At 41.4% G+C, this 72,089-nt stretch overlaps 1 protein-coding gene across 2 annotated transcripts; it reads left to right on the top strand.

Moving 5' to 3' along the window:
• The first annotated feature begins 34,704 nt into the window (after positions 1-34,704).
• Positions 34,705-65,535, top strand: LOC122051592 (putative disease resistance RPP13-like protein 1). 2 transcript variants are annotated; one of them, XM_042612785.1, is made up of 4 exons: positions 34,705-34,864; positions 61,903-65,005; positions 65,106-65,152; positions 65,230-65,535. In XM_042612785.1, exons 2-3 carry the CDS (start codon positions 61,991-61,993, stop codon positions 65,127-65,129), a joined length of 3,039 nt encoding a protein of 1,012 aa, XP_042468719.1. In that variant the 5' UTR covers positions 34,705-34,864; positions 61,903-61,990; the 3' UTR covers positions 65,130-65,152; positions 65,230-65,535. The 2 variants fall into 2 exon arrangements, with proteins under 2 accessions (XP_042468719.1, XP_042468718.1); XM_042612784.1 differs by having other exon boundaries at positions 61,894-65,005.
• Positions 65,536-72,089: the final 6,554 nt, after the last annotated feature.

Here is a 72,089-nt window from a genome sequence, read left to right as displayed (position 1 = left end):
AAACACATGGAAAAGATCATGGGTTTATAAGAGAAAGATATCTCTATTTGGCATGAGGCCTTTTGGGTAGAGCCCAAGAGCAAAATCATGAGGGCTTAGGCCCAAAGTGGACAATATCATGCTATTATAGAGATATCTAAATTCTTTTCAATCTTACATTGGGCTCTACCTAAAAGGCCTCATACCAATGGAGATATCTTTCTCTTATAAACTCATGATCTTTCCCATGTGTTTTTAATGTGGGACTATGTTTGCAACCTTGCAACCTCAACAATAAAATCAGACAAGTATCTTTTGAGAAAATCATTAGCGATCCTCTTGTGATCGCTACTAGTACGATTAGTGGCAGTATGGTTGTCATACCACACATTATGGATATTGTACATCCAGTAAACATAGTGAACCAAGATAATTGGATGAGCATGCCACTGAAATTGAGGTATTGCCTCATATTGATGAGCAAGTACCTCAACCACATCAAACACAAGTGCTTTTAAGGTGATCCATAAGGGAACGGAGAACCACGAATTCTCGTGATTATGTTTATCTCCAAGAGCATGATTTTGACATAGAGTTGAAAAGTTATCTTACATCTTTCCAAGAAATCAAACAATGCTATAATCCTGAAAGGTGGATTATGTCATGCAAGAAAAGTTGAAGTCTATGACAGACAATAATGTTTGGGAATTTGTTGAATTGCCTGAGGGTAAGAAGTTTGTTGGTTCTAAATGGATATTTAAAACTAAATGAGATTTAAGGGGCAATGCCAAAAAGTATAAGGCTCGTCTTGTTGCCAAGGAATACACTCAGAAAGAAGACATTGATTACAAGAAGACTTTCTCACCTATGTTAATGAAAAACTCCCTTAGGATAATCATGGCATTTGTAACTCATTATAATTTGGAGCTATATCAAATAAACATAAAAACTGTATTTCTTAATGGAGATATAGAGGAATCTATATATATGGTAAAACAAGATAACTTTGAGTCTAAGGACTCAAAACACCTAGTATGTAGATTAAAGAAGTTTATTTATAGTTTGAAAGAGATGTCCCATCAGCGGTACCAAAAATTTGATCAAGTGGTTATCTCATATGATTTTAAAGAGAACCTCGTTGATAAGTCCATATATGTCAAGTTCAATGAGAACAAGCTTATTATACTTATTTTGTACGTGGACGATATATTACTTGCAAGCAATAATAAGGGGTATTCTTGGTGAAGCCAAGTTATTTCTATTTGGTAATTTTAAAATGAAAGATCTTGGTGAAGCAACCTTTGTTTTAGGCATGCAAATCTATCGTGATCATTCAAGAGGTATTCTTGCGCTTTCACAACAAACCTATATTGAAAAGGTACTTATAAGCTATGGTATGCAAAATTATACACCCGGTGACACACCTATGTCAAGAGGTGACAAGTTCAGCTTCAGTAGTGTCCACAACTTAAACTTGAAATAAAGGAGATAAAACAATTCTCATATGTATTAGCAGTGGGAAGTCTCATATATGCATAAGTTTGTAGTCGACTAGATATAATATTTATAGTGGGGATGTTAGACAGATATGTTAGTAACCTAGAACCGTCACACTGGAAAGTAGTTAAGAGAGTGATGTAGTATTTACAAAGAACTAAAGGACATATTCTCACGTATCAGAGCTTAGATCACCTGCAGGTGATTGGATATTCAGACTCCGATTTTGTTGGATGTTTGGATAGCAAGAGGTCCACTTTGGGCTATATTTTCATGTTTGCTGGAGGGACTATATCTTGAAAGAGCATCAAGCAGACGCTGATAGCCACTTCTATTATGGAGGCAGAGTTAGTAGCTTGCTATGAAACATCCAATCACAAGATTAGTTGCGGAGCTGCATCACAACATTACAGATCGTTGATGGCATTGACAAGCCACTAAGGATCTACTGTGATAATAAAGTCACAGAACTTTATGCCAAGAACAAACACAGTTCGTTGAAGTCTAAGCACGTTGACATTAAGCTTTTAGTGGTTAAAAAAAGAGTTCAAACTCGTCAGGTCATGATAGAGCACATGAACACAAATTCCATATTAGTCGATGCACTCACCAAAGACTTGGTGCCTAAGGTGTTTCATGCGCATGTTGTGGATATAGGAGTCTTTCTTGTCCCCAATATAGTTTTGATGTGATTAACCAAGTCAGGTTAGGTCCTGTTAGTTTTTAACCGTTGTGTCTAAGTGTGCAGGAGCTTAGGAACACAAGAAGTCAAGCAAAAGACGTAGCTAGCGAGAAAGATAGCATGGGAAGGGAGTCGACAGGCTCAGTGCATCTGAGGGACGAGGTGCTACGGAAGAGTATACCGGCAAACAAGAAGGACGTACGCAGTGGTCTGAGGGACAAGAAGCCGGGGAGGAAGTTTGCTCGAGGAGAAGACCAGAAATTGGGTTTGGGTGAGCTCTATTATGGATGGACAAAATCACCTAGGCGATCGGAGCAGCAAGAGAGCCAAAAGGGAGCTGTGGAGCTGCTAGAGGCACCCTTAATGGAGTTAAAGGTGCCTCCACGCCTTTTAATGGGAAGGCGCCTTCAATAGGGTTAAAGGCACCTTCAACACACTATAGAAGGCGCCTTTAACTTGTTGAAGGCGCCTTCGACCAGGCAAAATTCAGTCATTAGCGAAGATAGAGTTCTATCTTCTCACGGATAATTTCTCCACACTGGAGGCACCTTTAAAGCCTCTTGAAGGCGCCTTCAAGTGTCGGATAAGATTTTTCAGCGGCTATAAAAAGATCCTTAGACCTAGGAAATAGACAACAACTCTTGTATTCATTTCCTAGCTATTTTCTGAGCTTCAAACAAGTGTAAGAGGCTTCTTCACCTTCAAAGAATGACACTTTTAGTGCGTTTATTTGCCTTGGATTAACAACCACCTAGGTTGTAACCAAGTAACTCTTTTAGCCTCTTCTTTTTAAGTTGTTCATTTATTCTGTTTTTAACTGCATTACTAATCTAAGTTAAAAGATCGGGAAAGATTTTGTTTTATTTCTTAACAGGAAATTCACCCCCTCTTGTCGGCCTACCTGGGCCAACAAATGGTATCAGAGCCCAACAGCTTCAGGAGGACTAATCGTCGAACGAAACACACAAGATGGCTGGACTGAACATCTACCCACCAAAATTCAAGGGGGAATTCATGAGCTGGAAGAAAAGAATGGAGGCATTTTTTAAGACAGATTTCGATTTACTGTTAATAATGGAATTTGGTTTTATAGCACCCGAGGGCAAAGAAAAAATACCAATGGACGAAGAACGAGCAAGTCGACTTCGTGGCAAATGGTAAAGCAAAGTTTCATCTGTTGAGCATCTCACCACCACAAGAAGTCAATCGGATTGGAGCCTACGAGTCTGCCAACAAGCTCTCGGAGAAATTCCTAGAACTACACGAAGAAACCTCGGAGACAAAACTCACAAGACAGGATCTACTTCGCAACCAAATCAGCAACCTTTGATTAGAGGAAGATGAAACTGTTGCACACTTTCACTCAAGAATCAAGAAGCTCATCACCGGACTCACAAATCTCGGAGAAAAGATAAGCAACTGAGATTCGCTAAGGTACGTGCTTAACGCATTCCCTAGAAATACTGAATGGGCATCATTAGTAGATGCTTATTATATATCTAAGGATCTAGAATTAACTACTTTAGAATAATTATTTTTAACATTTGAAGTTCATGAAATGAGATGTGCAGATCTGAAGGAGCCAAAACACAACATTACCTTAAAGGCAAAGACAGACGAACGAGACACTGAATCTTCTCTCGACGATGACGAAATAATGTTCGTTGTAAGAAAATTTAAAAAATTATTTAAATCTAATAAATTTAATTAAGTGCAGGATAAAAGAAGAAGAAGAAAAATAAGATTCTATCACTGCAATGAAAAAAGGTGCGTGAAAGACAACTGCCCTAAATTGAAGAACAAAGATAAAAGACCAGTTTAAACAAAGCATCGAAAGCTAAAGGCGACGTGGGATGAAACGTCGTCCGAATCGGAGATAGAAGCCCTCGCCGGACTTGTGCCAATGGCAAGTCACCAAGAAGACAGAGGCGAAGCAAGCTTGTCTGAAATGAGCATCGAAAGCATCGATGAAGGAGGAGTGAAATTGGAAGAAAGCAGTACCTCAGGGGGAGCTTCGGATCACGGGATCGACAAGGTAAGTCAGGTACGGTCTCTTCCTCCTAACAAGTTATTTCAGTTCATAAAACTGTTATCGAAAACTTACTGTAAGTTAGAAAAAGAAAATAAGGAACTAAAATCAAACTTAGCTAAATCTTGTCGATTAGAAGATTTTGATAAAATGAAGTTGGAAAATGATAAATTGAAAATAGAAATAGAAAGTTTAAAAAATCATGCATGCTCACATATTACAAGATATAATAGTTTAAATTGGTACTTTAGATATCACAAGGGTTAAATTAGAAAATTATCAAAGAAGTATATATCTAAAAAAATTTTAATTAACTCAGTAGGAAGGAACCTACATTAGGTCCAAAATCATATTTGGATTGATTTTTTTTTAATTAGGGATTTCAGAGAGAAAATTAAATGGTTAATTTCTTTAAGAGACTTTATCTAGAAAGTAGTTGTTGCTCCAATAACCAAGAAGGCCTAGTGCCTCGTCACATCCTGGAAGTCAATTATTGAAATGAATGTTTAATTGACAAACTGATAAGCATGTAATAATAATTAAATAATGCTTTCAATAATTGTCAAAAATACTATTAGAAATTACCTAGAAATCAATTTTTTTTGATAATTTCATCACTTAGAAATTATTTATCTCGCAAAATTTAAAATTTTTAAAAGAGTTAGAAATTTTTTTAAGCAAATTTTTTTATTAAACTTATTTTCTTAACTCAAAATTTTTTTCGGGCTTAAACTTTAAAAAAATTTTACAGCCTTCCTTAGACTTTTATTTTTGACCTTACTAATTTTTTAAGTACCCTCTTTAATGTGATCAAATGGGAGAATGAAAGATTAAGTCTATGGAGAGAGTAGTAATTTAATTTTTTGCATATTTTTGAAATACTTCTTTATGTTTGTTTACCCTAACTTAACTTGGATTGCTCACATCAAAAAGGAGGAGATTGTTGTTACCCCAAAGTAATTTTGATGTGATCAACCAAGTCAGATTAGGTCCTATTAGTTTTTAACCCTTATGTCTAAGTATGTAGGAGCTTAGGAACATAAGAAGTCGAGCAGAAGATGCAGCTAGCGAGAAGGATGACACGGGAAGGGAGTTGATAGGTTCGGTGTATCCGAGGGATGAGGTGTTGTGGAAGAGTATATCGGCAGACCGGAAGGACATGCGCGGCGGTCCGAGGGACGAGAAATCGAGGAGGAAGTCTGCTCGAGGAGAAGGTCAGAAATTGGGTTTGGGTGAGCTCTATTACGGATAGACGAAATCACCCAAGCGATTGGAGTAGCAAGAGAGCCAAAAGGGAGCTGCAAAGCTGCTAGAGGTGCCCTCAATGGAGTTAAAGGTGCCTCTGCACCTTTCAGTGGGAAGGCGCCTTCGACCAGGCAAAATTCAGCCGTTAGCGAAGATAGAGTTCTATCTTCACAAGGATAATTTCTCCACGTCGGAGGCGCCTTCAAAGCCTCTTGAAGGCACCTTCAAGCGTCAGATAAGATTTTCCAAGGACTATAAAAAGACCCCTGGATCTAGGAAATAGACAAAAACTTCTATATTCATTTCCTAGCTAATTTCTGAGCTTCAACGAGTGTAAGAGGCTTCTCCGCCTTTAAAGAAAGAGCCTTTTAGTGCATCTACTTGCCTTGGATTAACAACCACCTAGGTTGTAACCAAGTAACTCTTTTGGCCTCTTCTTTTTTAGTTGTTCATTTATTCTGTTTTTAACTGCATTACTATGCTGAGTTAAAAGATCGAGAAAAGTTTTGTTTTATTTCTTAATTGGCAATTCACCCCCCTCTTACCGGTCTATCTGGGCCAACACTTCTTATGGAAGAAGAACTCATCTAATAGGAGTCTATATTTATTTTATTACTCTATATTGATTAATAAAGACAAACATTTGTTTTGATTATTGTGCGTACTTAAAGTTCAAAACATTAATGAGAATTTATATGTTTGTTTGACACTCTGACTATGATATCTTAATTTATTGCTGTTGTTTAGCATTTGGTGTTGGCAAATATTGATGTGGCGATAAGGAGGAGTCCACCTGGCATGGGTCAATGGTCACGGTGGAAGTCAAAGTCAAAATGGTCAACGGCAGGGCTCAATGAGGCTTAGCTGCGGTGCCCGAGCAAGAGGGGGCTACATAGGCTGATTAAAGGAACCACTATCCGATCAGCCATTTGGATAAGACAGAGTCTGGGCAGCTCGATCGGCAGGAGAGCGGGCCGAGCGAGCCACCCGTCTAGCTCAGGGTATGTCATTGATAGTTAATAATGAACAGATGTAATGAAAGAGGAAAAGATGGATACTTAATCAGGGGAAGAGAAAACAAAAGAAAATACTCCATCTATCATTGAATGTAGAGAAGCAATGACAAAGATGTCTTCTGTTTGCAATTAATATCATTAAATAGGGGAATATGAAGGGTCACTAAAATAGGTATTGATCCTGTCCGAACCAAGAGTCAGCGGACGCTGGGCACGTGGCGCTCTCTGCTGGATCCTCGAGTACTCCGGCGAACCTGCAAAAAAACCGAGCCGGGAGGGGTGTCCCGGCGACGGTCCTCCGACGCTCAAGTCAGGCGAGGAATGACAAGAAGGTAGCCTCAAGATGAAGACGTGTATACCTCCGGTGAAGAAATGGAGGCCTTATATAGACCCCTCGAAGAAGCCTGGGCGCGCCAATCAAAGCAGCCACCTGCATTTGACCATGCCCAGGCATGGGTCTGTCAGAAGGGCCATGCCCAGATATGGACCTGTCAGAAAAGGCGTCCATGAGGCCATACTGCTACTGTATCCACCTTTCCATGATGTGACGGCAAGATCCTCCATCGTGCGATCTTATGTACGGCCTAATCATCAGACATGCTTCTGCCGATATTCCATATCTCGAGCCGAGCGCATAGGCCGCTCGGCCACCTTCTTCTCCCCTCGCCCTTATTTTGTCCGGGCGGGTTGCCCGCTCGGCTCTTTGGCCCCTGACGTTCGGGCTCCCGGTCGGCCCTTCGATCCTCCTGCCTTGGCGTCGGAAACCCAAACCCATGGATGGGTTATCTAACTCCGCTCGGACATACCCGGATGATCGGCTCGGCCATTAACCGCTTAGTCAGCCCTTCATCGGTTCTCAAGCTGAGACCCTTCAGGAAGTGGGTTCCCCATTCTTACTGCCGGATCACTTGCCTTCCCTTCAAGTCTAGTCGAAGGAGGCCGTGAGTCCGACTGACTGGACTATATGTGTCCGAGCGGGCGGTCATCGCCTTACCGCCGCCTATAATATTCTTTGAGCCGTTCGGCCCTTATGGCGGATTCAGCCGCTCGGCTCTTCGTTTTGAATGCCTCGTCGGTCAATGTGGATGTTTGCTTGTCTAAATCTTCTCGAAAATTGCGCAAATCCTTCCCATTAAGTCGCAACACGCGCGGTATGACGCGCATTAATTGCGCCTAGTGGCAAGGCGCCACGTGGCTCTTCCCACGTGGCGGCGATGCCTAGTACGATGGGACGCGATTGCTTTGAAATGGACGGGCGGATGTTGGCCTCGCCTTTCGTGACCTGCATCCGACGGCGGAGGCCGACCAGCCTCGGCAGTATAAAATCTTCTTCTCCTCCTTTCGCCGCATGCTTGCTTGCGCGTTGCCTTCTGCTTCGTTCTGTTGCTGCGGCCTCCGGCGATCTAGCGTCTGTTTTTAGGCGGCGATCACCTCATCGGTGATTCTTTTCACCCGTTTCCTTCCCAGTGAGTCTTCTTCCTTCACTTACTAGGTCTTCTCTGCTCATTTCGCCCCTTTCGTTTCCCTGCCTTTGATTTCTTGCTATTCTCTTGCCTCTCCGAGATGGCAAGTTCCTCTGAACCCGTCACTCACGTTCACGGTCCCTGGTATATGACCATGGAGAGTCGGTTTGATGAGGAGGGTGCCCGGCGCCTCGTTCGGACGTATGGGATCCCTGATGACCACGAAATAATTATAGCCAGCCCGTCCGATCGGCCCCATAACCCGCCGATCGGCACCATTTGCTTTTTTCTAGACCAATTCCAGGGCGGCCTTAGATTTCCTACCCACCCATTCATTTTGGAAGTTTGTAATTATTTCCGCATCCCGCTCGGCCAGCTTGTACCGAACTCCTTTAGGTTGCTGAGCGGGGTGGTTGTCCTCTTTAAGCTGCATAGTATCCCACTTGACCCCAAAATATTCCACTTCTTCTTCTACCCCAAACAATCCGAGTTGGGCACTTTCATTTTCCAGAGTAGAATAGGCTTTAAATTTTTTGATAATATGCCGACCTCCAACAAGCACTGGAAGGAATTTTTCTTCTACATCCGACTTCCCGAGCGGCCGGCATTTCGAACCAAATGGCAGACCGCTGTGCCGACTCAGCCGGAGCTCGGCAAGTTCAGAAGCAATCCAGCCTATCTTCATGCAGCGAATTGGTTGTCTGGTCAGCGATACAAGATCGACCAGTTGCTGCTCAAGGGGGTGTTATATATTTTTGGGTTATCTCCCGTTCGGGCCAATCTTCCCTACCGTATGGGTAAGAGACTCTTTACTCCCTTTACCTTTTTTATCTAATTGATTTTAATTTCTCCTATTGCAGTTGAAGTCATGTGGCGCTCCAAAGCTACCGCTCATCTGAAACTGAAGGCCGTGGAGATCGAGGCGGCCACCAAAAAGGAGCTTGCCGAGCGGGGTCTCATCCCCAGCCGCCCGGCAGATGCGGGAGAGGGGGGGGCGCAGTCCGCCCCTGAAACAGATGCTGCCCCATCCGCTTCAACGGAGGTTGAGGCGGATCCTGTTTACTCGGCTCCCGCCGAGCTGGGAAATCCCCCGTCCGAGGATCCACCACTAGAAATTTGGCGAAAACGTCGAAGAGACTCCGGTCCTCCGCCACCCCAAGAGGGGGAACCACACGAGCCGATCGGCGTTACTTCGTCCGATCGCACGCCGTCGCAGATCGGGACTCCTGTGACATCGCCCCCTGCGCAGCCCACCGACTCTCCTCCCCGGACTCATCGCCGCTTACATCGGTTGGGCGAAACTTCCACCGTAGGGGAGTCCTCTAGCCAGGCGACTGCAACTGAAGAAGCGCCGACCGGCCACCCAACCATCAAGACCACCCTCCGATTCCCATCGGAGGAATATTTACTGTCCGCCGATCGGCCCTCAAGTCCCGTTCACGAAATAACCTTGACGGGTCCGCTTGCCAAGCTTTTTGAGGACGCGCAGATTCAAGCGGCCCTCATGACGCCCAAGCAGCTCGGCGACAACAACATGCAACAGGCCACTCAGGTATTCATTTTTCTTCCTGTTCCATGCCACTATTTGATTCCTGATTTCGTTATTTCCTTTACAGCGCTGGGCTGAGCAAATCGCCACTAGCCGTCGGCTAGCCGAGCTGGAGGGTCTCCTGGAAAAACTTCAATTGTCGGGGGGTCCGTCGGCCGAGCGGGGGAAACAAACCCTCGAGGCCGAACAGCAGAAGGCTGCCGATCTGGCTGCGGAGGTGGCTCGACTCGAAGACTTGGTGAAGAAACGGGACGGGGAGGTGAAGCGTGCCAGTGGCCGGAAGAGGCGAGCGATTGCTGATCTGGATAAAATGAAAGTCGAAGTCCGGGCCCTAGATCAGCAATCTAAGAAACTAGAGGCCGAGCTGAATGCCGAGCGGGAGATCCGTTCGGCAGAGCGCACAAAGGCCGAGGTGGACTTGAAGGCTGTACAAGACACCTTAACCGCTTCCCGAGCGGCCCTCAGAAAATATAAAGAGGGAGAGCCGAGTCGCCTAGCTGCAGCGCGCCAAGAATACCTCCACTCGGAGAGGTTCGGCGTAAAATTCGGTGACAACGTCTCTTCCACCTTCGCCGAAGCGGTCAAAGTCACGATGACATACTTGAAGAAAGGGGGCCACCTTCCCGAGGGAATGCATATTCCCGCCTCCGACCTGGCGGCCATGATTGATGCTATTCCGGACGCCTTCTTCAACTTCGAAGACCCTGAGTGAGGCGGGTTATTTCAAGTACCTTCTGTATTTCATCCGCTCGGCGGATGTAAAATTTTTGTACCTGTCGTTCGGCATAATTCTTCTAATGAAACTGTTCCTTTGCTTGTTTTCCTACTAATCGTCCCTGATGTTCTTTGGTTTACTTATCGTTGATACTTAAGAGTCAGTCCTGCTCGTAAGAGTTCTCCTTCACGCGTCCGATCGGCTTGGCATATTGCATAGAGCCCGAGCGAGGTGGCCTACTCTATTTGCATGTATCCTGCCTTTGTGAAGTCCACAAACGCCGAGTATCGAAGGACTAACTCCCAATCGGGCCTGGACGTTTTAATATTTGTAGTTTCCACGATTTCTTACTCTGGCATTCGTTATTCCGCTCGGGATGTTTATAGCCGATCGGCGCGGCTCTCGATTTTTAACGACGGTGCTCGTCGGCGCGGATATTTATAGCCAGTCGGCGCGGCTCTCGATCTTTAACGACGAAGCTCGTCGGTCTTCCGCTCGGAGGGTTTATAGACGTCGGCTCGTCTCTTGATCTTTAACGACGGAGCTCGTCGGCGCGGATATTTATAACCGGTCGGCGCGGCTCTCGATCTTTAACGACGGTGCTCGTCGGCGCGGATATTTATAGCCGGTCGGCGCGGCTCTCGATCTTTAACGACGGAGCTCGTCGGTCTTCCGCTCGGAGGGTTTATAGACGCCGGCTCGTCTCTTGATCTTTAACGACGGAGCTCGTCGGTCTTCCGCTCGGAGGGTTTATAGCCGGTCGGCTCGTCTCTTGATCTTTAACGACGGTGCTCGTCGGCGCGGATATTTATAGCCGGTCGGCGCGGCTCTCGATCTTTAACGACGGAGCTCGTCGGCGCGGATATTTATAGCCGGTCGGCGCGGCTCTCGATCTTTAACGACGGAGCTCGTCGGTCTTCCGCTCGGAGGGTTTATAGACGCCGGCTCGTCTCTTGATCTTTAACGACGGAGCTCGTCAGATCGGAATAGCGCCGGCCCGACTCGATCTTTAACGACGGTGCTCGTCGGCGCGGATATTTATAGCCGGTCGGCTCTCGATCTTTAACGACGGAGCTCGTCGGTCTTCCGCCGGAGGATTTATAGACGCCGCCTCTTGATCTTTAACGACGGAGCTCGTCGGTCTTCCTCGGAGGGTTTATAGACGCCGCTCGTCTCTTGATCTTTAACGACGGTGCTCGTCGGCGCGGATATTTATAGCCGGTCGGCGGCTCTCGATCTTTAACGACGGTGCTCGTCGGCGGATATTTATAGCCGGTCGGCGGCTCTTGATCTTTAACGACGGTGCTCGTCGGCGGATATTTATAGCCGGTCGGCGCGGCTCGATCTTTAACGACGGAGCTCGTCGGTCTTCCGCCGGAGGGTTTATAGACGCGGCTCGTCTCTTGATCTTTAACGACGGAGCTCGTCGGCGGATATTTATAGCCGGTCGGGCGGCTCTCGATCTTTAACGACGGTGCTCGTCGGCGCGGATATTTATAGCGGTCGGCGCAGCTCTCGATCTTTAACGACGGAGCTCGTCGGTCTTCCGCTGGAGGGTTTATAGACGCCGGCTCGTCTCTTGATCTTTAACGACGGAGCTCGTCGGCGCGGATATTTATAGCCGGTCGACGCGGCTCGATCTTTAACGACGGTGCTCGTCGGCGGATATTTATAGCCGGTCGCGGCTCGATCTTTAACGACGGAGCTCGTCGGTCTTCCTCGGAGGGTTTATAGACGCCGCTCGTCTCTTGATCTTTAACGACGGAGCTCGTCGGCGCGATATTTATAGCCGGCGCGGCTCTCAATCTTTAACGACGGTGCTCGCCGCGGATATTTATAGCCGGTCGCCGCTCTCGATCTTTAACGACGGTGCTCGTCGGTCTTCCGCTCGGAGGATTTAGACGCCGGCTCGTCTCTTGATCTTTAACGACGGTGCTCGCGGCGCGGATATTTATAGCCGGCCGGCTCTCGATCTTTAACGACGGTGCTCGTCGGCCGCTCCGAGGGTTTATAGACGCCGGCTCGTTTCTTGATCTTTAACGACGGAGCTCGTCGGCGTGGATATTTATAGCTGGTCGGCGCGGCTCTCGATCTTTAACGACGGTGCTCGTCGGCGCGGATATTTATAGCCGGTCGGCGCGGCTCTCGATCTTTAACGACGGAGCTCGTCGGTCTTCCGCCCGAGGGTTTATAGACGCCGGCTCGTCTCTTGATCTTTAACGACGGAGCTCGCCGGTCTTCCGCCGGAGGGTTTATAGACGCCGCTCGTCTCTTGATCTTTAATGACGGTGCTCGTCGGCGCGGATATTTATAGCCGGTCGGCGCGGCTCGATCTTTAACGACGGTGCTCGTCGGCGCGGATATTTATAGCCGGTCGGCGCTCTCGATCTTTAACGACGGTGCTCGTCGGGCGGATATTTATAGCCGGTCGGCTCGATCTTTAACGACGGAGCTCGCGGTCTTCCGCCGGAGGGTTTATAGACACCGCTGCTCTTGATCTTTAACGACGGAGCTCGTCGGCGCGGATATTTATAGCGGTCGGCGGCTCGATCTTTAACGACGGTGCTCGTCGGTAGCGGATATTTATAGCCGGTCGCGGCTCTCGATCTTTAACGACGGAGCTCGTCGGTCTTCCGCCGGAGGGTTTATAGACGCCGCTCGTCTCTTGATCTTTAACGACGGAGCTCGTCGGCGGATATTTATAGCCGGTCGGCGGCTCGATCTTTAACGACGGTGCTCGTCGGCGGATATTATAGCCGGTCGGCGCTCTCGATCTTTAACGACGGAGCTCGTCGGTCTTCCGCCGGAGGGTTTATAGACGCCTCGCCTCTTGATCTTTAACGACGGAGCTCGTCGGTGCGGATATTTATAGCCGGCCGGCTCGATCTTAACGACGGTGCTCGTCGGTAGCGGATATTTATAGCCGGTCGGCCCGGCTCTCGGCCTTTAAGACTAATTTTGACACTTCCGTTCGGCGTAGCTCTTTGCCTTTCACCCAGCTTGGATAATGCCCTCCTGGCCGAACGGCTCGGGATCTTCGAGTATTTTGGCTCGGATAATATACCTCCGTCCGAATGGTACGGGCTTCGATCCTCGAGGCTTGGCTCGACCCATTTACCTCCGGCCGAGCGGCACGGGGGAGAGCTTGGCTCGACCCATTTACCTCCGACCGAACTTCGTTCCTCGAGCGCTTGGCTCGACCCATTTACCTCCGGCCGAACGGCGCTTCCTCGAGCGCTTGGCTCGACCGATTTACCTCCGGCCGAGTGGCGCGCTTCCGGCCGAACGGCACGGGTTATTGCTTACAAGTCTTAACCATATAAACCTCCCTACCGATCGGCTCGGGGGCCTTCGCCACGATGATAATGCCTTATATTCGCTCCTTTGACTTTTCATCTCGCATTTCAAGTATTTAGTCGAAAAATGAAATACAGGTGATTTACAGTGATACACCTTTCACCCCGCCTGGTAAGGCTGGAGGTGGTTCGCGCTCCACGGTCTATCTGTCGTCCGTCCTCATCCTCCATAATATCGCCCGAGCCGAGCTTTTCGATGATTTTGAAAGGGCACGCCCATGGCGCTTCAAGCTTGCCGACGTCACGACCGGCTTGACTTTCTTCCGGACAAGATCGCCGACTTGGAACGATCTGGAATTACACGCCGGTTGTAGTTTTGCTTCATCCATGACGGTATGCCATCAGCCGAACGGACGCCTTTGCCCTCTCCTCTTCTACCAAATCCAGCTCCATGTTTCTTCGTTCGGTGTTGTCATCATCATAGCTCGGATCCTGGTGACTCAACGCCGACTTCGACCGGTATGACAACCTCACCGCCATATACCAAATGGAACGGTGTGACTCCGTCCCTTCTTTTGGCGTCGTTCGGATAGCCCACAAGACGCTCGGCACTTCATCCGGCCAACTCCTCCCAAATGGCCGAGCGCGCAGAATACGAAGAATCTCCCGGTTGGCGACTTCAGCTTGACCGTTGCTCGAGGATAGGCTACGGACGTGAAGTGTTGCTCAATGCCGTAGCTTTTGCACCAATCCTCTAACATCTTCCTCAGAACTGCCGCCGTTGTCGGACACTAGTCGGCGAGGATGCCGAACCGACAAATGATGTGTTGCCAAATGAATTTTTAACCATCTGTTCAGTGATCTTTGCCACCTCCACCCACTTGGAGAAATAATCTACCGCCACTAGTAAAATTTCCTCTGCCCGGCCGCCATCGAAAATGGACCCACAATATCCATTCCCATTGATCGAACGGACATGAGATGGTTGATGCCTCATCTCCTCCGCCGGTCGGTGGGAGAAGTTGTGATACTGGCATGAAAGGCATGTAGATACTGAGCGGCATCTGTTTGTAAAGTTGGCCAAAAGTATCCGCCAAGAGGATCTTCGCCAATGAGCGTCCGCCGGATGACCCCGCATGATCCTTGATGTACTTCCGGAGGATGTAAGTCGAGTCCTCGGAGCTTACACATTTCAGCAAAGGGCGCGAGAAAGCTTTCTTGTAAAGCTGATCTCCGATGAGTGTGAACCGACCGGCTCTTCTTCCGAGGAGCCGGGCTGCATATTCATCGGATGGTGTGGTGCCCGAACGGAGGAATTCTAAAATGGGTGTCCTCCAGTCACTTGGAAATGTGAGGCCTTGCATCCGATCGACATGCGCCACCAAGTCTTTTTCAATTGGTTGCTGGGGCGTTATTGAGCTCGCTAGTTTGGCTAACTCATCGGCCGCTTGGTTATCCGGGGGATCTTCCGAATAAGCACCTCTTGGAAAGTAGCTTTGAGTTTTCAAAGGCCTCAGAGAGTTTGAGCGAACACGCTTGATTTCAAAGGTCTTGGGAAAGTTGCCGAGCGCCAACCGTGAATCGAATAGAGTGTCACCCGAGCCGCTCCCACATGCCGTCCGCCGCAATCCGCCATGAGGGCCTCATACTCGCTTGTTAGTAGCTTTGTAATCTAGCCGACGGATAGGTGCATCTTTTCTTCCCGAGGTGAGAGTAGTAATATTCGATCCCACTTCCAAGCCGAGTGGAGGATCCATCCACATATATTCTCCACATAGCTTCGGGCTCGCCTTGCACTTCGGTCACAAAATCAGCCAAGGATTGGGCTTTAATCGCCGAGCGGGCTGATATTGGATGTCAAATTCACTCAATTCGGTCGTCCACTTGATAACCAGACGCTTCCGGATTCAACAACACTCTTCCAAGTGGACTGCTCGTCCGGACAATAATGGTATGGGCCAAGAAATACGGTCAGCGCCGAGCAAGAACCAAAGCGAAGCCAACTTCGAGCCCTGTAACGAGATTCAGCGTCTTTTAAAATATGGCTTAGAAAATACACCTCTTCGCTGTTACCTCACAAGTGCCGAGCCCACAGATGCTCATTGACGACGATACATATAAAGTGACTCACCCCGATCGGCTTGGCTAACACTGGCAGAGAATTAAGATATATCTTCAACTCTTCAAATGCTCGGTCACATTCTTCATCCCACTGAACTTAGCAGCCTTGCGCAGGAACCTGAAGAATGGAAGGCTCCGATCGGCCTGGAGATGAATCTGGATAAAGCGGTTATCCGACCGGTCAACCTCTGCACTTCTCTAGTATTTCTAGGGACGGCATGTCTTGCAGTGCTTTCACCTTGTTGATTTGCTTCGATTCCCCGCTCGGTCACTATGTACCCCAAGAAACGCCCTCCTTTAGCTCCGAACAGGCACTTCTGTGGATTTAGCTTGACTCCATATTTGCGCAGTGTTCGGAAGGTTTCTTCCATATCCTTGAAAAGATCGGCCGCTCGGACGGATTTGATAAGAATGTCGTCAACATAAACTTCCAGATTCCGCCCGATCTGCTCCTTGAAAACCTTGTTCATCAAGCGTTGATAGGTGGCTCCGGCATTCTTCAATCCGAACGGCATCACATTGTAACAATATGTGCCGTCAGCCGTTACGAAGCTTACTTTTTCTTGGTCTTCCCGGGCGAGCGGTACTTGATGATATCCTTGGTAAGCATCAAGCATGCAAATTAGTTCGCAGCCGGCTGTGGAGTCCACCAACTGATCTATCCGGGGCAGAGGATAAAAATCCTTGGGGCATGCCTTGTTTAAATCTCGAAAGTCGATGCAGACCCTCCACTTGCCGCCCGGCTTGGAGACCAAGACTACGTTGGCCAGCCAGCTCGGGAACTGCACCTCGCGTATGTGGCCGGCCTTCAGAAGTTTTTCTACTTCCGTCCGGATGATGGCATTCTGCTCGGCGCTGAAGTCCCTTTTTCTCTGCTTCACTGGCCGAGCGTCCGGTCGGACATGCAATTCATGTTGCGCTAGGCTCGGCGAAATCCCAGGTAACTCATGTGTCGACCAGACGAAGACATCATGATTTCGTTGGAGGCATTGGATCAGCTTCTCCTTCTGTTCTTCCGCCAGATCAGAGGCGATAAAAGTCGTGGCCTCCGATCGGGTCGGATGGATCTGGACTTCCTCCTTTTCATCATAAATTAAAGCAGGAGGTTTCTCGGTTATGGCATGTACCTCAATTCGGGGAGCCTTCCGAGCGGAACAAGCCTCTGCTCGGATCATCTCTATATAGCACCGCCGAGCTGCTAGCTGATCTCTGGTCGGTCGTCCCAAAATGACGTTGTAGGATGAGGGGGCATCCACCACGATGAAATTTGTGGTCAGGGTTCTCTTGAGTGGCTCCTCCCCGAGCGATATGGCCAACTTAGTTTGGCCGATCGGCTACACCTCATTGACAGTGACCCCATATAGTGGGGTTGTCATTGGCAGCAGCTCGCCATGGTAGATTTAGAGATGGTCGAATGCCTTATTAAAAATTATATTCACCGAGCTGCCTGTGTCAATGAAAATTTGGTGAATAGTATAATTGGCGATCACCGCTCAAATGATGAGAGCGTCATTGTGAGGAACTTCTATTCCCTCAAGATCCCTGGGTTTGAATCTGATTTCAGGCCCGCTCGCATTCTCCCAGCTACAACCAACAACATGGATCTCCAGCCACCGGGCGTATGATTTTATGGCTCGGTTAGAGTCTCCGCTGGTCGGTCCGCCGACGATGATGTTTATCTCTCCCCGAGCGGCATTGCTTCTATTTTCCTCCTCCCGAGCGGACGTGCTGTGTCGCTCATGTGACGTTCGGGGATGGTCATTGCTCCTCTGTTGATGGTGGTGTTGCCGCTCGGGTGACCACCTGGCATCTTCTCAGTCTCCCGACGGTTCGGCTTTCCGGGGAACAGGATTGGACACAAAGGGAAGGCTTCGGCAATCCCTCGTGTTATGCGTATCCGTCTGGTGGAGGGAGCAGAACATAGGGGTCCACCTCTTCTTTGGCTTGGGCCGAGTGGCAGCCACCTCTTGTACGTGAGATCCGGCGTGTGGGGATCGGATTGCTTCGGCCCTCGGTCCTCTAGGGGGCTGCTGAGCGGCTTGCTGTTTCCGCTCGGCATGAATAGGTTTCGAGCGGCTTGCGCTTCTTCCACATTTATGTATTCGTTGGCCCGATGCAGCATGTGATCATAATCTCGGGGCGGCTTTCGGATGAGCGATCGGAAGAAGTCCCCATCCACAAGGCCTTGCGTGAAGGCATTCATCATTGTCTCCGATGTGGCGTTGGGATATCCATCGCCACTTGGTTGAACCGCTGAATGTTCGAAGCGATTCTCTCGGCTCTTGCTTGATGGCAAACAAGTGACACTTGTCTTCTGTAACGCCGATCCGGCGGTGGTGGAGGAAGGCCGTTCGAATTCCTTGAAGCTCGTGATGGATCCGTCCGGCCTTCGAAACCACCGTTGAGCCGATCCCGAGAGGGTGGTAAGGAAAACTCTACACTTTACTCCATCTGTATACTGATGGAGCGTGGCAGTATTATCGAACTTACCCAGATGATCATCCGGGTCCGTTGTTCCATTGTATTCGCCGATCGGAGGCACGTAGTGCTTGGGCAGAGGGTCTCGTAGGATATCCTTCGAAAATTGACGATTGATCCGCTCGGGGGAGGAGTCCGCTCGGGGAGCTTTTCCCTTCCTGTCATCCCGCCTTGGCATTTCATCTGAGGAAGATCCTCTATCTCTTCGGGCTGGTATGGCTTCAGGGGTGCGAAACAAGGCCCGATGGAATGCGACGGTGGTTGGAGGTGCTTCCGCTCGGCCATGAGACGCAGATGTTGCTTGCTGCTCCGCCCGCTCGGCGGATGCTTTTTGTTTTTGCTCCATGAGTTTGGCGGCCCTTATCTCGACTAGGCCGAGTTCCTCTGCTGAAAGCGTCACCGTGTGTTGTCGTCCAGCCTCGTCCATTGTCTCCGATCGGATGCAGGAGCGTTCCCACAGACGGCGCCAATTTGATCCTGTCCGAACCAAGAGTCAGCGGACGCTGGGCACGTGGCGCTCTCTGCTGGATCCTCGAGTACTCCGGCGAACCTGCAACAAAACCGAGCCGGGAGGGGTGTCCCGGCGACGGTCCTCCGACGCTCAAGTCAAGCGAGGAATGACAAGAAGGTAGCCTCAAGATGAAGACGTGCATACCTCCGGTGAAGAAATGGAGGCCTTATATAGACCCCTCGAAGAAGCCTGGGCGCGCCAATCAAAGCAGCCACCTGCATTTGACCATGCCCAGGCATGGGTCTGTCAGAAGGGCCATGCCCAGATATGGACCCGTCAGAAAAGGCGTCCATGAGGCCATACTGCTACTGTATCCACCTTTCCATGATGTGACGGCAAGATCCTCCATCGTGCGATCTTATGTACGGCCTAATCATCAGACATGCTTCTGCCGATATTCCATATCCCGAGCCGAGCGCATAGGCCGCTCGGCCACCTTCTTCTCCCCTCGCCCTTATTTTGTCCGGGCGGGTTGCCCGCTCGGCTCTTTGGCCCCTGACGTTCGGGCTCCCGGTCGGCCCTTCGATCCTCCTGCCTTGGCGTCGGAAACCCAAAACCATGGATGGGTTATCTAACTCCGCTCGGACATACCCGGATGATCGGCTCGGCCATTAACCGCTTAGTCAGCCCTTCATCGGTTCTCAAGCTGAGACCCTTCAGGAAGTGGGTTCCCCATTCTTACTGCCGGATCAGGTATAAAAGAGTATGATAGGAATGAGGAAAGGCAAATTCATCTATGTCCCTATTATTTTTGATTCCTCTTCTTATGTTTCTAACTTGAGCGTTGGAGGGCCAATGTCAGGGATACCTTCCTTAATTTGGTTTGTTTTGTAGATATGAGCGAGGTCTTCATCCAGTCAGTGGAACTACCACATCCCTGACTTTTCAGCGTCACGCTTTCAGACAGGATCATTTTGGCGCCGTCTGTGGAAACGTAACCTGCATCCGAACGAGAAAATGGAAGACATTGGACGATTCAAAACAGTGATGCTAACACAAGAGGATCTCAACATACTAATACAAGCTCGAGTGACGAAGATATTGAGCAACAACAACAACAGGCGATGGTCGATCGCCAAGCGCAAGAGCCCGCAGCCTCCGCGGCAGGTCGCCAGGTTGAGCAAGGGGACCGAACAAAATAGCTTTCCATTCCGGAGCCAAACAAGAGGCCGATCAACACCTATGGGGAAACCCCTCATGCGCCAGTCCCCTTACACTGAGTGCCATTTTGGACCTCGGCAGAAGAGAGGGGCCGAGCGGATAGAGACCAGGGATCTTCCTCAGATGAGGCACCCACTCGAGATACAAGGAAAAGGAAGGCACCCAAAGAGGACGATTCACCCGAGCGGGTCCATCGACAGTTTTCGGAAGGGATTCTAAATGACCCTCTACCGAAACATTACACCCCATTGACGATCAGGGAATATAATGGAGTGACCGACCCCGATAACCACTTGGCCAAGTTTAATAACGCGGTCACACTTCACCAGTACACAGATGGGGTGAAATGCTGAGTCTTCCTCAACATGCTTTCTGGATCGACACAACATTAGTTCAAACGGTTGCCGAGTAGCTCGATCCATAACTTCAAAGACTTCTGAGCGGTCTTCCTGCATCAGTTCGCTAGCAGTCGCCGCCACTAAAAAACGAGTGTGAATCTATTCTCACTGAAGTAGGGGCCCCAAGAGACATTAAGGGTCTATATTCAGCCCTTCAATCAGGTGGTGATGGACATCCCAGTAGTCTCCTCGGACGTGTTGGTGAATGTCTTCACCCAAGAGCTCACTGAAGGAGAGTTCTTCTGATCGCTCATTTGGAGGCCGTCATGGGAGTTTGGCCACCTACAAAAGAAGGCTAACGAATACATCAACATGGAAGAAACCCAAGTGACAAGAAAGAAGGAGATGCATGCTGAGCCCATAGGAGTCTCTGAACGGCGGCAGCCAAGTAGCCATCAACCTCCTAAGGGGCCTCGATTAGGAGCCCCTGCCAGATGAGCCCAGACACATGTTGTGTAGCATGTGGCGGTCGCTCGTTCAAAGGCTGTAAAAGGCAAGGTATGGACGCCGATGTTCTACTCCTTCCACCAATCGGCGGCGCACAACACCCGAGACTGCTATGACTTTGCAGCTAGCAGGCCAACACCGCGAGGATATCGTCATCGATCACCATCACCTGATTGGCGACAAAGGCGTCGATCAACCGTCCAAAAGGAACTAGAAAGGACAACACCTAAACCACATCTCCATCGGCCTCAGTGTGGGAATAATCCAAGTCCTGCTCGATGCTTCGCCGAGCGGAACGAACCATCAACACAGGAGGAAGAGAACCGGAGTAACGCCGCTCGAGGGGGGAGAGGGGAGATAGGAATGATCACAGGCAGGCCGACTGACGGAGATTCTAACCGAGCAAGGAAATCGCATGCTCGGCGACTCGAGATCCACGCTGTTGGCTGCAGCAAGGAGAAATCTGAAGGACCCAAAATCAGCTTTGGCCGTAAAGACTTAGAGGGAATAGAGATCTCTCACGATAATGCACTGATTATCTGAGCAGTAATTGTCAATTATACAATCCATCAAACTTTTATTGATACAGGGAGTTCAGTGAACATCATATACAAAAAGGCATTCGATTAGTTGCAAATCGATCAGAGCGAACTGCTACCATCACGACCCCACTCTACGATTTCATGGGCAATGAAATGTTGCCGATCGGCTAGACCAAGCTAGCCATTTCACTTGGCGAGGAGCCCCTGAAGAAGACAAGGACCACAAACTTCATTGTGGTAGATGCACCGTCAGCATACAACGTTATATTAGGTCGATCGGCCCTAAATGAGTTCCGAGTGGTAGTGCCCACCTACTGCCAAAAGATTAAGTTTTCTGTGGATGAAAAGGTGGGTGAAATCAAAGGTGACCAATTGGCCGCTCGGCGATGCTACATTGAGATGGTCAGATCAGAAGCAAGGACCGCTTAGAAAAAACTCGCGCTTGGAGGTGATCCCCATCGTTGAGAAGCCCCCTGCGATGGTTTATGAAGAAAAGGAAGAAGTCTAGATTCACTTAAACTAGTTGGATGCGACCACCTTCATTACCACCGATCTGGAGAGTGAGAAAAAGGCGGAGTTGTCCGCCTGCCTCAGGAGGAATCATGACATGCTACCTGGTTGACCCACTAGCTCCCTGAAATCTCACTGAGCGTCATCGAGCACAAGCTTCATATCCGACCCGACGCCCGACCCGTGAAGAAGTGGAAGAGGGACTTCAACGCAGAGTAGAACCTGATCATCCGGGTAGAAATAGAGAAATTACTGGATCCGGGAAGTCCAGTTCCTGAGCTAGCTCACTAATATAGTGTTGGTTTCCAAGCCGGGCAACAAATAATGGGTGTGTATCGACTTCCGTGACTTAAATAAGATATGCCATTAGGATTTCTATCTGCTGCCCTGGATAGACTAGATAGTGGACTTTATGACAGGTTGCGAGCTGATCTGCATGCTAGACGCGTATCAAGGCTACCACCAAGTGCCGCTCGCCAAAGAAGATCAGGAAAATGTTAGCTTTATCATGGCTGATAGAGTGTTCTGCTACAACATCATGTCGTTCAAATTGAAGAACGCCGATGCCACCTACCAAAGGCTCATGAACAAGGTGTTTCGGAAGCAGATTGACCACAACTTGGAGGTATTCGTCGACGACATATTAATAAAGTCAGTTTGAGCTGCCGATCTGTGTGCTGATATCGAAGAAACATGCCAAACCTTGAGGGCATACGGGATGAAGCTGAACTCGAGCAAGTGTCTATTCAGCGCTAAGAGTGGACGCTTCCTCATATATATCATCACTGAACGGGGTATCGAGATGAATCCGAGCAAAGTAAAGGCATTGTAGGACATGCCCTCGGCCCGTAGCTTAAAGGAGGCCCAATGACTGACCGGATAGATCACATCATTGTCCAAATTCATATCCAGGTCATCCGATTGGAGTCTACCATTCTTCAAGGTGTTGCACTGAGCGACCAGATTCCAGTGGGACGCAGAGTGGGACCAGGAGTTGGAAGAGCTCAAGGAGTATCTTAACTCCTTACCTGTGTTAGCTAAGCCGAGCGCTGGGGAGCCGCTTTGGATTTATTTGTCGTCCACTGAGTATGCGGTCGGCTCGACATTAGTCAAGTAGAACGGCCATGAACAACAATCCATGTACTTTTTAAGCCATATATTGAAAGATACTGAATCCCGCTATAGTGGTTTGGAAAAATTAGCTTACGCTTTGGTGCCTGCCGCTCGGAGACTCCACCTGTACTCCTCGCTCATCCGATCATCCTCATGACCAACAGTACCCTGGGATGAGTCCTCCTCAACCTAGAGGTGTTAGGGCGGCTAATCAAATGGACAACCAAACTAAGTGAGTTTGATATTCAATATCAACCCCGAACGGTAATCAAAGCTCAGGCCTTATTCGACTCCCGAATGGAAAGTTGTTCCGTTCGGTCCCTCGCTCAACCTGGCGACCTGCCACGGAGGCTGCGGGCTTCAGCGCTTGGCGATCAGTCAACGCCTGTTGTTGCTGTTGCTCCAATACCTTTGCCACTCGAGCTTGTATTACTATGTCGAGATCCTCTTACATCAACATCACTGTTTTGAATCGTCCAACGTCTTCCATCTTCTCGTTTGGATGCAAGTTACGTTTCTACAGACGGCGCCAAAATGATCCTGTCTGAAAGCATGAAGTTGGAAAGTCGGGGATGTAGCAGTTCCGCTGAATGGATGAAGATCTCGCTCCTATTTGCAAAACAAACCAAACTAGGGAAGGGGCTCCTGACGTTGACCCCCCCCCCCAATGCTCAAGTTAGAAATAAAAGAAGAGAAATTGAAAATAATAGGGATAGAGATGAATCTTACGTTTCCTCATGCCTATCATACTCTTTTATACTTATTTTAGTGATCCTTCATATTATCCTGTTTAATGATATTAATTGTAAACAAAAGACATCTTTGTCTTGGCTTCTCTGCATTCAATGATTGATGGAGTATTCTCTTTCATTTTCTCTTCTCCTTATTAAGTATTTATCTTGTCCTCTTTTATTACATCGGTTCATTATTCACTGTCAATGACATACCCCGAGCTAGATGGGTGGCCCGCTCGGCCCGATCTCCTGCTGATCGGGCTGCCCAGACACTGTCTCATCTAGACGATCGACCGAACAGCGGTTCCTCCAATCGGCCTATGTAGCTCCCTCTCACTCAGGCGACACGGTTGAGCCTCTTTGAGCCTTGACATTGATCGTTTTTTACTTTGACTTCCACCGTGACCGTTGACCCGTGTCAGGTGAGTTCTTCCTTATCGCCGCATCAAATATGATACAGATTCCTTTTGGAATCATAAAGTTTGGATCATGATTTGTTATTACAGTTTAGTATAAAGTATTGTACAAAAATATGATCCGACCTCTTTTGAGTTCATCTTAGAACCAGTTGGAAATTGACATGTATTGTTCATATTTCATGTAATTTCAACTTTACACATCCACATCTTGATCTATGTCATTAATGACATTTGTATTGTAATTACTGTTGGGGCTTGTTATGATCATATATAGTAGTTATAACCTCTCTAGTCTTATACCAGTGAAGTTAATGGACCAGATTATTTACAGAGGTATATTGTACCAATAAAGTATGATATCAACTAAAGTTACATTTACGTGTTGTTTATAATCAAATACACCCGAAGTGGAGATTGTTGGATTTAATATCCCTTAAGGTGGGATCACATGTGATTTAAGAAACTTGCGATATCAAAACCCGTTAAGTAATCTAACTTAAGGTTATTGGATTTTGGATTATTGGATATGAGTTTAATGTGTATAACCTTTTAACTCAATCCGTTATTATCTATGTGCTGATAACGGATTGAATTCATATATAAAGAGAATGTCCCTAAAGATTTAGGGTAATCTTGACAGAGCTTTTGGTTCTCTATTGACCTATAATTTTTCGACATCGTCATCCCCTAAGCTCCTTAAAAAATCCTCTCCGTTTACTTTCGCTTTTTCTTCTTCTTCATGATCTTGCAAACGACATTAAAGGATAAGAAAAATGATTTTTTATTCATATTTCTGATCATTTTTATTTTTATTTATGTATTATGTTATGATTTCGATGAAACTATATCATGTTTTTTATTTTTTTTATTCGAGTTCTTATTTTATTCTTAGAATTTATGGTCAGAAGAAAATTTAAGTTTTAACATCTTATTCATTGCTGTATTTTAAACAGAGACATTATTAAAAATGAAAAAGCATCCCAAAATGCTCAATTAAACAATTGAGGTGATAGTTGAGATGCATTGTTTTCATCCTAGAAATCTGGAGGGGAACTATAGCTACTAGAAATTCCTCCCTCATGACTAGCTGAAAGAGATCTGATGCACCATGCTGCAATAATAAATGTCTTCGACAAACTTTAGCAATCATTATTCCAGAGGTGTAAGCTTCATGGGCAGACCAAGAGTGATCATCGATCGCTAATTGCTGCTTCACCAGCAAATTACAAATTGTCAACTGGACTAACCCAGAATGTTTTTATATAATTAAATTACATTTGAGTGAATTTTTACTCTGTTTTTGATTGTCTTATAGTTTGGAAATTTAGCTATTCATATTGAATATTTATTATTTTAGATCTTCACACAGTTTCAATTTTGGGCATCAAATTTAAATTTTGTTTCTCCCTTTTCACGCCAACAAAAATTAAGTATGTTTTATTGTAATTCTACATTAAAATTTATCTATCTACTTTATGAAAAATAAATAGATTCTATTTTTTTATTAAGAAATATTATGTTTCAAATAAAAGTCAAAGTAAAAAAATAATAGTTCACTGTTTGTGGCATATCATTGAATGTATAATGAGAAAACTTAAGATTTCTCCACTGGGTTTAGGACAATAAATGAATATATTTATACTACCTCTTGCAAGGATGAAGGAGGGTAGGTTAGTGAAGGACATAAGTTAACCTTAGACATGAAAATAACCATTGTCATGCTTCCATAAAAGCTACATGTCTCTTAATTCTTTCGTTCTTCATTTAAACATTTTAATATATAGTTATTTTAATTTCCCAGATCTTTGAGAATCCTTATAGCACCTAAGTGAACTAGAAAAATTCTTTACAAAGCAAACTATTTGATGTGAGCACAAAGTGCTATTTAATATAAACATCTTTTGGTATAATATACTAAAGTGATAGAGCTCATTCATTAGGCACAACATTGTTAAAGGCCACTTTAAAAATACTTGGCACTCACCTTTCATAAATTTCAAAGCATGATTAGGACAAGTATTTTTATTGGTCAATTGAAGTACAACTGTTGCTAGTCTTGGAATAATAACGACAGAAGTTGTCACCTTGCCAGGATATTTCCTTGAAGTTTCATAGTGAAGAAAAACAGGAAAGGAGAAAATTATATTGCAAGATCATGATATAAGACAATCAAAAGAAAACTAAGATAGAAAAAAAAAAAAAAAACTAAGCTAGAAAATCAAAAGAAGAACGCTGCTTCTGTGTTTAGCAATTATCAAAACAGCATCCTTATCTATATTTTTCTATCCAAGACACTCTTCATCCTCCATCTTAGAGCTATTTAAACTAAAGTACCTCCATTTTAGATTACTTTGACTAAAGTAATTCCCAGGTGATTTTTTAATTTTTATTTTTCGATTAAAATTATCTAGCTATTTATGTTTTTCTTCCGTTTCTCTTTTTTTCCCCCCCCCTACTTTTGTTTCCTTTTTCATTCTTATTTTCTCTTGTACTTAGCTACTTAAAAACAGAAAATGAAAAAAAAAAGTATTATTAAGATTTTCTGTTTGATTTTTTTCTTTCTTTTCTACATTTATTTCCTTTTTCTTCCTTTATATTCTAATTAGAGTATTAAAAAAATAAATAATAAACTGGAGTAGCTTAGTTCAAACCAGCTCCAAAGTAAATTATACAACACTATTAATATTTTAGACCGAAAAAATGATATAGGTAAAAATGAAAGTTCACAACTTTGTTAAGCGTGTGACTAATCACCTTGGTCAGAGCAATGAAGTAGAATAGTGTCTCCACAATTTAACATAGTTGGTATTTATATGGGGATTTGCTTAAATATATTAGGTATCTGATCTTCACTAACAAAGGACCATTACACTAGGATAAAATGTTCTCATGATTTATCTGATTATATCGTATTGTAGAATTGACATACTAATTAAACCGCTTAGGGTGAATAATATTATCTTTTGCTCCAATGATGTATAGTGATGGAAAAAATTATGAAGGTCGGTCTGTCAATGGAATGGAATATTATGATATTTCTAAATTTATTTTGATAGTCATTGAATTTTTTTTATAACATCGCATTGATCACTTCTGATTAGTTGATTCAAACTTTAATAAAATAAAACTAAACGTAATGGCGAGAAAATTAATTGGGAGCTTGTGCAAAGTGATTGATGCCTCCTTGCTCCCTTTGCGTAGTAGCTGCTCGAGTGAGAGCACAGCCGAACGAGATGATTGACCAGATTAAACTCTCTCCAATGGTGGTAAAAGATGATACGGAGAAGGCAAATCATAAATGATTAGCAGCTTTTAGAATAGAGATGTATAAGAGAGATATTTATCATACTATACTAAGATTCGAATTTCAAATTTTATGATAATAATATTTTATATGTTAACCACTTGATCATTCTAAAAAAACAGAGATAAAACTCTCTCTAAATAACTTGCTCAATTGGTCTGACCTTTCGGTGCACAAGACAAAGCATTACATTGTTTGGCCAGATAATTCAATGCTAGACGTAGGGATGATCATGGATCGGGTTGATTCGGTTATTGGAATAAAAAATTATCCAGCCCTACTAGATCAGATAATCCAAAATCGGGACCTACATCCGGCCCTATATCCGGCGGTTCTTATGTTTCAGACATCCGATGGGTTATCAGTTATTTGGATATCCGACCCTATATCCAATGAAATATAAAATATAAATATAAATATAATAAAAAAAATAAAATTTTTTAAAACTTGAGGACCCAAGTTATTTGGATAATAGACATTACTCATTACACGTTATAATAGTTAATCGGAAATAACTATTACAACGTGTAGCAGCTTATCGCCAGTAGTTACTACAACATATAACAGCTTATTAATATTAGTTGCTACAAGTAGGGGTGATCGGATCGGGTTGGTTCGGTTATTGAGATAAAACACTATCCGGCCCTACTAGATCAGATAATGCAATATTAGGACCCTACATCCGGCCCTATATCCGGCGGATCATTTTTTTTCGGTTCGGTTCGGGTCGGTATAAGCGGGTTGGTCGATTTGACGAATTGACTGCTCACCCCTAGCTAGACGTCGTGACGTTGACGCCATGCCTACCATTGACTAATGAACGGTTCGAAGTCACGAGAAATCAACTTGAGATTTTTCAATTAGATTCCAACTTGTCCTTCTGTTGCCAATTTAATAGCACAAGTAAAAAATTACTGCCCATAAATTAGTGAAATACCGTCGCGCCAAACATTGCAGATGAATTAATTAACCAACCGAAGATTAAGTCACAAAGAGAAGGACTAGTATAGTGCTAACTAGGTTTATTATTATATATATATATATATTTCAAGAGAAGACGTATACTTAGACGATAGAAGTCAATTAAGGAACTATAATGCATTATCTGTTTTTTAATTTAGATATTTAACTCTTTAAATTAATTAATTTTGGAATAACTAATTCAATCATACAAAATTTTTTCATCATCTAATAGGATAAATCAAGAAGTATTTATGATCCAACATCTAACGATCAGCATTCTTAGGTCTATTATCACACCGAAGGAAAATCACTCTTATAGTGCATCGTAATTGTGAATTGAATTTAGATGTCTGGTTAACAATTAGAATACTTTACCACTGCACTGTAGCCCCAAGGGCAACTATAATGCATTATTTGTGGTGACAAGCCCTGTCAGAATACCAACTCAACTACACATGTGAAGTTGGAGAAGAGAGATGATTATATTATATCAAAAGGTGATAACACTCATCCAGATGGTCTAGTATCGTCGAGCCCCCGATTGGATATAGATAATAGAGATAAAAGAGAAATTATCTAGATTAACCGGGTCAAATTACCAAATCAACTCAAATTAAGTATTAGGATTATTCTAATAATTCTGTTATAATTATTAGAATAATTCTCAGAATAATTTTAGAATTATTCTATTATTTGTTAATTGGTTAATTGACCGAGTACTTGTTTAAACCCTATATATTATATTGTCCTTAGAGCAAATATCAATGAACAATAGATTTTATTGCTCTCATGTTATTTCTTGCTCTCGCTCTCTCCCTCTTCTTCTTTTAACATGGTATCAAAGCCATATCTCTTTCCCTCATCTCAAACAGAGATCTAAAACCATTTTTTTTTATCTTAACCTTTGTTTTCTCTCTCCACAAAAGCAATCGATTACACCTTTGTTTTTCAGCCACATCACCTTTGTTTTTCTGCTGCCGCCATTTTTGGTTTTCAACAGCAATCCATTACAAAATCTGTTGTCGCCTTTATTCTTCGACAACAATCTAGCGTGCTGTTCACGCCAAGAACCATATCGCCGAACGCCACGGATCCCAGCAAGCCAGCAACAACCACCATCCCAGAAGAGAAGCTCCGGCTATCTATTTGCTGCTTGTCTTGGTTTTCTGCCACAAGAAGCTCCGGCTGTTCGCATTGGTCGCAACGCATATTTGTTCTCTTCTTCACCACAGATAAGTTTGCATTACACACCTCATTCCTTTTATAATGTCAGAACTTTCTTCTCCATCTTCCACCACAGAAACAAATTTTGCGACACAATTCTCTTCCTTACCCCTAAATGTCATGTCTTATTTACCCATCAAACTCACCAATGATAATTATATGCTTTGGAAGATGCAATTTATTTCGCTACTTCGTGTTCATGATTTACTCGGAATTATTGATGGCACTTCTCTTAAACCGCAAGAAGATGATTCAGGCTATACTATATGGAATAAGAAAGATCAACTAATTATGACATGGCTGATTTCAACAATTAGTGAGCCTATACTTCCTGCGATTGTAGGGCTTGTTAGCTCTCGTCAAATATGGGAAGCTCTTGCTCGAACCTTTGCTTCACAGTCTCAAGCACGTGTTCTTCAACTTGGCATGCAGTTACAATCGGTGCACCGAGGAGACAAATCCATCAATGAATATATGCAATCAATCAGAACCATTGTCAATAATTTAGCTGCGATTGGCAATCCTATTTCAGATCCAAATTTATTAATACATGTTCTTGCAGGATTGGGGCCTCAATATGATAGCTTTATTCCTAGCATAACTACTCGCATCGATCAAGTGTCACTTGATACCCTTCATGGCTTGCTCTCTTCACATGAGATACTTCTACAATTACAATCTCAAAGGGTTTCAGATTCTATTGCTCTTACGGCATCCAAGACTGATGGCACTATCCACCAAGGAAATCAAGGAGGTCGAGGACAAGGACAAGGACGAGGACAAGGTCGAGGACGAGGTCGAGGACAAGGACGAGGTCAAGGCCGAGGACGAGGACGAGGACGAGGACGAGGACGTTGTCAGATTTGTTTCAAGATTGGTCACTTTGCTCATCAATGTTATAAGAGATATGATCCAAATTTTACTGGAGGTTTTGCATCCACATCTCAAGTATCAACCTCAACTTCATCATATCACCCAGGGGCATTTTCTCTTGCAAGCAACCCTTATGTACCTACGACAAATTCTTCAGTCTCAGGATGGCATCCAGATTCTGGAGCAACTCATCACGTTACATCAGATTATGACATTCTTACAGAGGCCTCCTCCTATCATGGTCCTGATACTGTACAAGTAGGCAACGGTTCAGGTTTGCAAATTGCTCACCTTGGAAACACATTTTTTCATTCATCTGGTCGACTCTTTTCCATGCGCAATACACTTCATGTTCCTTCCATCACTAAAAATTTACTTTCAGTCCGTCAATTTGCTCTTGATAATAATGTGTTTTTTGAATTTCACCCTCACTATTGTCTTGTGAAGGATCCCACAACCAAAACCACCCTGCTCAGAGGAGAAATTAGAGATGGTCTTTACTATCTTCAACCTACATCCGCCAAAGCTCTAGTTGGAGAACGCACAAATAAAACCTCCTGGCATGCACGACTTGGTCATCCATCTCTACGTCTTGTTCAAGGAATCATCAATCGGTTTGGCCTACCGACATCTTTTTCATCCTCATCTCATTCTTGTGAAGTATGTTTGAAAGCAAAAAGTCATAAATTGCCCTTTGTTTCTTCTTCTCATATGTCTAGTTTTCCTTTAGAACTTATTCACTCTGATGTTTGGGGCCCTGCTCCTATTTTGTCGAATCAAGGTTTCCTTTATTATGTGATTTTTATTGATGACTTTAGCAAGTTTACTTGGATATTTTTTATGAAACGAAAATCTGATCTTTTTGATATCTTTTGTCAATTCCAAAAACACGTAGAACGTTTCTTTGACCGAAAAATACTTTCTCTACACTCTGATTGGGGTGGAGAATATCAAGCGCTTCATCGTTATCTGGGCTCTTTGGGCATTCTTCATCGAGTCTCATGTCCTCACACTCCCGAACAAAATGGCTCTGCGGAAAGGAAACATCGTCATATAATCGAAACTGCCTTAGCTCTTCTCAATCATGCATCAGTTCCACTCAAATTTTGGGATGACGCGGTTCAAACTGCTGTTTATCTTATTAATCGTCTACCTACTCCATTGCTTCACCATAAATGCTCTATGGAAAAACTCCATAATCAGTCTCCTGACTATACCTTCTTACGTATCTTCGGTTGTGTATGTTATCCATGGCTACGACCTTACTCCAAACATAAACTTGATCCTCGTTCTCAACAGTATGTTTTCCTTGGTTATAGTAATTTGCACCATGGGTACCGTTGTCTACATATACCGACAAGGCGCATATATATATCTCGGCATGTTATTTTTGATGAATCTCTGTTTCCTTTTTCAGCCACAACAACAACTCCATCCTCAAGTAGTGGTACCTTCTTACCACCACCTAATATCCCGTCTGAATTACCACAGGTTGCTCTTCCAATTAAACACACTGGAAATGTGAGAAGAGATGACATCCTGGGTTCTGCTCCAGAATTCTCTACAAATTCTCCTAGATCACCAGAATTGACCCGAGTGGCTACTCCATTGAGACCAGGGCATACTGATGAGAGGAATAATGTTGTGGAACCTATTCCGTGTCCAATCTCGGAAGCCTCGCCAGTTATGGATAATATACTCTCTAGCTCTGGATCGTCAAGTAATACAAGTCCATCATCGGAATCACCATGTCAAACTAGTTCCTCTTCCTCGTCAACAAGTGATTCGTATGATGGTCGTCCTCGGCACGTGCTTCCCTTAAGTGACATATATGCACGATGCCCTCAAATAACAACTCGACATCCTCTTCCTCGAGCTTTATTGGTTTCTTCAAAGTCTATTGAACCGACTTGTTTTACACAGGCAAACAAGGATCCAAATTGGCGTAATGCAATGGCTATAGAATTTGATGCACTTCTTCGCAATGGAACATGGGACCTAGTTCCGCGTACTCCCTCCATGAATGTGGTGGGCTCTAAATGGGTATTTCGTCTTAAGCATCGAGCTGATGGTTCTCTTGAACGACACAAAGCTCGACTCGTAGCCAAAGGATTTAGTCAACAACCATGTATTGACTTCAATGACACTTTTAGCCCAGTCATCAAAATTACTTCTGTCAAACTATTGTTATCAATAGCTATTAGTTCTAATTGGCCCGTACGACAATTAGACATTTCAAATGCGTTTCTCCATGGTCATCTTGAGGAAACTGTCTTTATGGAGCAACCACCTGGGTTTATTCATCCACAATTGCCATCTCATGTTTGTCAACTTAAGAAATCATTATACGGTCTTCGACAAGCTCCTCGTGCATGGTTTCATCGATTATCTAATTGGTTACAAACTCAAGGATTTACTGGATCGAAGACTGACTCGTCTTTATTTTACAAAAATAATGATGGATTTATGATATTTTTTCTTATTTATGTGGATGACATTCTGATAACCGGTAATAATCACAAGGGTATCACAACTTTATTAAGTCTACTCAATCAAGAATTTCCTACTCGAGATTTGGGCTTTGCTCGTTTTTTTCTTGGCATTGAGCGTATTCCACATGAGGATGGCTATCTTCTCTCTCAGAGCAAATACATTACTGGACTTCTTCAAAGAGCTAAAATGGATGGGGCACGTCCGGTCTCTACACCAATTGCTGTAAACAACTCTCTATCTTCATCTTCTCCTACTTTGTCTGATCCACAAATTTATCGAAGCATTGTTGGAGCCTTACAATATGTCACTATCACACGCCCTGATATTACTTTTGCAGTAAATCGTGCTTGTCAATTCATGCATGCTCCAACTGAACAAAATTGGGATAATGTAAAAAGAATACTTCGTTATCTCAAAGGTACTATTCTACATGGTCTTCTTCTACATCGCCAATCGTCTCGAGATTTACATGCTTATAGTGATGCGGATTGGGCTAGTTCTCCTGAAGATAGACGCTCTACTAGTGGATATGCGATATTTCTTGGACGAAATCTTATCTCATGGAATTCGAAAAAGCAACCTACGGTATCTCGTTCAAGCACTGAGGCAGAATATAAAGCTATAGCAAATACAACGTCTGAGATTATTTGGCTTCAATCACTTCTCTCTAAACTTCATCTTGCATCAAATATTCCACCAAAAATTTGGTGTGATAATATTGGAGCAACATATCTCTCAGCAAATCCGGTCTTCCATGCTCGTACAAAACATGTAGAAATTGACTTTCATTTTGTTCGTGAGCGTGTGGCAACTCAACAATTATCTGTCTCTTATATCTCTGCTGAAGATCAAATTGCTGATATATTTACTAAGCCATTATCCAGACACTGTTTCAACAAGTTAGCAAGCAAACTCAACGTTAAAGATCTCCCGTTAAGTTTGTCGGGGGGGTAATAGAGATAAAAGAGAAATTATCTAGATTAACCGGGTCAAATTACCAAATCAACTCAAATTAAGTATTAGGATTATTCTAATAATTCTGTTATAATTATTAGAATAATTCTCAGAATAATTTTAGAATTATTCTATTATTTGTTAATTGGTTAATTGACCGAGTACTTGTTTAAACCCTATATATTGTATTGTCCTTAGAGCAAATATCAATGAACAATAGATTTTATTGCTCTCATGTTATTTCTTGCTCTCGCTCTCTCCCTCTTCTTCTTTTAACAATAGGCAGATAAATCATGGGATATTTTATCTTAACATAATGATACTTTGTAAGTAGGAGGTCTAACGTCCAATGAGTTATTTTGTATCTATTAGAAATTAATCCCGAAACTTATTAAAGTAATAAGTCATGCATGTACTAACTGTGATAATCTGTGAAGGTGAAGAGGGATGATTATAGAGATAATGAGAAGATGATAATTTTCCAACCTAATTTTCCCTCTTTCCTCAAATCCTTTCCCTTTTTCCTTCCTATCACCTAAATAAAGTAATACTTTTTTTTTTTAATCTTCCCTTCTCACCTATTTTCCCTCCTACTTGTCTCCTCAGGAGTAAGTAAACCAAGCCTAAAAAGTATGATCCAAGTGTTTATTTATTATCACAACTTGAGGACCCTACTAATTTTTAATATCTATTTTCTAAAAAGGATAATGGCAAGTGTTCTTGCCACTTGCAGACATAGTTAATATCAATAACTTGGATAATTTAGTTGTCTTAATCGACTGGCCCATCGCTCCCGCCTCTGATTTTATAAAGAAACTAACAGCTGAAAGCAATAATAGCCAAGGATAGTATTTTATATAATTAATTTACTTGTTAAATAGTCTGATTAGTCTTACTCTTTATAAATATTTTATATAATTTACTTCTTAATTACTTTATATTCACAGTGTACCGAATGACCTCTTTTTATACAGCAGCCTCCCAACAAGAAACCTCACATTGATGTTAAAACAAAACCTAGTTATATGGTCTCTCATATGCATATCATTTTAAAATGCATCAACTGATGAGTTGAGCAATTAGGAGATGATGAAGCAGCTCTATGCATTCCTTTTGCTTAAATCTTCAACCTTAATTCAGTCAATGAGGTATGTTACTTCCGCTTCCTCTTCCTTTTGCTGGATTATTTTTTACTTCTCAATCTTAAATACGCTCAGTTCAATCTGGTATGCATAAACTTGGGCATGAGCAGATATTTAAGGGAAATAGCTTTGGTTAGAAAAGTAGAGATCGTATGCAAACTCCTTTTTCTTTTAATTCTGGAAGAATATAATAACAAACTCGAATATTATTAAACTATTAATTCTTCGTATCCTCTTCCTCAAAATTTTTGATCTATCAATTCAATTTGGGTAAAAATTAAAAGAAGATACCATTATAAAATCTTAAAAAAAAACATATTGGCTGACTGGTCCGAGTTATAAAAAAAAAAATCTAGTAGATAAATTTTCCATTTTATAAATTAATATATGATCATGTTCATACATCTATAGTTTTTTATTTAAATTTTTATAAAAATAATTTATATAATAGAACTAGAGAATCTCACCCTTCAACGCATCCTAGAAATTTTCCCAAGAAATCACCCATCCTCACATTTGACTTTGGAGTTCTTAAGTTTGAACTTCCAAAAAAGAAGGTACACCCAATACCTTGATAATATAAATAGTATTATTTAACCTTTTAAATCATACTTAACGTATTATATTTAAATTTATAAAATAAAATAATCATGTCTATAAAAAAATATATAAATTTAGATTTATAAAAACATTATTTATTAAAAAAATCAAAGAAAGGAAGTTAGAAAAAAAGTTGAACTGAAGACTTTTTTAGAGAATTATATAATTGCACATAACTACTACATCAATTTCAATATCAATCAATCATTTACTTAGTCAATAAGATTTGTTTGACTTGAAAATGTTTCAGATGAAAAAGATATATCCTACATCAATTAAATTTCAATTATTAGAAAAGATCAAATAAAATAGAAAATTTTAATTTGTCAATTTAGTTTGGGTAAAATTTAAAAGATGCCCTTAATTTTTAATGTAGACCTTGGATAAAAAAAATATTTTTTTTCCAACAAATATAATTCAAAAAAAACATTATTTACAATGTTTTTTTAATAATATTCAAAAAACATAAATTGTATTTAAATTTATAAAAGAATAATTTTATAAAATATTTAATAATATAAAAAATATAACATTATAAATTCGTAAGAAAATTATTTATAATTTTATAAAATATTTAACACAATAAAAAAAAATAGCAACCAATAAAAGTAAAAAAAATAATAATTTAAATTTATAGAAAAATAATTTGACAATCTCCATTGATAAAATTTTGAATTTATAAAATAAAATTAGTCATTTCGTTAAATGAATTTAAATTTCATAAAATAATTTATAACATTATTTAATTAAAAAAATAATTTCGTGCATTCATTAAACAAATGTAAATTAAAAAAAAACTTACATTTTTATGGAGAATTATTTTTTAAAAAAAGACAGATCCTTGAAAGTTAATTGTTGCTCATTTAGATTTATTAGGGAAACTATAAAATTGAAAATAACTAGTATACTAATTGCATTGTCAATTATTCAATTACTCAGTCAATAATATTTGTGTTAGACTTCAGAAGCATCTAAAATTTCTGGAAAAGAAATAGGGTTAGTTTTCAAAAAAAAAATTACCTTAGCAAATAAATATCCAAAATCTAGGAACCATAAAAAAAACCTCTTCAAATCAAACTCAACGAGATAATAATTATAAACTATCATCACAAATCAATAACATCTCAAATCAAAATCCGACAATTCAAGAAAAAAAATATCAAAAAAAATGATCACTTGTCCCTATGTAATGGGCTCTTAATTGGTATTAACCATGCACACCCACCCCTCACCTTACCTCCCCTTCATGTTTATGTGGGAATGCATTTACATCCATCGAACTACCTTCCTCGTAAAAAATGAACCCCTATAATTTACTTGATTGTGTAATCACTATTATATTCAAATCCCAACTTGGATTAATATAATAAACCGGTCGATGAATACTATTCAATAATATAATGTCGATTGACCTTCCTTTTCCAAAACATGAATCTTTCAATCTCAATTCAGTTGCTTTCCTAGACTTATCCCACATACCTCAATTTATATTCTAGACTATAGGTAAACAGACTAAAGTAGCAACATTGATCCAAAACTTCAAGAATTAGCTGAAAGTAATAAGGGCACAAGAAATCTCACTCAATGGATCTCAGATCTCACATAGTGGAATACGGGGATTAATAATATAATCATTTCAAATAAAGTGATCCCACTATCCTTAGTCGTTTTATCACACGTGATATGAAACACGTGCCACAGTGTTATTCCCCCATCTCTCAATAGGCCATATGTTAGATTTGTTTAACACTATGCAGGTTTGAGACTTAGTTTGTGTTGATACAATATCCCCTAGGTCAGGTTGACCAAGTTGACTAGGCTTGAGTTGGCTCAAGCTTGAGTCTTAATGTTTGGATTTCGATGTTTGACAATATGTGAAGATTACATATGCGATCGTCCGATTGGAGAGTTTTTTAGTGCAATTCCCCTCTGGTCAAAGGATGACTAGTTTGATGTAAAGAAGAGTCAAGTAGGTCAAGGTCAGCCGGATACTTGACTGGGAAAGTCTTAACTAAAGATTAGGCAGTTGAAAGTCCTAGTGAAGAAAGTCCTAGTGAATGAAGCTAGGCAGTTGGAAATCCTGGTGAGTGAAGCCAGGTGAAAGTCCTGGTAAGTGAAGCTAGGTAGTGAAAAAGTCCTGGTGAGTGAAGTCAGACAGATGGAATGTCTTGGTGAGTGAAGCTAGGTAGATGTAGGGGTGTAATCGAGCCGAGCTGAGCCGAACTCTTGAATGTTTAAGCTTGGCTCGTTTATAATCAAGCCGATCTCGAGCTTTATTTAACGAATATATCCATGGCTCACGAGTTTATTCGAGCTTTTATCGAGCCTAAACAAGCTTAATAAATATAAATCATAAATTTAAATATTCATTAAAAACTAAATTATATATTTAGAGAAAATTATAATAATATTATTAAAATTTATAATTTTATTATAATAAATAAATTTAATATATTTGTCTATATTTTTCATAAGTAGAGTGTAAAATCTATAAATTCAATATCAAAACTATTATTTTTTTATTTAAAAGTTGCTTAATGAGCTTAACGAACGTGTTCACGATCTAACGAGCCGAATATTACGAAGCTTGAGCTTGGTTTGTTTATCTTAACGAGCCTCATTAAACGAGTTCAAACGAGCTTTTATCGAATCGAGCTTCGAATAGCTCGCGAGCGGCTTGGTTCATTTACACCCCTAGGCAGATGGAAAGTTCAAGTGAGTGAAGCTAGGCAGATGGAAAGACCTGGTGAGTGAAGTCAGGCACGTGGAAATCCAGGTGGCTCAAGGTTGACCGGACACCTGGTGTTGGGAAGTCCAAGTAGGTCAAAGAAGTGGCCGGATACTTGGCACAAGGAAATCCAGATGAGTCAAGAGTGACCAGACATCTCGTGGAAGGAAGTCCAAGTGGATCATGAAGGACCGAACACTTGGCATGAGACGGTAAGTCCAAGTGGGTCAAGATTGACTAGACACTTGACATGAGGAGAAAAGTCCAAGTGGGTCAAAAGATTGAACAGACACTTGGTGAAGATGTCCCAGCAGGTCAAGGTTGATCGGATGCTAGGCATGAGGAGTTCCAACAGGTCATAATTGACCGAATGCTAGAATTGGGGATCCTAGACTTGATTTAAGCAAGTTAAAGGGAGGTTAATCAATCAACCAATCGATTGCATTGTAGTTCAATCGACCAGTTAATCAATTGGTTATGTGCGTGAGTGAAGGCTGGTCCAATCGATCAGCCGATCGATTGGGAAGCGAAATCATAGAGGAACTCCCAATCGATCAGCCGATTGATTGGTCATCGCTAATGGATCGGTCGATCGATTAGGGGTTGGTTTTCTCACGCAATCCCGAGGAAGCCTAAATCGATCGGTCAATCGATTCAGGCAGTTCCCATCAGAGCACAGAGGCACTCTAAATCGATCAACCGATTGATTCAAGCCTCTCCAATAGATTGGGATGTAATCATTGCGAAGGAAGCGCCGAGTTTAAAGTTATCTTCTTCACAGCGATTCAACACTTCTTTCTCTCCACCTCTTGCAATTATCTCTCACAGGTTTACGTTAGTTCTTGAAATTTCTTGGAGTAAAGTGTTACCGATGAAAAAAATATATCCTACATCAATTAAATTTCAATTATTAGAAAAGATCAAATAAAATAGAAAATTTTAATTTGTCAATTTAGTTTAGGTAAAATTTAAACGATGCCCTTAATTTTTAATGTAGACCTTGGATAAAAAAAATATTTTTTTCAACAAATATAATTCAAAAAAATCATTAATTACAAGTTTTTTAATAATATTCAAAAAATATAAATTGTATTTAAATTTATAAAAGAATAATTTTATTAAATATTTAATAATATAAAAAATATAACATTCATAAATTCATAAGAAAATTATTTATACTTTTATAAAATATTTAACACAATAACAAAAAATTGCAACCAATAAAAGTAAAAATAATAATAATTTAAATTTATAGAAAAATAATTTGACAATCTCCATTGATAAAATTTTGAATTTATAAAATAAAATTAGTCATTTCGTTAAATGAATTTAAATATCATAAAATAATTTATAACATTATTTAATTAAAAAAATAATTTCGTGCATTCATTAAACAAATATAAATTAAAAAAATTACAGTTTTACGGAGAATTATTTTTTAAAAAAGACAGATCCTTGAAAGTTAATTGTTGCTCATTTAGATTTATTAGAGAAACTATAAAATTGAAAATAACTAGTATACTAATTGCATTGTCAATTATTCAATTACGTCAATAATATGTGTTAGACTTCAGAACCATCTATAATTTTTTGAAAAGGAATAGGATATCGAAAATCTAGGAACCATAAAAAAAATTTCTCAAATCAAACTCACAGTCGAGATGATAATCATGAATTATCATCACAAATCCATAACATCTCAATTCAAAATCTGATAATATAATTCAAGAAGAAAAGTATCAAAAAAAAAAAAAATGATCACTTGTCCCTATGCAATGTGCTCTCAATTGGTATTAACCATGCACACCAACCCTCACCTTACCTCCCCTTCATGTTTATGTGGGAATACACCTGTTAGGATGATTGTGAAATCACCATTAATACTAAAAGAACTCATTGTACCCCAGAACGAATGCATTTACATCCATCGAGTCACATTCCTCATAAAAAATGAGCCCATGTACTTTGCTCGATTGTGTATTCACTATTATATATGTTCAAATCCCAACTTGGATTAACATAATAGATCGGTCGATGAATACTACTCAATAATGTAATATCGATTGACCTTCCTTTTTCCAAACATAAATCTTTCAGCCTCAATTCAGTTGCTTTCATAGACTTATCCCACAGACCTCAATTTATATTCTAGACTATAGGTAAACAAACTAAAATAGCAACACTGATCCAAGACTTCAAGAATTAGCTGAAAATAATAAGGGCACGAGAGATCTCACTCAATAGATCTCGGATCCCACATAATGGAATACGGGGATTAATAATATAATCATTTCAAATAAAGTGATCTCACTATCCTTAGTCGTTTTATCACACGTGATATGAAACACGTGCCATAGTGTTATTCCCCCATCTCTCAATAGGCATATATTAGATTTGTCTAACACTATGCAAGTTTGGGACTTAGTTTGTGTTGGTGCAATATCTTCTGGGTCAGGTTGACTAGGTTGACTAAGCTTGAGTTGGCTCAAGCTTGAGTCTTGATGTTTGAATTTCGATGTTTGACAATATATGAAAATTGCAGATGCGATCGTCCAATTGGGGAGTTTTTTAGTGCAATTCCTCTCTGGTTAAGGGATGACCAGTTTGATGTAAAGAAGAGTCAAGTAGGTCAAAGTTGACCGGATACTTGACTGAGAAAGTTCTAACTAGAGGTTAGACAGTTGAAAGTCCTAGTGAGTGAAGCTAGGCAGTTGGAAATCCTACTGAGTGAAGCCAGATGAAAGTCCTGGTGAGTGAAGCTAGGCAGTGAAAAAGTCCTGGTGAGTGAAGTCAGGCAGATAGAAAGTCCTAGTGAGTGAAGCTAGGCAGATGGAAAGACCTAGTGAGTGAAGCCAAGCACATGAAAAGACCTAGTGAGTGAAGCCAAGCACATGGAAATACAGGTGGGTCAAGGTTGACCAGACACCTGTGTTGGGAAGTCCAAGTAGGTCAAAGAAATAACCGAATACTTGGCACAAAGAAATCCAGATGGATCAAGAGTGATTGGACATCTGATGAAAGGAAGTCCAAGTGGGTCATGGAGGACCAGACACTTGGCATGAGACGGTAAGTCCAAGTGCGTCAAGGTTGACTTGACACTTGGCACGAGGAGAAAAGTCCAAGTGGGTCAAAGAATTGATCGGACACTTGGTGAAGAAGTCCCAGCAAGTCAAGATTGACCAGATGCTAGGCATGAAGAGTTCCAACAGTTCACGGTTGACCAGATGTTAGAATTGGAGATCCTAGACTTGATTTAAGCATGTTAAAGGGAGGTCAATCGATTAACCAATCAATTGGACTGTAGTCCAATCGATCAGTCGATCAATTAGTTGTGTGCGCGAGTGAAGTTGGCCCAATCGATCAGCCGATCGATTGGGCACCGTCAATCGATCAGCCGATCAATTAGGGGTTGGTTTTCTCAGGCGATCACAAGGAAGTCTGAATCGATTGGTCAATCGATTCAGGCAGTTCCCAGCAGAGCACAGAGGTGCTCTGAATCGATCAGCCGATCGATTCAAGCCTCCCCAATGATTAGGATGTGACCGCTGCGAAGGAAGCGCCAAGTTTAAAGTTGTCTTCTTCGCAGCGATTCAACACTTCTTTCTCTCCACCTCTTGTGATTATCTCTCACAGGTTTACGCTAGTTCTTGAAGCTTCTTGGAGTAAAGTGTTGATGCACTTTCAAGGTCAAGAGATGTTCCACAAAAGAAAAAGAAGGTAAGTAGGGTTTTCATTTGTGTAAATCTTGTAAGAGATTCTTTGTATTTGCTTCTTCTTTTCTTTTTGTTGTATTTAGATGTTGTACAAGGCTTCTCTGCCTTTGGTAGCTACCGAGAAGGAGTTATTTTATAGTGGATGAGTGAGTGAGGGCTGGATCCTTGGATTAGTCACCTTTTCTTGAGGTGGATACCAAGTAAATCTCCTGTGTTAGAGTTGTGAGAGTTGCTTGAGTGTTTTCCACTGCAACAACTTCATCAAACCAAGTAATCAAAGCGTGACGAGTTATTCACCCCCCCTCTAGCTACAAATCAACCCTAACAATTTGCACATAAGATTTTACCCAAAGATCTCAGGGAGAGTATCTTAGAAACGACATCACTAATTGCAGGTGATATCTAAGATTTCATATCTAACTACTTACAAGCAACATGAATGTGGGTATGTCCATGTCGATTATTTCACAAATTATCTCATCTAGAATATATGTCATGGTGACTTATGTTTTAGCAGGGCTACTTTCAAAACCTCTAATAGCTAGAAACCATCTCATCCCTGCTCACTCAGAGCTAGGTGTGGTCACTCGTGTGAGAGAGATGACTTGACCTGCTTGACATACTATTTCATCACATTATAAAATATATGATAAGAAAATGCATTATTTGAAATATAATAACTCATGTGTGACTTATTAATGCACAATAATCATATATCAAAGTAATAAGCATCCATATCATCAATCTAGTACAACATGAGAAATGTTAATACATACGCAAACCCAATGATTCTCTGAGTCCTAAAAATGAGTCTCTAGCAATGAGTTTGGTAAAAGGATCAACCACCATGCTGTGTGTAGAAATATACTTAATGATCACTTCACCTTTCTCAACGATGTCTCTCAAAATGTTATATATGGTGTCTATGTGTTTGGTCCTACTATGATACTTAGGTTCTCGAGTGTATGCGATAGTAGCCTAATTATCACAGTAGATAATCACTAGCCTCCCACTATCTACCACAATTTCTAAGTAATCCAATAGTCTTCAGAGCCAAATACTCTCTTGAACTGCAACTGAGCAAGCCATGAACTCAGTCTCTATCGGTGATAAGGCTACATAAGTTTGTTTCTTACTGCTCATGAAATAGTACCACCATTGAACAAGAAGGAAACCTAATATTGATTTGCGCTTATCCAGGTCACTATCCCAGTCGGCGTCTGAATATCCTACAAGGCACAAATTATCTCCCCTAAAACACAAGGAGAGGCTTGTAGTTTCCTTAAGATATTTAAAAATCCTTTTCACTGCTCTCTAGTGATCTTTTCCATAATTTGATTGATATCTACCCACCAAACTGATTGCGTAACATATGTCTGGTCGTGTACACAACATTGCATACATCAAACTTTCTATTGCACTGGAATAAGGGACTTTTCTCATTTCCCTTGCTTCTTCTTGAGTTTTAGGACACATATCAAGACTCAGACCATCACCCTTGGCTATAGGAGTATCTATGGAATTGCTATCACTCATCCCAAAATGCTCAAGAATTTTCTTAACATAGGTCTCTTGTGAAAGAACCAACATTCTTCTTGAGCGATTCCTCTAGATCTTTACTCCAAGGATGAACTCCACTTCACCCATGTCTTTCATGTCGAAGCTGGATGATAACCATGTTTTAATGGTAATGAGATACGCAATGTTGTTCCCAGCCAACATTATATCATCCACATACAACGACATGATCACAAAAGAATAATCAGAACATATCAGATAGACACAATGATCCTCCTTGATCATTGCAAAACCATAAGATATCGCCTTCTCGTGAAAACTCAAGTACCACCATCTGGATGATTGTTTTATGACATATATCAACTTCCATAGTCGGCATACCTTATCATCTTGACTTGCTAGAATGAACCCAGAAGGCTACTCCATGTAGATCTTCTCATCCAAACTTCCGTTAAGGAAGGAGGTTCTTACATCAATCTGATGTAACTCCAAATCCATGATCGCAACAATTGCCAAGAGTAGACGAATCGATGTAGATTTGACTACAGGAAAAAAAAAGTCTCTTCATAGTCAACACCCTTGGTCCACATGTAACCCTTGGCTACCAGACGGGCCTTGTACCTCTCGATCGATCCGTTAGCCTTTCTTTTGATTTTGAGAACCCACTTGTTCCCAATGACCTTTCTATCCTCAGGTAAGTCAACTAGGTCCCAGATCCCATTGACTCTCATAGAATTCATCTTCTCTTGCATGACTTTATACCATTGGTCCTTTGCTAGACCCTTGAGAGCCTTCTGAAATGTGTTGGGCTCCTCATCATCCTTGGGAGTCACAAAGAGGATCTCATCCTCAATCGAGAAATAATGATGAGGTTCATGTTCTTGACTACTTCTACGAGGAGGGGGAGCCTTCTCACCTCTAGATGGACCACTTCCACTAGGACCAAGATGTGTAATAAGTTCTTGGATCCCTCCGTTGGGCTCAACTGGACCTCTAGGCTCATCCATCTCATAGAAGGTGCAAACCTGATCAATTTCACCTCTTATAAGGAAATCCTTTTCTAGGAAGGTAGCATCATGAGACTCAATCTCGGTTACTGTGTCATCTATATGTTCACCTAAGAACACGTGTCCCTTGGACTATTTCGAGTATCTTGTGAAGATACACTTCTTCCTCTAGGGCTTAACTTGCCATGTGGATGTTAGGAATCGCGAACATATGCGACACAACCCCATGGTCTTAAGTGGCTAAGATCATACTATCTCGATGTCCAAAGCTTGTATGGGGTACCAACCACAGACTTTATTGGAACATAGTTAACAAGACATCTCCCCAATGGAAAATAGGTATATAAGTTAGCTTGCACCATCATAGACCTTACCATATCCAACAGAGTCCTATTCCTTCTCTCGTCTACTCCATTTTGCTGAGAAGTAGCAGGAATAGTCAACTGTCTCATGATACCTTTCTCAAAATAGAGTTATTTAAATTACTCAGATAAATACTCGCACCCCCTATCGGTTCTAAGAGTTTTCGCCCTTAAGTCTAGTTGATTTTCAACCTCACTAATATACCTACTGAAACACTCCAATGTCTTAGACTTGTACAAGATCAGATAGACATGACCGAAGCACGTGTAATCATTAATAAATATAATGAAATACGTAGCTCCATTTTGGGCTTTCACATTCATAGGCCCACAAAGATTGGAGTGGACTTATTGCAATGGACTTTCATCTCTCATTGTTTTTCCAAATGGTTTCCTCATAGCTTTGCCAGCTAGGTAAAACTCACATAGGGGCAACTCAACCTTAGTTAGCTGGTCCAATAAGTCATTTGCTACTAATCGGTTTATTCTCTCTTGCCCTATGTAGCCAAGTCTACTATGCCAAATAGAAATATCATCAACTACACTCTTAGATAGGAGATAAATGAGAAATATCATAAATGAAAACCATATTCAGTACATAAAGTCCATCATGGACTGAACCAGAATATATCAAAGAACTGTCAAATGAAATAAAAACAACAGAGTTTCTTAAAAAATAGAATATCCTAAACAATCAAGGCAACGAACAGAAATGAGATTCCATTGAATCTTAGGAGCATACAAAATGTCATGTAATATATAGGATTTGACTAAATGATAACAATAGCTTGCATGTGCCAATCCACTTCACCGTCACAAATGCTCCATTCTCCATGTACATCCTCCTCGCTTGGGGACTCAATCGATGAAACTCCATGTATGAGCTCCTATCACGAGCTACATGGTCAGTGTCTCTTGAGTCTATAATCCACAAAGGATAGGAGTTAGCAAGCATCACAGTAGATGATACATAACTTATACCATGTAAGAAAGAAGAAAAATACCTTTCACTTGCCATATTTGTGTGTGAAATGCCCAAGTCTACCACACACGTAGCACTTAACCTTACTCTTATCGAGCTCTTTCTTTCTCCATTTCTATTCCTTATCATCTTCCCTCACTAGTGTTAGGATCCTTCGTACGGAGGCTAGAGAGGGGGGTGTGAATAGCCGACCCCCAAATCGTCGTTTCTTTCTACAAAACGTGTTAGCGCAGCGGAAAATACAAAGAAACGAAAGAGAAGAAAACCAAACCTTAACACAAGGATGTAACGAGGTTCGGAGATTAAGGCTCCTACTCCTCGGCGTGTCCGTAAGGTGGACGAGTCCAGTCAATCCGTCAGTGGATGAGCCCCCGGAGAACCGGCTAATACAATATACTCCTTGTGGGTGGAGAAACCTCGCCACAAACGTTTGCAACAGCAAACAAAGAGTACAAGAACAGTAAGAAAAGCAATACAATATGAATACAATAGCACTCTACCAATTGCTTGCTTTCTTGTCGACTGGAGGTGAAGCAGCAACTTCACAACCCAAACGCAGCAGCTGGTCGACGACTGGAAGCTCACGCGAAACTTTGAAGGCGAGCTCAATCAAAGCTCAGTTGAAGCAGAAGCTTCAGCAGCAGAAGAACTAGAAGAAAGAAGCAGCCCTCGACCCCTTTATACTGCGAAGACAGTAGAAACTAGCCGTTGCTACGCAACGGTTAGGACGTGGACCGATCAGTCAAGCTTGATCGGGCTTGCCTGATCGGTCGTGGGGACCGATCGGGCCTGATCGGTCCCGGACCGATCAGAGGTCGAGTTGCCCACTCTCTGTGTGGAATCTGATCGGTCCCGGACCGATCATTTATCCTGATCGGTCCCGGGACCGATCAGGGCTCCATGCTGATCGGTCCCGGACCAATCGAAGCCCACCTTACATTTGTTATCGATTGGTCACCGGACCGATCGGATACAACGATCATCTGGATCGGTCTACGACCGATCCAGAGCTTGTTTTTGCCCAAACCAAGTCCCAAGTCTCCCAAACCAACATCCGGTCAACCTTGACCTGTTGGTACATCATGCTTAGCATCCGGTCACTCCCTTGACCTGCTAAGACTCCTCACCAAGTGTCCGGTCAATCCTTTGACTCACTTGGACTTTTCTCGTCGTGTCAAGTATCCGGTCACTCCCTTGACCTACTTGACCTTCTCAACACCAGATGTCTGATCATCCTTGATCCATCTGGATTTTCCCTTGCCCGGCTTCACTCACCAGGACTTTCACCTAGCTTCACTCACTAGGGTTTTCCACACTGCCTAACATCCAGTTAGGACTTTCTCACTTGCTTCACTCACCGGACTTTTCAACTGCCTAGCATCCAGTTAGGACTTTCCCCTTGACTTCACTCACGGGACTTTCCACACCGCCTAACATCCCAGTTAGGACTTTCTCATTCACAGCTTCACTCACCAGGACTTTCCAACTGCCTAACATCCCAGTTAGGACTTTCCCCGTGCCAAGTCTCCATACTTGGACTTTCCGCGTGCCAAGCTACCTGCTTGGACTTTTCCCCGTGCCAAGTCTCCGTACTTGGACTTTCCCCGTGCCAAGTCTCCATACTTGGACTTTCCGCGTGTCAAGCTACCTGCTTGGACTTTTCCCCGTGCCAAGTCTCCGTACTTGGACTTTTCCAGTGCCAAGTCTCCATACTTGGACTTTTCGCCAATCAGGTCAACCAGGTCAACCTTGACCTAAGGTTGCACCTACAATCTCCCAAACACCTATTCTTGTCAAACATCAAGAATACAACTCTCTTCTCGTCAAACATCGACATGCAACTCAACTAGGTCAACCTTGACCTAAGGTTGCACCGACAATCTTCCCAAGTCAAACATCAAAATACAACTCGAGTCAAGTCACCTCGAGTCGGGTCAACCAGGTCAACCTTGACCTAAGGTTGCACCAACAATCTCCCCCTTTTTGATGTTTGACAAAACCCATAATCAAGTTAGGTTAACGCGATAACCTAACTTAGGTTTTCCAACCATCTTCTAATGTCCAATGTTCTTTCCTTGAACATTCTCTGGACATTCTCCCCTTAGGTTAACCCGATAACCTAACTTGGGTTCTCCAATAATTCTCCCCCTTTTTGACACACATCAAAAAGAATTCCAATGTTCTTCCTTGAACATTCCTTGACATTCTTCCCCTAGCTTAGGTTAACCCGATAACCTAACTTGGGTTCTCCAATAATTCTCCAATGAACACTCTCCCCTTTTTGACACACATCAAAAAGAAAAAGGAGAGTATCAAGGTCAAGAGTTTCTTCCTAATGAAAGTCCCATACCTTTCATTGAAACTCTTAATTTCCCCCTTGATACTAAACTCAACAATCAACTTAGTGATAATCCCATATCACTAATCCTCAAAAGTCTTAAGGAGTAAAAACTCCCCCTAAAAGTCAACTCCCCTTGACAATTAGGTAAAACTCCCCCTAAAGGTCAACTCCCCCTTGACCATTGCACCAACAATGTCTTTGTGAGTTCCAAACCTTTAGAAATCCACAGAACCCAACTTCTAGCTGAACTTTCAGACAACAGTGAAAATCAGAAATTCGGCACGCCCTGATCGGTCCCCAGACCGATCAACCCTTCACCGATCGCACTCGTGCTACTGGATCTCACTGGATCGGTCTGCAGACCGATCCATGCTTCTGGATCGGTCCACAGACCGATCAGGGCTTACCTGGATTTCGATCCAGAAACCCTTTAAAAATTCCAGAAAATTTCAAAAATTATAAAATTTTGAGGATACATTCCTCATAACATATACTATCATGGAAAAATAATTTTCTATGAAAATAACTTCTATTTTTCAATCTTGATACAAAGTTCAAAAACTTTGAAATAGTTCAAGTTTAACTCAACTTTGTATCACAATGTTCAATGATGAATGCAATCACTAAGATGGCTTCATCAAGGTTTTCCAAATCAATTTCAAAATGATTTTAATCCTTTTAATTTAGGACCATAATCTTAGGATTAAATGTACATGACTTGTACACAAGCTTTCCCTATGATCCTCCATTTCTTGAATTAGGCTCATCTAGGTACAAGAACTATGCACCTTGATCCTAATTCATGATCCTAATATCTCACACACATCTAAAGTGTATCAAACACATCCATGGTAATTTTGATGTGAGATATGGGTTTAGGTATCTTAGACTAAGGTCTCATGCATTTTCAAAACACAAATTTGATCTCAATATCAAGATGTGTTTTTCATCCTTAAATCAATTCAATTGATTATTAATGCAAGAGATGATGACATGGCATAAAATGGTATCATAAATGAAAACATGTGCCAATGTCATGATGTCATGGCATAAAGTTTGAAACTTAAATAAACATGACATAAAAACTAGCCTAAGCATTATCATGACATTTCAAATGATAATAAAACTAAACATGATGTCATGACATGTGAGGGCAAACAATCATGGCAAGATTTATCATAAATAAATATACCTAGATTACCTATCTAAGTATCCTTAACCACTTGGCTAACTTCAAATTTAATCCTAGATTGCCCCAAAATGCCAAAATCCTAATTTTGACACTTCTTGAACTCTAGATTAATTCATGCCACTTAAAGATCAAATTTATCCTCAAAACTTGGCATGTTTCATTTTTCCTCGAGAGTTCTCTAGATTTTCCCAAATTGTGCCAATTGATATTAAAAATGAAATTTCCAATCTTTAGGCACATTTAACTCTTCAAAGGAGTAAATGATAATTCCATTTCATTTTCAAAAGTTCTCAAAACCTTGAAAATGCTCCTTGAGTGTCAATTTCCTCAAAGTTGGGTTAACTACCCTTCTAATCGGAGTTGACACTCTCTAACCCATTTATGAGGTAGAGAAGATACTCCTAGGAACCCAATACCTATTAGAGCTCATTGGGTTCACTAAATATTCGCTAGGGATAACTTCCCTAGCAACCCTCCTAATGACCCTCTTAGGCTTTAAAGCCTTGGTCATTTGGGTCTCATCAAGGTCAACTATAGGGGTGACTCCCCTTGTGACCTTGGTAATGGTCTTCCTAGCCCTAGGTTTTGTTCCATAATCGAACGAAACATTATGATAAGTGGGCTTGACCAATTGGGACTTAGGTTTGTGACCCAAACCTTTCTTGTCCTTGGACTTGGGTTTTTGACCCCTAGACCCTAGAGTCAAATCCTTAAGAGCCTTTTCTAGAGAGTCAAGTCTTGACCTCAAGGCTTGATTTTCTTTCTCTAATACCTCAAGTTTTGATTTATCATTTTTCTTTGAGGTATTCCTAGGCATGTGTCTAGATGATTTGGGATTTCTATCTAGATTTTCCTTAGCCTTAGATGAGTTAATTCTAGGGTTAGCATTTCTAGAATTGTTCTTATCTAGGCTAACATGCTTGGCTCCTAAGCACATGTATCGATTTCTAGTGTTAACATGCTTATCATTATTGACAATGGCAATAAGACTACTAGCATGCATCCTACTAGAATTGCAAGAATGAGCTTTAAATGTTACCTTAGGGTTTGCCTTAGCTCCCCCTTTACATGTGTTTGGCCTCTTGTCCTTGTGAGGTTGCCTCCCCCTTGGACATTGACTCCTATAGTGTCCCGTTGCTTGCATTGGAAGCACACCACGTGCTTCTTGCTCTTGCATGTCGGGACTCCGGCTTCCTTGACCTTTGGTGCCGGTGGAGTCTTTCTAACCCTCTTTGGACACTTACTCTTGTAGTGCCCAAACTTCCTACACTAAAAACACATTATGTGTAATTTGCTTGAAATCACAGTGTTTGAGTTACTTAGGGTTGTGGATGTAGATGAGCTTTCTTCTTCATCCCTTCCGGAGGTAGATGCCTCTTCTTGCTCCGATCTTGAACAAGAGCTCTCCTCCTCTTCTTCCTTGGATGTTGAGTAGCCCTCAACTCCCAATTCGCTTCCTCCATGATGTGAGCTACTTGGCTCACTAGGCTCCTCTTCATGGAATTTTGCCAAATTGTTCCACAATTCCTTGGCGTTGTTGTACCTATCTATCTTGCACAAAACATTATTAGGTAAAGCAAATTCAATAATTTTTGTTACCTCGTCATTGATTTCGGATTGTCGGATTTGCTCTTTCGTCCACTCCTTCTTCTTGATAGGTTTTCCTTCCTCATTCATCGGAGGGGAAAACCCTTCTTGTACACAAAACCAATTTAACATATTATGTCATGCTCCCAGAAGAGTCCCTGTCCGAGAAAATTTCGGCAGCATCTCCCCTGTACGGCGGACAATCAAAATTTTCTACAAACACTAAATACTCAGCCACAGGCGGCTGGAATAATAGCAGTAAATAAAATCAATCACCACGCAGTTTATATATGTATTCAGCCTCTGGCTGTCACAACCAACAACATAGTAATACTCTGACTCGAAATCAACCCTACTCAACTACACTCGTAAAGCCCAAATCCGATTTTTTTCTTACCTCTTCTGCCGTCCAGGCAGGCATGTAGTAGAGTAAATCCAAATCATACTAAAAGTCCATCCAACGGAAAGATTTCCATACAATATCCATATGTAAGTCCAAAACAAAACTAAAACAAAGTCTGATAGCGAAAAGCTAAAATGAAACAACAACTCAAAAACCAGCAGCGGAGTAGCACTACGTGCAGTGGGGACTAGCGACTGGAACTCCCTCCTGACAGCATCAACCTGAAAATAACAACAATGGAGGCGGGGTGAGTCCAACACTCAGCAGGTACAGTTGATATGCAAAGTAAAGAAACAACACCTAGCACTAATCATGCGTACAGTCTCCTGATAAGAAAGATAAGAATGCATCTGAAATAAATAGGAGAATACTGTACTAACCAGGTCCTGAGTATAAGGTCAAACAGTCCGAGGGATATAGGAATCCTGTATGCATGTCAAACATAGGTATCCAAACAATATGCAGCATATAAATGCAGCAACCACAAACACAAGCAATAAATGCATCATGCATATGATGCCAATGATGCGTCCTGGTCACCCCTGACGCCAGTCGATCATCTCATACAAAAGTGAGGCCGAGTGGGTAGGGTTGTGACAACCGTGCACTCTATCGTCACTACTCCTGATGAGTGACCGAGTGGACAGGATGCTGTCGGAGTACACCTATCCTCCTACCCCAAATCATAGATGGGGGAGCGCAATGCTCTCAACTCCCGGTATTCAAAGACGGGGAGGAATCCCTGCCAGATAACACGTTGTGTCACACTACCCATGAGCGGACCAACGGTGCCTAACAGAGTCCCTGCTGCAACACACTCAGCCTGAATCGACCACTAACCCATGAGTGGTGGTGTGTGCAGATCCATGTAACTGGTGATGTGCTTAACAATAATGGAGCGGACTATCGCTCAGCATGCAATCATGCAAATGGTGCATGGCACTAACCACAAGAATATCCTGACCTAATCCACATATATATATAAATGCATCATAGGTCAACGAATCCAAAACAATCCAAAGGTATACAGAAGGTATAAAACCTAGGTCCTGAACATGGTCAAGCATGGCATATCACTACCCCTATAAGCATGTATAAACAGGTAAAATATACCTGAGATGCAAAACCAATCAATCAATCAAGCATGTAAGATTTGGGTAGTGATTAACCGAAACAGATAAGAAACACAATTAATGCAACATGTTAATTTAATTACTAAGCATATCAAATGACATAAGTCAAAAGTACCCGCCTCCGAAAATAGAAAGGTCCAATCTGACTCCGAGATACTCGTCTCGCGTCAAGGTCCTGAAATATTTATAGTTTCCAGTTTTAGCTAATTTCATATAGATAAAATAGTTAAATCAAATCCACGAGAAGCTAACATAAATCCAACAATTAACTAGGGTTAATTTACCTTAACCCTAATCATACCATCAGACCAATTCCACACCTAATCCATTTTCACATGATTACACCTCTACATAATCAATCACCTAACTCAAATGCATAAAAAATTATATATGCACCAATTCCTACCTAAATCAGCTCATACATGATCAATAGCATATATCAAATTCTTATGCCTCACCTTAACCTCCACAGCGGTTCCTTGCTGCTGGATGAAAGTAGCTGCCAAATCCAAGAAAACTTACAGTAAACACTTCTCTTCAAGATTCCCCTACACTGTCCGGATCAAAGGTAATGGCAAGAGTGGAGACCACGGATCAGATTTAGGGTTCAAACATAGTATTCCAACAACAACCTAACTCAAGAAAATAATTCACTGATCTTACCTCACCCACAGCAGGGATGTTGCTACCAGAGAAAGGTAGCCGCTGGAAAATGGCTGCCGAAGCCAAGACAACCAACAGCAAACCCTAATCACTAACTCCCCCGAACAGCACAACTTGGAGGCAACCTAAACTCGGAAGAGGAGAAGAAAAATCGGCGCTAGGGCTCACTGTCACAGAAATCAGAAAGAGGGCCGACAGTCGGCGTCGGCTCACAAGGTCGGCGTCGGCTCTGTGGTGGCGGCAGAGGAGAGGAGAAGAGAAGAAGGTGGTCTGGCGGCGCCGGGTGGCTAGGGCACCGAGTGGTCCACGGTGGCGCCGGCACTGGGGCACAGACGCGCTGTGGTGGCGTCGCGTCGGGTGGCTAGGGCAAGCAGAGGAGAGGAGTTTGGCTCGGGCAGGCGGTCGGGCGGCGGTGCTAGGGCTCCGGCAATGAACCGGTCGCCGGCGTTCGGGAAGAAGAAACCGTCGGCCGGCGGTTAGGGCAAGGAGGAGGAGAAGGCTCGGCGGCGTCAGGGAGATAAGAGAGAACGGCGAGAATGAGAGAAAATAAAAGAAATAAGATAATAAATAAGAAAAGAAAAAAGAGATAAATAAATAAATCTTTTCCTCTCTTAAATGGGTAGCCCAAACAGGCTTTTTCGGGGCCCCGTTTTTATCCCCGTGAACTCGTCCGTACAAGCTCCGAAAAATTCCCGAAAATGTCCAAAAATTCCGGAAAATTCCCTTATTAATATTCGCCTATTTCCGGTATTTTACATATTAGTCCTAAGAAAATACATCATCCTTACCTTCCAATATGTGAAGTTGTCGTGAGACTCGTAGAAGGGTTGAATCGTGACATCTTCTCCATAGAGATCCATCTCTAGCCCGTGCTCCCCCGGGTGTTGATCCGTCGAAGAGCGGCCTCGCTCTGATACCACTTGTTAGGATCCTTCGTACGGAGGCTAGAGAGGGGGGTGTGAATAGCCGACCCCCAAATCGTCGTTTCTTTCTACAAAACGTGTTAGCGCAGCGGAAAATACAAAGAAACGAAAGAGAAGAAAACCAAACCTTAACACAAGGATGTAACGAGGTTCGGAGATTAGGGCTCCTACTCCTCGGCGTGTCCGTAAGGTGGACGAGTCCAGTCAATCCGTCGGTGGATGAGCCCCCGGAGAACCGGCTAATACAATATACTCCTTGTGGGTGGAGAAACCTCGCCACAAACGTTTGCAACAGCAAACAAAGAGTACAAGAACAGTAAGAAAAGCAATACAATATGAATACAATAGCACTCTACCAATTGCTTGCTTTCTTGTCGACTGGAGGTGAAGCAGCAACTTCACAACCCAAACGCAGCAGCTGGTCGACGACTGGAAGCTCACGCGAAGCTTCGGAGGCGAGCTCAATCAAAGCTCAGTTGAAGCAGAAGCTTCAGCAGCAGAGGAACAGAAGTTCTAGAAGAAAAGAAGAAGTTCAGTGCAGCAGCAGCCCTCGACCCCTTTATACCTGCGAAGAAGACAGCGAAGAAACTAGCCGTTGCTACGCAACGGCTAGAACGTGGACCGATCAGGCTGAAGCCTGATCGGTCTGGCTGATCCGATCGGTCGTGGGGACCGATCAAGCCCTCCTGATCGGTCCCGGACCGATCGGAGGTCGATCAGAGAACTCTCCGAGAGTTGCCCAACTCTCTGTGCGTATCCTGATCGGTCCCGGGGACCGATCAGGCTCCATGCTGATCGGTCCCCAGACCGATCAGTAAGCCCACAGCCTTCTATTTGTTATCTGATTGGTCACCAGACCAATCAGATACACAAACGTATCGCTGGATCGGTCTGCAGACCGATTCAGAGCTTGGTTTTTGCCCAAACCAAGTCCCAAGTCTCCCAAACCAACATCCGGTCAACCTTGACCTGTTGGTACATCATGCTTAGCATCCGGTCACTCCCTTGACCTGCTAAGACTCCTCACCAAGTGTCCGGTCAATCCCTTTGACCCACTTGGACTTTTCTCTTCGTGTCAAGTATCCGGTCACTCCCTTGACCTACTTGACCTTCTCAACACCAGATGTCCGATCATCCTTGATCCATCTGGATTTTTCCTTGCCCGGCTTCACTCACCAGGACTTTCACCTAGCTTCACTCACTAGGGTTTTCACACTGCCTAACATCCCAGTTAGGACTTTCTCACTGCCTGGCTTCACTCACCAGGACTTTCCAACTGCCTAACATCCCAGTTAGGACTTTCCCACTGCCTGGCTTCACTCACTAGGACTTTCCACACTGCCTAACATCCCAGTTAGGACTTTCTCACTGCCTCACTGGACTTTCCAACTGCCTAACATCCCAGTTAGGACTTTCCCACTGCCTGGCTTCACTCACCAGGACTTTCCACACTGCCTAACATCCCAGTTAGGACTTTCCCCGTGCCAAGTCTCCATACTTGGACTTTCCGCGTGCCAAGCTACCTGCTTGGACTTTTCCCCGTGCCAAGTCTCCGTACTTGGACTTTCCCCGTGCCAAGTCTCCATACTTGGACTTTCCGCGTGCCAAGCTACCTGCTTGGACTTTTCCCCGTGCCAAGTCTCCGTACTTGGACTTTTCCAGTGCCAAGTCTCCATACTTGGACTTTTCGCCAATCAGGTCAACCAGGTCAACCTTGACCTAAGGTTGCACCTACAATCTCCCAAACACCTATTCTTGTCAAACATCAAGAATACAACTCTCTTCTCGTCAAACATCGACATGCAACTCAACTAGGTCAACCTTGACCTAAGGTTGCACCGACAATCTTCCCAAGTCAAACATCAAAATACAACTCGAGTCAAGTCACCTCGAGTCGGGTCAACCAGGTCAACCTTGACCTAAGGTTGCACCAACAACTAGTTGCTTCTTCTTGCCTTGGCCTTTGGTCTTCCTATTATACTTGTGCCACTTGTGCTTGGTACCCTAGGATCCCATATTCGACTCCACGGCAAAAGCATGACCTATGGTAGGCTGAGCCACCTTCTGACGCACCTCCTCAAGCTCACAATTGTTACTCACATCTATAAAAGTACAGATACTTTCTGTTGTGCCCAAATGATGTTCACATATCTCCATAATATAATGATATTATCTACTTTGGACCTAGGCCTTCTTTGCTTTACTCTTGGACTCTTCCCAAAATGTCTCATGCTAATGGAGATATCTTACCTCCTTTTAAACCTATGATCTTTTTTAAATCTTTCTAATGTGGAACTTTGATTAAATTCTAATAATTCTCCCCTCAAACGAAGGATCATCATTACGCTCATGGTCCGAGTCTCCCTGCGAGCATCCAGTCACCTTAACCTACTACGGGCCTCTCCACGAGCATCAGTCACCTTGACTTGATTTGGGTCTCCCCGTGAGGATCGGTTATCCTTATATGCTCTAGGTCTTCTCCGCGAGCATCCGATCACCTGACCTGCTCCAGGTCTCCCCGTGAGCATCCAGTCATCTTGAATTGCTCCAGGCCTCCTCGTGAGCATTCAGTCACCTTGACATATTCCATGCCTTACCAGCAAATATCCGATTATCCTGACCTACTCCGGTCATTCTCGCGAGCATCCAGTCATCTTGACCTATTTTAGAATTCCCCGTGAGCATCCGATCACCATGACCTGATACGGACCTCCCTGTGAGAATCTGTTCTCCCTGAACTGCTTCAGGCATTCCCATGAGCATCCGATTATCCTAACCTACTATGGGCCTCCCTATAAGCATCAGGTCACCCTTGACCTATTCTTGGGCTCCCCGCGAGCATCCAGTCATTTTGGCCAGCTCCTATGCCTTCTCGTGAATATCTGATCAACCTGACCTGCTTCGGGCCTACCCTCAGCTTCATTCAAGACCACCCCACATTGAATCTGGTCTGGACCATGACTCTGATACCATTTGTTAAGCCCAAAGGATGTTCACATATCTCCACAATGACATGATATTATCCACTTTGGACCTAGGTCTTCATGACTTTACTCTTGAGCTCTCCCCAAAAGGCCTCATACCAATGAAGATATCTTACATCTTTTTAAACACATGATCTTTTTCAAATCATTTCAATGTAGGACTTCGATTGAATCATAACACTCTCATTGTATGTGAGATAAGTCTTAACAACCTCCCAGGAGTCGGACAAGGACTGAATCACCCCTAGTCCCTGAAGCTTATCAGATAATGACTTCCCCATATTCCTTAAAGAAGCAATCATACTTGACACTTGAATTAAATGTTATTTCATACTATGATCTCACTTCTTCTTATAGGTTATGATCCTATAAGTCAATATGATCAACTTAGGAGCTAATGGGGAGCCCAAGTGCTCTTTAAGAGCTTGCTAGATCGAGATCACAGTAGGATACTACTCATAAATTGGGATCAGATCATCATGCATGCTGCTCAGAAGGATTACCCTAGCTTGACTATCCTTTTTCTTCCATGCACGGTACACCTCTTGATCCTGCCTCACTTGAGGCATATTACCCTCCCGAGGTCTTTCATTTTATGCTTCAAAACCTCAGTCAATTCTTGATCCTCGAAGAGTAGCTGAATCTTCAAGTATCAAATCCCATAACTATCACCACTTAGTTTCTCTCCCTTGACAAGATCAGTTATGACAGTCTGATCCAGCCATTGTCTCTATTATACAAAAAGGGAGACATTAGTGACATGTGATATATGCTTATTCTCATAGTTTTGTGTACCCCACGTATCAACAAGTCTCAAATGGTTTGAGTATAAACCCTAAAATGAGCATATGAGTCAACGGACACCATACACCATGACCTAGGATCACATATTACCATTCGACTTGGATTTAGCACACAAAAAACCCACAAATAGTCATATAAAATACCATAGAAATCATTGGCATAGTTTGAATATAAAAACAAGAAGAAAAACCACCATCGTCGGCAGTCGGAGGATCTCCCATGTGCCAACAAGGCCTTTGGCCACACGCTAGACGCGCAGTGGCCTAACCACGTGGTCCCATGCGCGCTAGCCGGGACTATCGGGTAACGAATCGGGTCGAGACGTAGATCTAGATTCGGGTCTAAATAGACCTGGACTGGATCCAACTTACACACCCTATACGAGCGCGTGACCCATACACGGGCAGGCCCGGTTTAGGTCTTATTTGCCCAACTCCATTGTTTTGATTGTTTTTTATGATTTCTTCTTTCCTAACAATCCTAAACTCGATTTTTGGGAAGATTTAATCCCTAGACTAGGCATTGCAAAAATATTTCATGACCCTTCTCTGTCGATTTTGGTTTTTTGACAAACGACAACCATTTCACGTAATTGACTTATGAATTTTATACATCAGAGCATGCAGAATATTACTCAACCATTTATATGCATCAACACTTGCTAAAACTCTATTGAAAACCAAGAAAATGTTCTCGATTGACTTTCATGGCCGCAAGGTTCAACCTCAATTTTCAAGGCCCAAACATGTTAAAAAAAATTCAATGAAAATTATTTCCATGCTCTATAAGTCATGGGTAACTTTGTGATATAATCAGATTCACAAAACTTATCCATGATCCGGACCCCAAAATTTAATATCCTATCTTAAGCATGGTGGGCCCATAATCCACAGGTCCCAGGATCGAAACCTAGCTCTGATACCAATGTTAGACTTCTTCATAAATTGTAGAAACGTCTAGAATTTCTCAAAAAGAAATGGGGTTGAGTTTTCGTAAAATAAAAATTACCTTAGCAAATAAATATTGAAAATTTGGGGACCATGAAAAAAAAACTCCTCGAATCAAACTCGCAGTCGGGATGATAATCATGAATGAACTATCACCATGGATCCACAATATCTCAATTTAGAGTCCGACAATTTAAGAAGAAAAGTATCAGAATGATGATCACTTGTCCTTATGTACTGTGCTCTCAATTCGTATTAACCATGCACACCCACCCCTCACCTGACTCCCCTTGGGGGGAATCATGGGAACAACCACCCATGATCTCACATGTGTGCTTAAGTGGGCATAACATCTAATAATTTGGTTAATTAGTTATTGTTGTGCAAGTTTGGTTTGGCTAGCCAATATCCCAACTCTTGTTGAATGTCAAAAATAATTCTAAAACTTGAGAAATTTTCCTTTACATCCTTTGTATAATATAAGAGAAAGTGAATGAAAAAGAAACAACCTATAAGATATATTATACACTTATTAAAATAAGATTTTTTAAAAATATATATATAATAATAAAAAAAGAGGCTAAAAAAGTGATGAATGAAGCAAAAAAATGAAAGTAAAAAGATTTTATCCAAATAATATATATTAAAGATAAAAATAATAGGGTATTATTAAATGATGAGGAAATAAATATCATTGAAAAAAAATATTTTTATCAACTTTTTAATGAAGGTTTAAGTGAACAATTTAACTTAAATAATTTATGTAGGTTAAATAAGTATAAACATTTAAATTTTTATATAAAATTCAAATTTCAGAAGTAGAATAAATTTTAAATAGGATGTGAAATGAAAAGTAGTTAGACCAGATGATATTTTGATAGAGGTATAAAAGTACCTAGAAAAATAAGATATTGAATGATTTATAAAGTTATTCATGATATTGAAAATAAAAAATAATCTGATCAATGGAGGGTAAGTACTCTAGTTTCTTTATATAAGAACAAAAATGCTCGTAAGTGGGCATAATATCTAATAATTTGGTTAATTAGTTATTGTTGTGCAAGTTTGGTTTGGCTAGCCAGTATCCCAACTCTTGTTGAATGTCAAAAATAATTCTAAGACTTGAGAAATTTTCCTTTACATCCTTTGTATAATATAAGAGAAAGTGAATGAAAAAGAAACAACCTATAAGATATATTATACACTTATAAAAATAAGAAATTTTTTAAAAATATATATAATAATAAAAAAAGAGGCTTAAAAAAGTGGTGAATGAAGCAAAAAATGAAAGTAAAATGATTTTATCCAAATAATATATATTAAAGATAAATATAATAGGGTATTATTAAATGATGAGGAAATAAAATATCATTGAAAAACAAATATTTTCATCAACTTTTTAATAAGGTTTAAGTGAACAATTTAACTTAAATATTTATGTAGATTAAATAAGTATAAACATTTAAATTTTTATATAAAATTCAAATTTTATAAGTAGAACAAATTTTAAATGGGATGTAAAATGAAAAGTAGTTAGACCAGATGATATTTTGATAGAGGTATAAAAATACCTAGAAAAATAAATTATTGAATGATTTATAAAGTTATTCATGATATTGAAAATAAAAAAATATCTGATCAATGGAGGGTAAGTACTGTATTTTCCTTATATAAGAGCAAATGAGACATACAAAATTGTACAAACTATAAGAGTATTATTAAACTAATGAGTCACATCATAAAACTTTGGAAAAGAATAATAGAAAAAAGATTAAGGGGACCACAGTGATTAAAGATCAATTTGGATTTATATCTAGAAGATCAATAATAGAAGTATATCTTCTCATGCAACTAATTGAAAATTATACAAAACATATGTAAAACTTACATATGATATTCGTCGACATAGAAAAAGCTTATGATATAATTTCAAAATAAATTATATGGAGAATTCGAAAAAGAGAGATATTAGAATACTATTTATTGAACTAATTAAGGATATGTATAAGGATATAATAACAAAAGCAAAAATTTTAGGTGGATTAATCGAATTATCTTCTATAAGAATAGGGTTGCATCATGGATCAAGTCTAAGTCTTTATTTTTTTACATTAATCATATACAAACTCACTGAACACATCCAAGATATATATCGTGGTGCATATTATTTGTAGATGATATTATTTTAATAGATGACACACGTGAAGAGTAAATGCTAAACTTGAAGCTTAGCGGGAAATGCTAGAAGTGAAAGGTTTTAGGTTAGTAGAACAAAAACAAAATATATAAAATTTAAATTTAATAATGTTAGACTTATTAAGACAATTATTAAGATTAGAGATGACAAATTATCTAATTGAGAGCTTTAAATATTTAGGATTAATTTTGTAAGAGGATGAAGGGATTGAGAAATATCTTATATAGAATACAAGCAGAATAGCTGAAATGGAGGAGAGTGTGATATTATTTATGATCATAAAATATCTCCAAATCAAACGGAAAGTTTTATAAAATGGCGGTTAAACCTACTATGTTATATAGAGCTGAATATTGGACTATGATTTGAACAAATGAGTAGAAGATGTGAATTGCATAGATGAGGATGTCAAGGTGAATGTGCAGACATACAAGAATGAACAATATAAGAAATGAAAATATTAAAGAAAAAGTCGAAGTTGCATCTATTGAGGAAAAATTTCGGAAGACGCATTTAAGCTAGTGTGAACATGTATATAGACGACAACAAAGGTTTCAGTTAGTCGATATGAAATTATGACACATGCTCATATTAAATGAGCAAGAAAAAGATAAAAAAAAATAAGGTTAGTAATAATAAAATAAGATAAAATTTATTTAAATATAAATAATGTTATAATAAAGGATAGAGTTGAATGATGTAGAATGATCCATATAAATGACATCATTTAGTAGGATAAAATTTGATTATTATTGTTATTATATCCTTTGTATAGTTTTATAAGTTTTTCTCATACAAAAGATATATCCAACATGATTTTTTCGTGTAAATTCTTCTTCTGATATTTTTTTCGCATAAAAGTCATTTTAGATGTTTAATATCTCTTAACATGCATTCTTGTTACTCATTCACAATTAGTTTATGATATAACAACACTCTTTTTCTCATTAGGGCAAACAGAAGTTGATAAGCATGCAAGCATAGGCAGTAAGTATCCCAATACAAATTTAATTCTAGCCTTGAGCAGTTGATTCATCCGTCTCAAGAAATGGCAGTGGTCCTAAACTTTTTTGTTATAAGATACCTTGGCAAACTATCAGATGTCATAGAGGGAGAGATAGTTAAAGTGCTAGGGGTTAAAGAAGAAATTAAGAGGCTTCATAGAAAATTATTAAGAATCAGTCCTTATATTCAAGATGCAGAAAAAAGAATACATAGAGATCCTGCGATCAACAATTGGGTGAAGGAATTAAAAGATATCATGTATGATGCAGAAGACATACTTGATCTTTGCTTGATTGAAGGTGGGAGATTATTGGAGGCTCATCCATCTTCTCCTTTGGAGGTATGCTCTCCAGTTAGTTTGCTTTCATCTTGTTTCCAGTGTTGTAAGTTCCGAAGAAACATTTGGAATAAAATAAAAAGAGTCAATGATAGACTCGACGAAATCAAAGACGACAGTAATGTTATACCCAGATTAGTAGCACACAGAAATGAAGGCCTCCAAGATAACACAGTAAAAATGTCATCTCCTACCTCTTCCACACATGTGGCGACAGACATTGTTGGGACACAAATTGTAGATGCTGCCCAAATGTTAATTTCAGAGATAGAGCGTAACAAAAATAAATGTAGTGTGTTGGGAATTTCTGGGATGGGTGGAATAGGCAAGACCACTCTAGCACAGAAAATATTTAACGATGAAATGGTGAAAAAGCAGTTCCCAAAAAGAGTGTGGTTACATGTATCCAAGGATTACTCTCAGATTGAGCTACTCAAACAAATACTAAGAGGTGTAGGAGGACATGATGATGGTGTTCAAAGTAGAGCAGAAGTTGAAGGTAGAATCGTTCCTCTTCTTTCAGAAAGTTTGCTTCTTGTACTGGATGATATATGGAGTGCAAGTGCATGGGGAGATTTAATCAGAAATCCCATTTTGAATGGTTCCTGTAGGGCTACTGTCTTATTTACCACTAGGCATGAAGATGTGGTAGCAGAAATGAGAGCTGATTTTGTCCACCATGTTGAGAAAATGCACGAAGACAGTGGCTGGGAATTAATTAGAAAAATTGTTTTTGGAGAAGGGGAGAATGAAATAATTTCTGAATTGAAAGAAGTTGGTATGGAAATTGTCAGAAAATGTGATGGTCTTCCTCTAGCAATTAAAGTGATGGCTGGTGTTTTATTTCACAAGGAAAGGACCAAAAGGGAGTGGATAAAAGTTGTTGAAAGTGATTTATGGTTTATGACCGAGAATAGAAATGAAGTATCAAATGCTTTATACTTGAGCTATGAGGATTTGCCGAGTCACCTCAAACAATGTTTTCTTAGTTGTGCTTTCTATCGTGGCATATCATTTCGATCAGACTTAATCCGACTATCGATGGCTGAAGGATTTGTGATTGAACAATCAGATCGTTTGATGGAAGACACAGCTGAGAAGTACTACGAGGAACTTATTGCAAGAAACCTTTTGCAAAATTATACTAAAAATTTAAATAGTGTAGGAGTTGTTATGCATGATGTTTTACGATCTTTTGGAGAAAAATTGATGGAAGAGGAAGGGATTATCATTAATAATGGTCAATGCACAAGTACAAATTCTTTGTCAAAGATTCGTCGTTTGTCCATCTCAAACCAAGGTGATGATGTGTTATCTCTTCCCAATGTGATAACAGAGCAAAAGTGTTTAAGAGTCCTACGCCTCATCAATTGCCCTCGAATCAACCGAATAGAGAATCATGCATTTGAAAGCTTAAAGCGTCTCAGAGTCTTGGATTTGTGTGATACATCCATAGACAGCCTCCCAGATTGTCTTACGAAATTGTTGCATCTAAAATACTTGGATCTTGATCGAACAAAGATTAGAAGGCTTCCTGAATCCATTGGGTGTCTTGCAAACCTGCAAACTTTGAATCTGTCGGAGTGTGAATCACTGCATGAACTTCCAATGGGGATCACAAAGTTAAGCAATTTGAGGTGCCTTCGAATTGAGAAGACTCCGCTCACCCATGTTCCAAAGGGAGTTGGGAAGCTGAAAAATCTTAGCACTCTTTTCGGATTTTTTGTCGGCCATTGTGACTCCATGAGCAAGATGGATGGAGGTTGTGACTTGGACGAGTTGCAATATTTGTGCAATCTAAGACACTTACGGATAGATAAATTGGAAAGGGCAACAAGGACAAGAAACGGAAACTTTATGCTTGCGAACAAAAAATTTCTCAGGAGATTGATTCTTGAATGGACAAAGAATAATAATGAAAACAATGAGGAGCAAATCACTGAGGCGGAGATGATATGCAACCAATTCAGTCCTCCACCGACCCTACAATCTCTTGCAATTAAGAATTTCCCTGGCCGACAATTTCCAGAGTGGATGGTGTCAACTTCTGCACTTGATTCTTTGGCTAACCTAACACTTTTGAGTCTTGCCAATTTCCCATCATATACGGTGCTCCCTCCATTGGGCCAACTTCCCAATCTTAAAGTCCTAGACATTGAAGGAGGGGAAGCAATCAGGAGTATTGGTCCTGAATTCCTTGGCCGCAGAACGCCTGCATTCCCAAAACTTGAGTATATAGCATTCGACAACATGCGCAATTGGGAAGCGTGGATATTGCGTGAAGCACTGGATGTTCAAGCAACCAACCTCAATTTGTTCCCTAATCTGAAATCATGTAACATCATCAACTGCCCAAAGCTGAAAAATAGCATCCTTCCTTCAAATAGGTATTTGCAAATTAATCTCTGTCCAAATTTGGAATGTGTGGAGAAGGTTGGCATGTTGCAGCAACTGGTAGTTATTTTCCCCGCTGAAATAAAACAGCTTCCACAGTGGTTGTCAAGCCTGATTAATGCGACTTTGCATAGTTTGCAGCTATTTTACATGCACTGCGATTCACTTCTACTAGATAGTTGCAGTAAGGGGAAGCAAAATTGTCATATCATTCAACAAATTCCAAAAGTTACTATTTATAGCATTGATCGTAAAACACGCTTATTATTCAACAAGGACTCGTACAAATACGAAATAAAGGATGAGTTTGGAAGTTTCATCTCCCTTGTAAGTCCTCTCATCAACTATTTTCTTACCCTAGCTTATTGCATACCTTTAAATTTTGTTAGAGAAAAAAAACTTGTACAATTTTTTATTCTATGGACAGGATCAACCAAGCTTCCATGGCTAATTGTTTCCTCCATTATGATCGAGGTTAGTAACTCATTAATCATGGATTTTATATTATCATCACGAATAAAATGTACTTGTTTCTTTATTTCTACTTGAAGGGCGCTTGTTGGAATTGGTATAACTTGAGCAATGTGCATATTTCCACTAGTTCATATTGGTGTTTGGTGATGCATTGCTTCTATCTATATATAATTTATCCTCGGATTCTAGTGTTGGTAGAATTGCATCTGTCTTTTATTTGTCTAAAACTACTCTTTTGTAGAAAAAGATTATTTGTCTCTGTATTTAGAATAAATGTTTGGGATTGTGTATTATGACCTATAAGCTAGTTATTTGTATCTGTTTCCTCAGAAATTCTTTGAATGGTACATTGTAAGTCATAAGCTATTTATTTGTTTCCTCAATGTATATCGTGTGAATGATATCGCATATTGTGAATTACTATATATGTGCTCTCTATCTATATTGAAATATTACCATTTGTTCTATTTCTTTAAAATGATACAGAACTCCTTTTCCATAATTTTATAACATGAAAGTTTGAATCTTAATACTTTTAGACTCTTGACGAGTCATTATAGTTTGTGAATAAAGTGGACTAGTTGTTTTAAGTTTTGCATTTACTTAAGTCTTTGTTAAATTTGACAGTGAAAAAAATTATATGAATTCATTGGCACAAAGGAAAGGAAGAGAGAATAAATGGCATACAACTTATGAGGATTTCGATAGAGACATTTTGTGATTAATTTATAGAAAAATAAATAAAAATATCCAATTCATTTTTTTCTCAATCATTTCTCATTCATTTTCTCACCCTCTCTCTCTCTCTTACATTCAACATCCACGAAGCACAATGTCTCTTATGGCCTAATGGTCCTCAAACAAGTTAAAAGTTGGGAGGGACAGAGATGGTAAAGAGAAAAGGCACAATGATGCATCATGTATATCTTTTCATTTTTATAAGCATACAGTATGTTCTTCTAATTTGCCTATCGGGTAATTTCGAAGCACAATTTATACAAATTAAAAAACTAATTGCTAAAATATACATCTTCTTAATTATTCCACTGGATATTTTACCAAAACACAATGAAGTTCAAGAAGAGAGAGAATGATAGAGATAACAAAGTTATAATTTTCCCTCCCTCAAATTCTTTCTCTTTTCTTCTTATCATCTAGATAAATGTTTTTTTCTCTTTTCTTCTCGGCCGGCTCCCTCCCTTCAGCTCTTTCTCTCTTCAGGAGTGGACAAAGCCTGAAATGTAGGGGGGCAACAACTAGAGATAGGAATATAAATGAAATCCACATGAGATAGGACAATGCTACATGATTGCTCAGATAAACAAAATCTCAAGCCAAAGAAACATGAATGTATGGTACACCATGACAAACATTTGAATACAGGCTGAAAAGAATGCTAAGATTGTACACATGTTCATGCTCAAGCCTGTAGTAGTGTATTTGGCATTTCCTTTTAGCATAAGAATGGTAGTTTTGTTTGATAGCATAATAGGTTAACAAATCTCAACACATATCTTATACATTCTATTCAATTCTTAAGAAATTATAAATTAAATAGACAAAATTATGGAAGTGTATCAGAATTTATAGCATGCAGTCGATTTTGGACAAGATCTTTAATTTACAGATTTTCCTTAATATCCAGAAAGTTTTGTCGATGAGGAAACAAAACAAAAACATCCTCTACAAACTGGGATCATAACCCTTATTTATAGAAACATAAGTTTGCCTATTTCTAATTTGTCCCCTCAACAAATTAGAAATTACACATGGTATCCATATTAATATATTCATAACAATTAAACCCTTAAGTCATATTCCTTAATCATAAATTTGATCACATTAAATTATGACTTCTTTAATTGATGACATTAGACATTTATGATTACAATTATAGTCCCAAAATTCTAATAATCTCCCACTAGATCATATGTGTAAACTTATAAATGTTAATCTTAATGAGCTCATAACTTTTGTCATCATAGTTGTAGGATTTCCTTAATAATCTCGTCCATTAATTATATAGACATAGGATCAATGTAGTTTTCGTTGTATCTATCACAACTAAACCATCAATGGTCGCGTACATCAATATAATCAAATGGCATAAATCAATTATGAATATGTGGCATGAAAATTACATGCAAGGTGACTATTTATATCAATTTTCAACTGGTCCTCCTTATAACCAAAGTGAGATCAAAACTTTAGCTTAAGTTATACAAAGTATAATGAAGTAAATATTAAACTTTATATTTGATCAGATAATCTCCAAATACATAAGTTTCACCAACACAACCAAACATATATAATACAAACTCCCACTAGACCTAGATTTCACCAAATTGAATAACACTCATATGAGTGGTATGCTCATAGAAGACATTGGGTGGTAAACCCTTTGTAAAAGGATCTACTATCATGGAGTTTGTGCCTATATGTTCTATCGAAATCTGTCCACTTTGTACTCTTTCTTTCACAACAAGGAACTTGATATCGATATGCTTCGATTTTGTCGAGCTCTTATTGTTATTAGAATACAATATAGCTGATCTATTGTCACAAAATAACTTCAGTGGTTTTTCAACCCTTCCCAAAATACGCAACCCTATGACAAAATTTTTTATTCATATTCCATGATTAGATGTCTCATAACATGTTATAAACTCTGCTGCCATAGTGGAAGAAGCTGTCAGTGCATGTTTGACACTTCTCCAAGAGATAGTTCCGCCGACCAACAGAAAAACATAGCCTGAAGTGAATCTCATACTATCTTGGCATCCTGCAAAATCAGAGTCAGAATATTCCATGATCTCAAGAGTATCTGACCTCTTATATGTGAGCATGTAATTAATTATTCTCTTTAGATATCTCATTACCCTCTTTGCTACTTTCCAATGATTCATTCCTGGGTTGCTTAACTATCTACCCAATACTCTAACAATGTACGCAATATCTAGACGCGTACAAACTTGAGTATACATAAGACTTCATACAACCGAAGTATAGGGAATCTTTTACATTTCTTGAGTCTCGAGGCTTCCTTTAAGGCATTGTTTAAGACTAAACTTGTCTCCTTTAGCAACCGGAGTGTTACCTGGTTTGCAATCTTGCATGCCAAATCTTTTAAGTACCTTATTGATATAGTTCTTTTGCGATAATCCAAGAATACCTTGAGAACGATCTCGGTGTATTTGGATTCCTAATACAAAAAATGTGTTACCTGTTGGTGCAACCTTAGGTCAAGGTTGACCTGGTTGACCCGACTCAAGTTGACTTGACTCGAGTTGTATTTTGATGTTTGACTTGGGAAGATTGTCGGTGCAACCTTAGGTCAAGGTTGACCTAGTTGTGTTGCATGTTGATGTTTGACACTCGTGGAAGAGTTGTATTCTTGATGTGAGACAAGAATAGATGGTTGCAAGATTATTGATGCAACCTTAGGTCAAGATTGACCTAGTTGAGTTGTATGTTGAAGTTTGACGAGAAGAGAGTTCTATTCTTGATGTGAGACAAGAATAGATGGTTGGGAAATTATTGGTGCAACCCTAGGTCAAGGTTGACCTGGTTGACCTGAAAAGTCCAAGTATGGAGACTTGGCACTGGAAAGGTCCAAGCAGGGAGCTTGGCAAAAAGTCCAAGTATGGAGACTTGGCACGGAAAAGTCCAAGTATGGAGACTTGGCTGAAAAGTCCAAGTATGGAGACTTGGACGGAGAAGTCCAAGCAGGGAGCTTGGCTTGGTGGAAAGTCCAGTGAGTGAAGCCAGGAGAAGTCCCGGTGAGTGAAGCCAGGTGGAAAGTCCCGGTGAGTGAAGCTAGGCGTTGGAGAAGTCTGGTGAGTGAAGCCAGGCAATGGTGAAATCCTGGTGAAGTGAAGCGGTGAAAATCCTAGTGAGTGAAGCTAGGTGAAAGTGGAAGTCCAGTGAGTGAAGCCGGGCATTGGAAAGTCCCAGTGAGTGAAGCCAGGCGGTTGAAGTCCCGGTGAGTGAAGCCAGGCATTGGAAATCCTGGTGAGTTAGGCGGTGAAAATCCTAGTGAGTGAAGCTAGGTGAAAGGGAAAGTCCGTGAGTGAAGCCGGTGAAAGTCTGTGAGTGAAGCCGAGGCGATGAGAAAGTCTGGCGGGATGTTAGGCGGTGTGGAAATCCTGGTGAGTGAAGCGAGGAAGTCTGGTAAGTGAAGCCGGCAGGGAAAATCCAGATGGATCGGGGATGATCGGACATCCGGTGTTGAGAAAGTCCAAGTAGGTCAAAGTTGACCGGACACTTGGCGGGGAGTTCTAGCAGTCAAGGGAGTGACCGATGCTAGGGATGAAGTACCAATAGGTCAAGGTTGACCGGATATTGGTTTGGAAGTCTTGGGACTTGGTTTGGGCCAAACCCAACTGGATCGGTCACCGACCGATCCAGGTGATCTGTTGCTCGATCGGTGCGGTGACCGATCGGATCTGAAGCTCTGTTCGATTCTTGTCGATGTGACCGATCGCAAGAGAGGCGGTGATCGGTCCACGCATCGATCAAGGCCATCTGATCGATGCCGGGACCGATCGAGACGACGTCAGCGAAGGAAGAGCCGGTGGGATCGATGCGTGGACCGATCCGGCTATCTGATCGGTCCGCAGGATCGAGTCTGCACGAAGGTTACGTGCACTGGCGGTCGATGCGGGACCGATCGGCCTGATCGGTCCTTAGACCGATCGAGTTCTAGCCGCGACGGCTAGTTTCTTCATTGTCTTCTTCGCAGTATAAAGGGGTCGGGCTGCTGCTGCGCGATAACTCTTCTTCCTTCTTGCTGCTAAGTGCTTGAGCTTTGTTGAGCTCCTCCAAAGCTTCGCGTGAGCTTCCTTGGCTGGGGTTGGGTCGTGAAGTTGCCGCTTCACCTCCAATCGACAAGAAAGCAAGCAATTGGTAGAGTGCGATTGTGTTCATATTGTATTGCTTTTCTTACTGCTCTTGTACTCTTTGTTTGCTGTTGCAAACGTTTGTGGCGAGGTTTCTCCACCCACAAGGAGTATATTGTATTAGCCGGTTCTCCGGGGACTCATCCACCGACGGATTGACCGGACTCGTCCACCTTACGGACACGCCGAGGAGTAGGAGCCCTAATCTCCGAACCTCGTTACATCCTCGTGTTAAGGTTTGGTTTTCTTCTCTTTCGTTTCTTTGTATTTTCCGCTGCGACTAACCTAATTGTAGGAAGAAACGAGAGCGATTTGGGGCGGCTATTCACACCCCCCTCTCTAGCCGTACGAAAGATCCTAACAAGTGGTATCAGAGCGAGGTCGCTCTTCATCGGATTAACACCCGTGGGAGCAAAGCTAGAGATGGATCAATTCGGAGAAGACATCACCATTCCACCCTTCTACAATGACAACTTCGCATATTGGAAGGTAAGGATGATGTATTTTCTTAGGACTAATATGTGGAACTGGTTTTGTGTACAAGAAGGGTTTACTCCTCCAATGGATAAAGAAGGAGAGCCTCTAGAGAAGAACAAGTGGACAAAGGAACAAGTCCATCAATCCACGATCAACAATGAGGTAACTAAAACAATTGAATTTTCATTACCTACTAATATTTTGCGTAAGATAGGTGAATACAACAATGCCAAGGAGTTGTGGGATAACTTGGCCAAGTACCATGAGGAGAGTTCCACTTCAAGCCATGAAGAGGAGCCTAGTGAGCCAAGTAGCTCACATCATGGAGGGAGCGAATTGGGAGTTGAGGGCTACTCAACATCCAAGGAAGAAGAGGAGGAGAGTTCCTCTTGTTCAAGTTCGAAGCAAGAAGAAGAGACATCTACCTCCGGAAGGGATGAGGAAGAGAGCTCACACCCATCCCCAAACCTAGGTAACTCAAGCATTTCAATTTCAAATAAGTTACATATAATATGCTTTGAGTGTAGGGAATTTGGGCACTACAAGAGTAAGTGTCCAAAGAGGGTAAGGAAGACTCCACCGGCGCCAAAGGTCAAGGTAGCCGGAGTCCCGACACGCAAGGGCAAGGAGCACGTGGTGTGCTTCCAATGCAAGCGAAGGGACATTATCGGGTCATTGTCCGAGGGGAGGCAACCTCACAAGGGCAAGAAACCGAGCACTTCTATAGGGGAGCTAAGGCAAACCCTAAGGTATCATTTAAGTCTCATTCGTGCAATACTAGTAAGATACATGCTAGAAATTTTATTGCACTAGTCAATAATGATAAGCATGATAACATTAGAAATCAATACACATGCTTAGGTGCCAAACATGTGAGCCTAGATAAGGATAACCCTAGGAAAGTCAACCCTAGAATTACCTCATCTAAGGTTAAGGAGAACCTAGGTAGGAATCCCAAATCAACTAGACACATGCCTAGGAATGCCTCAAAGAAAAATGACAAATCAAAAATTGAGGTATTAGAGAAGGAGAATCAAGTCTTGAGGTCAAGACTTGATACTTTGGAAAAGGCTCTTAAGAACTTGGAGAAGTCATCTCTAGGGTTTAAGGGTCAAAAACCAATGTCCAAGGACAAAAAGGGTTTGGGTCACAAACCTAAGTCCCAAGTGGTCAAGCCCACTTATCATAATGTTCCATTCAATTATGGAACAAAACCTAGGGCTAGGAAGACCACCACCAAGGTCACAAGGGAGTCACCCCTAGAGTTGATCTTGATGAGTCCCAAATGACCAAGGCTTTAAAGCCTAAGAGGGTCATTAGGAGAGTTGCTAGGAAGTCATCCCTAGTGAATATTTAGTGAACCCAATGAGCTCTAATAGGTATTGGGTTCCTAGGAGCATCTTCTCTACCCCATAGATGGGTTAGAGAGTGTCAACTCAATTAGAAGGGTAGTTAACCCAACTTTGAGGAAATTGACACTCAAGGAGCATTTTCAAGGTCTTGATAACCTTTGGAAATGAAAAAGAATTATTATTTACTCCTTAAAGAGTAAAATGTGCCAT

This window comes from Zingiber officinale, chromosome 3A, assembly GCF_018446385.1.
Source record: "Zingiber officinale cultivar Zhangliang chromosome 3A, Zo_v1.1, whole genome shotgun sequence".
Taxonomy (NCBI): domain Eukaryota; kingdom Viridiplantae; phylum Streptophyta; class Magnoliopsida; order Zingiberales; family Zingiberaceae; genus Zingiber; species Zingiber officinale.
The sequence above is the reverse complement of the archived record's forward strand: the minus strand, read 5'-3'. Positions and strand labels throughout refer to the sequence as shown.

Coding starts and splice junctions, on each gene's coding strand:
- LOC122051592 (XM_042612785.1), top strand. CDS start 61,991: ATGGCAGTGGTCCTAAACTTTTTTGTTATAAGATACCTTGGCAAACTA. Junction 65,006..65,105: donor TTGGAAGTTTCATCTCCCTT/GTAAGTCCTCTC, acceptor TTCTATGGACAG/GATCAACCAAGCTTCCATGG.